We start from the raw sequence: 71,644 nt of genomic DNA, 5'->3' as shown, positions 1-71,644 counted from the left end.
TCAGCATATTGTAATGTAAGCGGTCTGAGATAAAACTAGACTTCCGCACCTCATTTTGGCTCCTTAGTCAGGGTCAGAATATCTAGCCATCATGGAAGACTTTGGTCAATTACAGGTCATTTCAGAGACAGAGATTGTTCCTATTGGCTTTTTCTGTGCATGCCCATGCACAGGAAGAGGTCTACATCAAATTTTAGCATCGTAAATGTAATATATTTGGGATTTAGACTGTTGGTTGGATGTAACAAGACACCTGAATTCACAATGGGCTGTTGTAATGGGCATTTTTCAAATGTTTCTGATGTTTTAGTAATCAATAATGGAAGTATGCTACAATTAGCCTACAGCTCTTCTTCAGATGTGAAATAACAATTGAAGTGTAAATCTGTGGGAGGTATGTAAGCCTATTATGTTGCTTAAAAATGACTTCAAGCAACCTAATTTTGCTTATATTCAAAAGTTGAATTCTCAAAAGAATGTTTTTATAGCTATGGGGCCTCCGTCAGGGTGTCTGCAGTGTAGACAGTCATCACAGCCAAAAAGAGGCGAGTTTGACATTCTTTTAGAGGAGTGGACTTGATTTGGCTGAAATATCACACCCTACATACCAGCACAGGGCAGGCTCGTGTAGTCTTTGTACATGCAGCACATGTGTTGTGTTGTCAGAGTTGAACTTCCTCGTCCTGCAGAAGAAGGAGGATAGAGGCGTGACGTCGCTGCCCGCAGAGAGGCCCGTACGGCACGGCAGCAGGAGAGAGGCAGGGACACGCCGTGCGGGGACGGACGCTGCTGCAGCCGCAGAACACACTGCTGCGAAACTCGGGGAGCAGCCAGCCAGGGCACAAAACAACCCGGCAACTTTGCAGAGACGACAGACAGCCATAATGCGGCACCGCCCGCCGACCTCGGAGCTGATGTGACTGTGCACAGCCAGAGCAGAGAGGAAGCGGCGGACACCACCAGCACCTCTCCCCGGTTGCCTCGTCGCGGTGTGCGCGGCAGGTCGGTCGGTCGGTCTGTTTGTCTGGAGGGGGACATGTCCTCGCTAACCGTAGAGGAGGACCAGAAATGGTTACCGACACACGTCCAGGTGACGGTGCTGAGAGGCAGGGGCTTACGGGGCAAGGGCAAGCACGGCACCAGCGACGTGTACACTATCATCCAGCTGGGGAAGGAAAAATACTCGACCTGCGTGCTGGAGAAGACCACCGAGCCGGAGTGGAGGGAGGAGTGCTCGTTCGAGCTGCACCCCGGCGTGCTGGAGAACGGCGGGCGGAGCAGCTATCCGGCCGGGAGCAACGAGCTGGTCCTCATCGTAATGCACCGGGCGCTCATTGGGATGGACGTGTTCCTCGGGCAGGCGGTGATCCAGCTGGATAAGGTCTTTCACGAGACTAGATACGTCAAAAACGAGTAAGTTCAGCTGTCTATACATGTCATAGTTGTGTGTGTGTGTGTGTGTGTGTGTGGTGTCAGCATGCAGATGAGGGTGACCAAAAGCTGCATGTATGCTTCATCTGCCATTACTTCATCTGTTTTCCCATGTTCATTGAACTCATCAGGGTGTTTCCAGTCTGATTTTGTCCTGTTTTAGTTGCTTCACAGTTTGTTTCTGATATAAACATAGCTGTCAAGTCTGTGGTGCTGCATCAGGGCCCTGCAGACACACCCTCCCTCCTCCCACAGACACCAAACTAACTCTAAGCACATCTGACCACTAGTCACCTCACTGAGGCGGAAGTCTTCCCCACCAAAACCAGACCTTCTAGAAACTTCTCTTTCACCTCCTCCAGGCTGTCCACATTAGGTGTTTGCTTTGTTGTGGGTTCTTAAAATATTGTTTCCCAATAGCTATGGCCTGGCGTAGACCAGTGGGGGATTAATGCCTGTCCCAAATCCAGGGATTATCTAACAGATTCATGATCCCAGAGCTCCAAGATATTTTTAGCATAACATGTTGTTTTACAAAAGCCGGCCCACTGGAGCTCATGATGTAAAGATGTGATGCAAAGTTTGATGTTGCATACATTATAGCAAGCTTAAACATTTGCCAAATCTTAAAGGAAGTTTCCACCCTCAGGTAACTGGTATTTGTGATTTTGGTGGAGTTAATAAGTAGTGAAGGACAGCAATGTTTTACTGCACCAACTCTTCTTTAACCTTAATGTTACATAGTTCTGCCTGGGTCTGGGAAGTCCTACACTCCCCATAATCCCTTTCAACACCTCTCAGAGAACAAGCATGAGATTGTTGCATTTCAGATGTAGGTTTGATAGTGTCAGCATAAAAATGAGCAAGAATAAAAAGTGAGATATGTAACCTTAACTCCAACATTTAGTTTTTTTGCACAAGTTAGAGCATACAAAACAGATTTTGATTTAGAGAGACTGACTGCAAACATTCACTGCTGATGTTTTGGATAGCTGAAACATTTCCTGCCATCAAACCATAATGAGACGTGATGGCACTTTGTTTACATTCTCCCAGACAGAGCGAAATTACTGCATAACGATTTGGAAAATACAGTTGGTCTTTTTCAAGGCAAGTTTAACACAAGCATCATCATATTTTTTAAACTTGACTTAAAAACTGGGGTCAAAACGTTGGTGATAAATGAAACCATTGGAGCTTAGTGTGTGGTCATCCTCCTTTCAAACATGTCATGGCCATAACCAGGCCCTAATGTTTGGTATGCATTCACCAGACGATTCATGCTGAAGAGCTGAATTGCACCACTAATCATTCAATTTGAATACCAGAGTATTTACGGTCCAGCAATCCAGTATGAATCAGAATTGGTACATGATCCAGGACATCCCCCACCATTCTGTCACCCTGTTCACTAAGCACAGATTGAATATTTTGGCTTGATGATGAACAAAAATGTCCCTCTCATCCTCTTTATTTTCTGTGTCCTTTATGGCAGTTGATTACCAACCTACTTGGCTTTCTTTTCACTCAGATAGACCTGTGAATATGAGAGGAGAGGAAAGGGGAGTACTCTCCTCCCGATGGAGTTGGTCACTTGAAGGTTAGCGTCAGCCTGTGATGTTGAAGTGTCAGCAGTTTGGTGTCTTGGTACATTCATTGTCTCCATGTGGTATTCAGTGAATCTGGGCTGGTCAGTAGCAACACTTCCAGCAGTCAACACTGCTCATGTATGCCAACAGCTTAAAAAACCCACTTTAAAACATGTTGGGTTTGACGGAGAACATCCACCAAAACGTGAGCCACATTTTAGGGGAAACTGTTGTCTTTGTGCTACTTCATGCTACAGTATAAGACGTTAAAGACAAAAGCTCCTGCAGACTCAAATGTCAGAATCAACTCTAATTTAATTTGTGAATAGGCTTTGAAACCTGGCTTGAGGAAGATTGTTGGACTGAAAACTGTCTGAAAGTGCACTAGGTCATGTTTTTGAGCTGTAAACAAATGGCGTATGCATGGCCCTTGTATTGTAAACATTATTCAGACAGCCCTTATAACATTGTGGGACTTTGGATAGAACGTTTTTTTTTAAAAAAGGATCAAAATCCATGCAATAGAACCAAAGAGATTGCTGTTTTTAGTCTACATATTTTTCTTACATGTCAAAACCTGGCGCCTACATTACCCACATTGCAATTCAACTGCGACAGTTTGTGGGAGATCCAGATGTGTTATGCTAGTAGCTGCTAAAGTAGCCTCAAGCCGCTAGCCTCAAGCAGAGATAATGAGCGAGCCACAGAGGTCTCCCTTCTTTCTAACCACACACAACCAAATTTTTTTTCATTTTCATACTTGTAGTCTTCAGTCCCAACCGATGCTGACTCAAGTGACATTACTTAAGACAATTTATCAGACTTTGTACAGCTTCCTCTGGAGTCACGCACTTTTTAAACATATGCAGTAGTACTCCCCAAAACCTGTAAATAGACGTCAATGTGTAAAATTGTTGTAGTAAAGAGTTGTTATTACACTGCTGTCTGTAAGCTGAACCTGTTAAGGCTTTGCCATCTTAGTCAGTGATGACTTTGGCTGCATGGATATTGTTCAAAATGTTTGGATAGCAGTGCTAATATGATGCCTCAGTTTAGATACCAATACCAAACCTACTCATAATGCATTTTAAACTCTTGCTTTTGAATGTTACTTTATATTTTGTAAGAGAATGTTCCATTTCTTCTTTCACAGGTTACATAGTGTCACTTTAATGTGTGAGTCACTTTAAGTGTTTTCTAAAAGACTTATCTAAAGTCAAACTTCTCAAACGCATCAGTGTTTAGATTGTTATTTTACAATGGACAGTGGAACATAGTTCAAGATATCATAAATATCATATTATTGATTTCAGCTGTATTGACCAGCCCTAGCTACAGATAGGGCTGCTTGATTATGGAAAAAAAGACTGTTTTGGTCAATATCACGATTATTTAACACAATTACTCATTGACTTTTGGAAAGATGTTGCATTTATTGTACTTAAAGAACAGCAACAAATCAACAGTGAAAAGACCTTGAACTATGAAATTTCCCTTAATAGTTTTACTGTTAAATTTTCTGAACACAAGACAAAATAAGAGTTTACTTGCGATGTAATCCAGAAAAACAATTATTTCTGCACATGACGTTTATGTGCAGAAATAATCGTTTTTCTCGATTACATCGTTTTTGTGATGATCAAAATTATAATCAACATTTGATTCATTGCAATTGAGTTAATTATTGAGGTTCAAATCCCAACCATAGTGGTGACACAGCAGTTATTTTGTAGCTTAGAAATCTAGACGCACCCTAGCGGCAGCAAATGTTATTTGCAGCCAAGGTCAGTCTAGCAACTCTCCGTTGGCTTGAGAGCTGGAAAAACCAAACTCTGGTCAGGCCAATCACATCGTGTATAGAGTCAGTGAGCGGGCTTATGGCTGCTGCTGCTGGGAACGGCTGTCTTTCGAATCGGCTTTGGCCGCGACTCTGGAAGATTTTCTTTGAGAAAAGAACAAAGCACGACACTAAAGTCATTCTTAAAAAAGGAAGATGTTTTCCGAGTTTTGTTGACTGGATACGGCAAAAGTTTAATCCATCAACTAGCTTCGCTACCTTCTTCGTTGCTCTGCCTGGTTGTAGTTCTATCCTATTGCGTGCAGAGGGAATTTGAAAGACAACCGTTTATCCCGCCCCTCGGATTGAGCCCTGTCAATGGTGAGTTCCCAGACCCAACATCTTGATGTGGGTCTGGCTTGTCAGGCTAGTTATTTTGCTTTTTCATAGCTAAACATTCTTTGAGATCAGAAAATTGTTCACAAGTAAACAAGGAGGATTGGCTTTATCTTTTGGCATCTTAAAAAACCCGATGGAAACTAACTAAAAGAGCATATGACTGCACTGTTTTGCAGTGTTATAAAACTGTATATTTTCACTTCAGGATGATTTGTAGTTTTTGGCTGTTGCCAGTAACACCATTAAAAGTAAAGCTATGCGATTTATGTTATCTTTGGGCTCTTGTGATAGATGATAGAGTAATAATAGATTCTTCAAGACTGTTATTTTGTTTAAGGTTAGCTTTATTTGCATGGGGATTAAACGTAGAAGGAGGGATGAATGATGGCAGTAAAATCTGATAATAAAAGTTCAATCATTTAGCCTCTTAGGTGAGATGTAGGAAAGAAAAACAGCCATCAACAGCTTTTAAAACTTAACAATAAACAAAGCAACAACAAAAGTCACTTGACTGTCAGATCACCAAATTCATTTTGATTTCAATTATGTGATTTTCAGTGATGGTAGTGTTACGTTTAGTATTGCAAAGGTTGAGGACTGTGCCAAGACTCCTTCACTTTACAGTTTCTAATATTTATAGTGCCCTTTAGAGGATGTTGGGGGCGTCACTGTGATGCAGTGCTCTGGGTAGTATATTTCAGCAAATGGAGATATGTCAGGTCGAAGTGGCTCTTTTCTTCTGAACCTCTGACTTGTTTTATTCTCTCCAGGATTCATCAGTTTCCACACAGTGTACCTCTGAATCAGCATGTTCCAGTCACAGTCAGTGAAAATGAAGGATGAGGTATAAAGTTAGATGTGCTTATGTTCTGCAGGTGAGAGGATGACGACAAAGTAATGATTGAACTAGTGAGCTAATGCCACAGTTGAGTCATGAATCTGGTGACTTTAGCCCAAGGCCACTCAATTTGGGGCCCGCGGGCAAAGTTTGGCCCTTGATGCCTTTGTTTTGGCCCACCATGGCATTTGACATGCTCATGCTTATGCTCCTCTCAATTGGAAAGTGCTGTAAAATCCTAACCGTAATGACTACAGAATGTACATTTAGTGCAGCTAAAAAGTACTTAATCTGAGTTTTACGGTAATGTAAAGCACAGTGGTGGTAAACTTCCCTATTAAATTACATACATAAGATTTACAAGATTTATAGTATTTTTCAACATCATTTAATTTTGGCCTGTGGCCTTTCATCTAGATACATTTTGGCCCTTCATCTGAAAGAATTTGGGCACCTCAGCTTTAGCCTTTCTAAAACCAAAAACAAAGAGAGCAAAACTGTAAGGAAGAAGTTAAACTGTTTGTTTTTGTGCTCAAACATAAGCTACAAATGTTAGCATGCACAGCTTATTAGCTTACTACGTACAGTAGTAACAAAGTACTAATTTGAAGGAGCACATTGTTAATACATTCATTTGTGGGGTTAAAAGTAACGTTAGAAAAGTAAATGGCATATCCGCTGTGTAGTATTTCCTCACTGTGTGAAAGCTGCTCCTGGATGCTATCAGAGTTTAGGCTAGCGTTAGCAGCTCTGTCCTTTCCTATGTAAGCTAAGCAGCAAAAAAGGTTATGTTAGAACAAAGATACCAATGAGAAGGTTTTCCTTATCTTTATCTTTGTACTTTTAATATTAGGACTTATTAGCTCTACATTGCAAAACAAGAACAAGGCTGTGTCTATAACAGTATTTTCATGTCTTCTACATGATCATCAGCTGGTGAGGATGCTGACTTTTTTCCTGGGACCTGTTAGCTTTAGCCTCAAGTCTTTTAGCACGATATTATGTTTGTAGCCATGAAGTGCAAATTTAACACCCCTTTTGCAAGATTCTCATTTTAAAATAAGTCCGTTTGGCATTAAAAAACAAATCTGGATAGAGTGTTTTCAACCAAATCACAGAGCTAATATTAGCTTAAGTAGCCAGCTAGCTACAGCTAATAAAATCTGCTAGCAACGTTGTCATTTCAGTGGGCAAAATAGGTGCTGGCTGTGAATTGACTATACTAACTGTTCATAACTTTAAAGTTGCATTAAATTTGGCGAAGGCCGCATAAGGAGTGGTTAAGGATTTGAAACTCAAAGTTGTATCACTTGTGACTTGCAAAACAAGGGCTCTGGGTAATTGTGAAGTGAATTTTTCCTTATTTTCTGACATTTTCTAAACTTTAATGATTAATCACCGATGAAAATAATCGTTAGTTGCAGCCCTACGTCAAACACCAAATCAGTATTCAGGATTCTCTTACTCTACCTCTTTATTACAAGACAGAAACACTCTAAATGACCAGTGTTATGAGCAAATATTAGGACACAGTTTAGCTACTCAAATTAGCAATGAGAGCAGCAAAACAACCACATGAATGCTTTACTGTAAACACGTCCCAACATGTCTAATCTTTATTCAGCAATTTCCCAGTAAATGAAGGCAGAGCAGCTGCCTTCTAATAGGTGGCAGGGGAGGATGCAGTGGCCGTGATGTATTTGCATGTTGAGCTATCGGTGTAGAGCAGATTCCCGGAAAGGTGGGTGTTGGGTGAAGTCCCCCTGCAGGGTCTGTCAGGAGGAAGCTACTCAAACACTGCAACAACACAATGCACTGTGGACAAAAACTAACAAACAAACCACGTTATCAAAAAATTTAAAAAAAATTCAATTTTTAATGCTTTTGCTGAATATTGAACTTGTCAGACACATTTTTCCTTAATAATCAAGTTTCTTCCCAAGAGAGTGATTTAAAGTTTCAGCTCTTTTTTTTTCCTGCAGATCAGGGATTCTTCACGGTGTTGGTTGTGTGGTTCTTGCAGCGCTGATATTATGATTTAGATGTTAGATTTGAGTATTTTACAGCCACTCTTTTTTTATGCCATTATTGTCTCAGTTTCACATCCCCTGTCATGTTGTTTATCTGAAGGAAACAAAGCTCTGATGTTGTTTCAGAGCAGTAAGTGTTACTGAGGAAGGCCTGAGAACTGTACCTCCGAAACTGTGTGTGTGTGTGTGTGTGTGTGTGTGTGCGCGCTTGTGGGTGTGATGTACATCCAGAGAAATCCCCTGTTAAGAGCAGACAGACTTTCAGTAGCTACCGCCGAGAGAGAGAATATGGTCTCATGGACATTAGAAGTTACATAACAGCATGACCGGGCAATCCTAGACAATATAAATGTACCTCAGATTGTTGAAAACAAGGAGATTTATCAGATTAACTTAAGTTAAACACATTATATAGGTAGCAGGATATATAGCAGCCTACATTTTACTCAAATTGCTACTAACCTATATTCCTGAGTCATGTAGGCTGTGTCGTTGCATCACAAATCTCCCATCAGCCCTGATCTGTCATCAGATGTCTGACATCCTCATGGAGGCACAGTAAGGCAAAGACAAGACGCATGAAAATGGCTATTGCGGTTTAAGTAAAGGGCATTTTATCAGTCTGAGCCAGAAGAGACATAGTTGTTTCTAAATCTGGGTCACTGTGACACAGCAGCCTAAATTGTCTTGTCTTTAGTTCCTGATGCTACTCAGTTCAGTCGGGTCAGAGCACTCTTTCTGTAGCTAGGTAATTAGCTGACATGCTAATGTAAACAAAGCAGCCAATGCTCAGCGATGCTAGCCACCACTAGCTTCTTCAGGATTTAGCAATTGTGTAAATCTTGTTGTGAGTTTTAGCCGACCAGACATACATTATATTTCACTGTAAACTCTGCATAAATAACAATTAATTTCTCCTTAATTGATTCAAAATGCATTAACTTAACATTATTTGTGTTATTAATGGAGAAGGAGCATACATTTATTTATTAGTTGTTGAAACCACCGTAACCCCTTTATCTCTTCATTTTTAATGTTTACTTAAAATTCTATAAAGAATCAGAATCTGAAAACCCAACTTTCTGTGTCATGGTATAAAATGTTGTTGTTTTGTTGCATCATCTTCATTTAATGTCAAAATAAATGAGTTTTTAACTATGGGATGTTATTGTTAAATAGACCAATTAACCCTGAAGCAATATGTCGTAGTAAAAAGATATTTTATTAATTGTGTTTATAAAATGTCATCTTGGTTGCTATCAAGTCCTCCAATATGATTACTAGTTTTTAAAGCCTTTTTAGGCGGCTCTCGCTTTAAAGATTATAATTTTTTAAGCACTGGTTGTACATAAATCTCCTAAAGGCATTACACAGTAGTTAAAGGAGTAAAGTCTGCCCACATAAAGAAACAGCCAGAGTCTCCCTTAGCTCGACAATTTTGCTACTTTGCAGACAGAAGCATCTGGACACAAAGTAAACTGGAATCTGCCTTTTTGTAATGCAGAAGTTGGCCCTGAACTTCACATAAGATGACCTCGTATGGTAACAGCACAGTCCAACAGAACAAAAGTTGTATTATTTGTTTCAGCTTTTGTAAGCAAACAGACAGCAGCAGCCGGATATCAGGATGTAGCTGCAGCTTCTGTTTGTCATCTACGTTTGCATTGACTCATTTTCCTGTTGCTTAATACTTACACAACACCCCCCTAATGATGTTTTTTTTCACAGGTGATCAGTCAGGTATTTTTTAAAGGAGGAAATGCAGGTATTTATTCATGTGTTTTCTTGTGAACACAATTTTATTTTTATACTTGGCATAAGAAGTTTGGTTTTCTGTGATCATGAGATTTTTTTCTCTGTTGAGTTAACAAAATAGTTATCCCGTGATCACATTATGTTAAGACCACAAATGTCTCTTACATCTGTTCATTATCTTTACAACATCATTATTTTACAATCTCAAGACAACCAGCTTGTGTCAAAGTCATCAAACCCGATGGCGACTAACTAAAAGAGCATAGTCATCAAAAGCAAGAATAAAGTTTGTCATCTTATACAGTGAAACGTATCAGCTGTAATCAACTACGTTTATCTACTGTACTTTTGTTTCTTAAAGCTACACACAAACCTGGTTAATTGGTGTTTATGAGACAAAACAATAACCATTTTCTTGGTTTTCTATCTCTGTGAGCCTGAGGAGGTGTGGTTTTAGGAGAAACAATGCTCGCTTGTGTGAAAGTATTGGGAGGGAAGTCGGTGGTGAGGCTAGGGCTCATCGCATCCAGATGTGGAATGTGGTCTGGGTCTCGCTGTCCGTCTGCTACTTCTGCTGATGAAGGCAGGAATCCAGGCCACATTACTGCATTACCCACAGTGCTCCTGGAGGGTTTGTTGAGTTATATCATTGATACAGATGTAATGGGGAAGTTTCACTACTCACCTACCTTGCATCCTCCATAAGTGGCTTGACACAGCGTCATTGAGTGTCTTCAGCTGACCGTGGGTTGTAGTTTTTGCAGTGCGCTCAGGACTGTTGACTCTAGTGGGACCTGAGTGTATTTGCTGACTCAGCATGACAGCTGTCTGTATGGCTGTTTATCTGAATGAATTGGCTATTTTTTCACACTGTAAGAGAACATTTATGTTTATCAAAGATCTAATGTTTGTGAGTCACGGTTTCTTTGGACAAAAATCTGACCTGCTGCTGTTTCTTAGGGCCCTATCTTGCACCCGGCACAGCGCAGCGCAAAGCCCGACGCAAGTGTCTTTGCTAGTTTAACCCTTGTGTTGTCTTCTGGTCGACCATGCACTTGTTGTCCTCTGGGGTCAAAATTGAAAGTTAACTTTTGACGTTTTTGTCCCTTTCTTTTGACGTTTTTGACGCTGTTTTTCACTAACACCAACTTATTACCAATAGTTTTACACTTGTTTTTGGAATTCATGGTCAGTACATCCCATTTATAGCAAATTATACCTAATTTTGAAGTAATCAATTATTTTGACTAATATTAGAGGAACCTATGTTGATGGATAATCACAGTATGTCAAAGTTTAGTCAGGAGAATGTTTTGAAAACCATTTAAATTCTTTCAAATGCTATAAAATTGAAAACCCAAAATGCAATGAAAGTATTGGTCAAGTACTTGCAATTGAATGTACTTTTTGGGTATTTTGGTTAAAAAGAAACCCATACTTATGATATGATATAAGTATTTTGGAAACGGGTCAAATTTGACCCGTTTCCAAAATTTTATATCAGAACAACATGAGGGTTAAGAAATTGACAACTGTGAGTTGCTGTCAATCATAAAAATATTACGGTGCAAATCCTCCATCATAATAGCAATGTGCCAAGGTCCAAACGCGCCTGGCTTTTAAAGGGAATGGGAGATGATCTTATTGCATGTTACGCCCAAAACACACCTATGAATGAATGAAGACACTAAGTACAACCCTTTTGAACCATGCACCCGGCGCACAGACCCTTTTTTCCACCATCAAACTAGCAAGAGTGGATTTGGACACGCACCTGCGCCATGCGCTTCACGCCGTGCGCTTAGTTAACTGTGATACAGTCTGGCTCACTGGAAATACATGGCTGGGATCAAGCCTGACATCAAGCACTTTCTCACTCCCCTTTCGCTAGCTCCGCTATCTATTTGCAAGGGCACTGTCGCTGCATCCGGAGCACACATCCAGAGGAGGAATCCTATTCATTTTGGTGATCCCCCTGACTCTGCCTCTAGTACCATCATCGGGTACCTGCAAAACCAGTGACATTCCCATCAACCTCCGCTGTACTTTGTGATGTTGTCATTTAGCTCAGAGCAGCGCTCTGCCTAACTACTACCTCACAGAGCTGCTGGCATGGCTGTGTTAGTTTTGTTTCTAAATGTGACGTATGTGTCGGAGTGGTGAAGCTCTCTTTTTCATTTGCTTATGTTGTCTTAAATTGTACTGTAGTGCATCAATCCCTCTCGGCCCTTGCAGAGGCCCTTGAGCCGCACAAAGAACCCCTCTGACTCCTCTGGGAGAAGAAAATAAGTATCTCAGCGTGATATACTGTATAACCTTAAATACCAGTATGTTTGGTGAGTAATGTGCACTGCTAAATCCCACAGTTGACACAGATCCTGCGCCCTTGGCACCAGTTTTTATTTATTTTAGAGTCCCTTCTGTGTGTGGCTCTGATACCACCAAGGCTCATAGAGCCCCGCAGAGACTGAGGACATGCTGGATAAAATAGGTTGATAGCCCACTTGTCTTGTAATTTCAGCCATGTCCTGCCTTGAAGCAGGTTTCTAGGGATCGACTTGTTCCACAGAAGACTTTGTAAGCCGAAGCCTAGAATAAGACGGCAGCGTAGAGAGAATTTTCCTCTCTACTCCTCTGTGGATGAGAGAGGTGGGGGTTAGATGAGGAGATGGTGTCATGCAGGGATGGGGTGGAGTGTTTTGATTTCCTGTTTTTGCAAGATGAGGAAGCAGATATGCAGTCATGCTCTGCAGCTCTGGAATGGGAATGTTTGTAGTCTGTGTAGACTCCCACAAATTCCACAAAACAGGCAGATAGTTTGGTTATGAGAATTGCATTGGCACTTGGATGTTCCTACACTTTTCAGTGGACATTTATTACCACAAATGCTTTCCAGTATCAGCACAGTGACACTGTCAAACTATACAGGCGTCTGTGTGGGATGGTGCTTTTGGGAAAATGGGTCCTCTTCGGTAACAGACTGTTCCCTGCCTGAGAACGTGGGCTTCAAAATGTAGGCTGCTGTTTTTGTCTGTGTGCAGTTTCTGTATTTAGGCCTCGTGTTACTTGCGTTTACATTTGTTGGTGTCAGGCTTACTCATGACCCACAAGCACAGGTGCATGTACCTAAATAGGCCTATAACTTTTTTGCATGGTCTTCGAAAAACAAAAGACGGTTTGAGTGTTACAAAAATAGCTTTTGAAAGTCAGTTTTTAAGACGTTTTTTAGGTGTAATACAACTAAATAACAAAATCGAATAACACAGATGTGCATAAATCACAAATGTCTGTTTTTGCTCCATGATCTTCTCAAAAAACAAAACGTAGTGGCTAGTTTAGTCAATTTAGGACAAATGGTCCCCTAGATTACAATCTCTGCATGGTCGATGGTATGATCACGATAGTAGTAAGTGTAGATCTGCAAAAGAAAACCCTTTACGTAACTCCCAGCAGGTCCTGTGTTTGGAATTTGAGCCCCGCCTCGGCTACAGGGAGTTGGCTGCCGAATCGGGAGGTGGACTGATACTATTGTTGGCGCATCGATGTGAAACTCGAGTCCACACCTAACAGGCATGTGAGGTAGAAACACTGGTTAAACTTATTTTTCTATTTTTTATTTTAGAAACTTGAGCACAAGCCAGCTCAACAGTCTTTATGTATGCCTCCAAACATAAAAAAAACAGAAAAGACAAGCTCAGGAATTGACTTTGTTCACATGTATCTTGATAACAGGATTTGATTTAGTGAAATATGGCAAAGTAAATGGCTGGATTAAAATAATTCAGCCCCTGTTAAAATGATTTTTATGCAAATACAAATATCCCATCTTATATATATGTACCTGCTTCACGAGGGTCACTCGTTCCTACGTCTTTTAAAGTCTGTGAGAGATATGTGGATTAGTCAAAACAACTTTTATTATTGTTGTCTATTTATGCGAGATGCAATGTTTGGTGTTCCTGTCGAGCTACAAGCTGAAAGCATCAGCATTCCTCTCTCCTCTGTGCTCCGGGCTCCACCTATCTGTTATTTGCGGTTCTCAGAGTGTTTTGTACTGGAAGGAGTTTGTGTGCTAATTGTTTTCACTGGCATTCATCTGGGGTGTTATTGTGTTTCCAGGGCTGAACTTGAGGTCGGTGGCAGGATGATGGTGATTACATAACAGCCTGTGCTGTGAATTATAGTACTTGTGTTTTGTTTGTTTCCTGCAGCCTACAATTACACCAATGTTTAGAGAAGGAAACTTCCCTGTTTCTTTTCCTATGAAATCAAACAGCTACATGTTAGAACTGAACAGGACCTGGACATTAGGGCACTGGGTTTAGACCACTGTAAAGGCTGTTGGCTTTTTATTAAATGGATGGCTTAGCATGTTACATTAGCATGCACTGTTTAGGTAAAAGTTTGATGCTAACTGTACATATGTTTACATGCTAATGTTGTGCTTGGTCAGTATTACGATTTGGTTTCACTGAAATCATATTTTACTGAAATTATCCTGTCACGGTATCCTTAAAAAATTATGTTTTTTTCAAAAATAATGATTCTGAGCAAGCTGTAAAGTTAACAAAACGAGTTTTACTTTGACACATAATCGTTTGGTCTCATGTACAGCTCATACTTTCAACATCAGTTTTTAAATTATAATACCTTTGCCATATCATACATAATATTATTGACCAGACAAAAGAATCAATTTCCCATGATTGTCCTAACGCTGTGATGATAAAACTGTGCAGGATAAATGGAAAACTCCTATGACATTAGTCCAAAAATATTGGCACAAATAATGGCATCCCTAATGAAGCCGTATTGATTCACAGCGTCATTCTCACCAGTCTAACTGACCGCTGAGTTCAGTGAACATACCATCTACATACGCTGCCATATTTAGCAGCGTTTGGGTGGATTTTCTGCCTCGCTGAGTTTTTGCGTAGTCATACTGAAGGTTTACAGAAAAAAAGAGTAATCTTGTGTTTGGGGGGAAATAAAAAGCTCTCTGGTTTCTAAGATAGCTGTGCAGGTGCTTTCTCTTGTTTTCTTTCATGTCTCGTCTTTGAGGTTTCATCCTCTGTTCTTCTGACTTTTCTTCAGTCGCACATTTCACACCTTTCATACCTTGACGTTTAGGTGTTCTTGTTGACTCAACATACCGGAGCCTTTTAGTTGTTCATGAAGCACAATGTAGGTTACTTGTGGTGGTTAACTCCTCTGACATCCTGTTTTATAGTTACACAATAAAACAGATTTCACTCTTTTTTTCAGAATTCCACCACCACTTAAAGTGATTACAACATTACCTACATTTAATCACATTTCATCCCCTGAATACACTGTGAAAAAGCCCGGTCTCGGGAGACAACGCAGTTTACGACCCCTGTGTTGTCTCCCGAGACCGGGCTTTTTCACAGTGTATTCAGGCGGCAGGCAGCTAGCGGATCAAGGAGAGATGCCTACCATTTGAGACAAAAATGAAATTGTGCTGAAACCATGCAGGAACTCATAGTGCACCTTTTTAAAGACACAGTTGTTACATGTTCTCATTTAATCTGTCTTTTCAACAACTATTTGTGTTCGGTAAAGATGTCTGCATTTGCATTGCACATTATAGCATGTAACATTGTAGCTGGTCTTTTGCATTTGCCTTATAAGTCTGGTCGTTTTGTCTGTAGGTATATTAGATTGGTTTTCACTAATACAATAATGTTTCTGTAAAGCCACTTCATATGGAGTCAACTAATCCTTGAATTTGGAGCCCAGATATACACATTAACCTACATGTGGAACTATGTAGAATTCTTCTCTATCAGAAAAATATTGTGAAATTTGGGCAGGTATCGGTCACTCAGCCTCATAGAGGCTGTTTATGAACAATAGAGAAAGACACTGTGGTCGAGGTGTGAGGTGAAAATAGCCCAGAAGCACAGGAAGTAAAAAAAAGTTTTCAGCCTTCCACCCTGCGCTGATAACTCACCCTTTGGCAGTACCAAGTGTCAGAAACACATGTTAACTGGGGGGATTTTTTTCTCAGTCATATTATGTTTTTAAACCATTCACAACAGACCAGATGAGACTTTCCCATGAGTCACAGTGTGGTGAAGTTGTTGGCGCTGTTCCACCCACCGGTACACAGCATTTCTAAGAACTGCTCCTCTGTGCCTATCCAGTAAAGGCGTTTACAGTTTGGGCAATCTGTTTTTCAGTCATGTTACAGTATGTATCTATATCTATGTAGGACACTCATTGGTAAATCAGAAATGAGCATTGTTTTGCTGCATTGTTCTTGCTCTCTCGGTCTGATGACAAAAACAAGAGGCCTCCCCCAAGGTATTGTGGGATGTCTGGCCACCCACAGCCTTGTGGTGTTAGTAGGACACAGACACACAGATTAGCCCTATTCATCTTAACAATGCAGTCATTCACATTATTTCATGAACACACTCAATGCTAACTAACTAACTAATAACTCATTGAAGTGTTTTGTCAGTACATCTTACAATTAGTTATTATATTGTGAAAAAGAAATTACATTTGTAATTTAATAAGTTGATCACACTGTGAATCCTATTTCACACTTTAAAAAAAAATATTGAACCATTATTACAGTGAAGAATTTAATGTGTTAGTCCATTTTGTCATTATGGAGTCGTGATGCCGTGGAACCATTTTTAAATGTTCTTTTGATCATATCTCAATGTTACTTATAGAAACCCAGGGCTCTCCCAGATAGTTTAACGATCCTGGAGGTTTATTAAATGGTCAACTTCTTTTCAATTATTCTATTCTAAACTTTTGTTATTGAGAAATGATATTTTGTCTGTTGTTTGGCATGGCAGGCAAAGTATCAAATCAAAACTACAATACCCAATGAGCCTCAGCTGCTGTTGCCATGGAGAAGAAGCCACTCAGAGAGGAGCGCATCAGAGCGGTGGTGAATAAAAAATGCTTTGTCTGTGCATTTGGGAACAAAACATGGCCGCATTCATCCAAAATTGACCCAGAATTAAAAACTGAATTGATTTAAGATTGTGTTTTTAGTTTTTCTCCTTTTCTCTCCCGCTGTTAGAGCCGTGATTCGCTCACTGAAACTCTTAAGTTTGTATTTACACAGGCTTGTACCTTCGACTTTTTATTAAAGAAGCAGATATTTTGATCTGACCGTTCATAACTTAGAGACATTACATTTATTATGATATTAAACCGAGAAAAGCAGCAAATCTATCATATTTGAGAAGCTAGAACCGACATCTCTGCATTTTTCTTGATAAATGACTTCAACAATGAATAGATATTCTGTCGACCATGGCTCATTGTGTCCCCAGCTAAGTGAGTGTTTTCTACTAATCTCATGTGAATGGGTTGTAGGGATCTATCTATCTATCTATCTATCTATCTATCTATCTATCTATCTATCTATCTATCTATATATATATATATATATATATATATCTCAGGCTAGATATCGTCTTAAATTTTGGATATCGTAGGATAGGGTTGTCTAATTTTCTGAACTTACCAGACTGTTTTTATGATATGCCTTTAACCACTTAGTCATTATATCTACATTAATGATGACAAAATGTCATTGTGTAAATATTTAGTGAAGGGCCAATAGTCAACTCTACAATATTGATACAATATTGATATTGATGTATTTGGTCAAAGATATTGTGATATTTTATTTTCTCCATATCGCCCCGCTCTAATGTGTTGTTCTCTGTTGCAGGTGGTACAAGCTCAACTCTAAGACAGGGAAGAAGGAGAAGGAGCGAGGAGACATCCAAGTCAGCGTCCAGTTCACCCGAAACAACCTGACAGCCAGCATGTACGAGCTGGTGATGAAGGACAAGGGCGTCTCCACCTTCGGCAAGCTGAAAGAGCGCATAAAGGGGAAGAGGAGATCCAGTGAGGAGGACTCGGCCTCGGCCGTCCTACCGAGTGGTTACGGCTCCCTTTACCGGATACGGCAGCGGCTCCCGAGTGATGGAGGCGGGGAAGAGGACTACGAGGACGATGAGGGGGGCGAGGCCCGGCGGAGCAAGATGAGGACCTACTTTCTGAGAGGGAAGCTGAGGAAGTCATCGGACACTCGTTCCTGCACGTCGCTGGGCTCGGAGAGCAGCGAGTCATCGTCCCGGGGCGGGAGCCTCAGCCCCACGGCCGGCATTAGCGTGGTGGTCTCTGACCTCTCCAACTCACCCAGCAACAGCAGCAACCTGACGGCCGATAACAGCCCAGGTGAGAAGTCTTTATTCTTGATTCTTTATTTGGATCCCCACTAGTCTATATCCGCGACGTTTCATTTCCGGGATTGTTCAGGTGCCGCCAGAAATTCCACCAGATGTCCCTCATTTAGGCCGGATGTCCGTTACCTTCCGCTTCGTTGTGTTGGCATTTTAAACTCCGGTGGATTTGTGAGGACTATGGTTAACTGCTCCTCAGATCTCTGCAGGGTAAATCCAGACAGCTAGCTAGACTATCTGTCCAATCTGAGTTTCCTGTTGCACGACTAAAACTACTTTTGAACGTGCACATGTTCCACCAAAACAAGCTCCTTCCTCCTTCCTCCGTCCGGCGCTAAGCACCGCCCAAGATGATTGTGATTGGTTTAAAGAAATGCCAATAAACCAGAGCTGGTTTTTGTCCCATCCCAGAATGCTGTATGAACTAGCCAGACCCTCCTCCGCAGCGCTGTGGAGGAAGGTCTGGCAAAGCGAGACTGGAGTGCAATTTTCGCAAAAACAAAGGGGAAACTTTCAGACTTCAGGGAACAGTTTGACATTTAGGTCTTTACGCTTATTTGCTTTGTTGCTGAGAGTTAGATGGGAAGGTCGATAATATTTTCCCATCCGTCCACTAAATGTGAAGCTACAGCAGGCAGCCAGTTAGCTTAGCATAAAGATTGGAAACTGGGGGGGCGGGTGTGTTAAAACACCGTCAACACCGTGAGGTTGTCATACGGAGATATTAATAAGACAAGATAAGCTAACATAATTTAGAAAAATAAAACAAGAAATAATTCAAATAATAAATTACAGCAGCCAGACAGACATATTTATAGAGAGAAAATGCTTTGATTTTCCATATCATTCACCTCTAACACCCCAGTGATATTATAACCAGCTAACGTACTGAAATGTGTGCTCCTGCTGTTATGAAACAAGTTGATAATGTGCCTGCAAAGAATTAATCAACTTCAAGTGAAAGTCCCACATGTGGAGCTGCTAGATTTTGTGTAGACTTTCTGGAGGCATGTGCTCCCCTGAGTGCCATCTGCATGGTTAAATCATCTGATCGGAGAGATGTTGCACTGTGAACACAGAGCAACATCTCTCATTATTCTAGAAACCATCATTCTTACACCTACTGTATGTGTGCTAGTGATACTAATCCGTCATGCTGTGAAAAATATTGTCCGTCTAAGCCATTACAAAGTTTTATCACCCAATTAAGCTGCCTACAAATTTAAGTTAGTAAGGTAATTGACTTCTTCATCCATATTTGTCGCACGCTCCCTTCTTGTGTCTCCACCTCTTTTTATATTTGCCTCGTTTTTGCAGAGCACACCGAAAACACGTCGCCCAAGGCGTCCTCTCTCACATGTGAGTTTGGGGATGATGACGGCGAGATCAGCATCGCAGTGCCTCAGCCCACTGTGTGCGTCAACGGAAGCCATGCTTACAGCATCCAGCCCCTGGACCCCGGCTCAGGAAAACCTGCAGATTCTCTAGGCCTGGGCCTACTGCAGAAATCTTTGCCTCTCTCCACGTCTCTGCAGAACCTCAGACCTTCCACCGACCTCCCCAAGGGCTCCGTCGGAGATGGGCGGCGCTGGTCTTTCGACAAGCCCGGCGAGGAGGAGAAGGCGGCCATAGCGGCGGCCCTGGAGCAAAGCGGCCCCATGCTGGGGGATGAGGACGAGCAGTCGGGACAGGCCGCTCAGCCTAAATCCGCTTCCTCCTCCTCTTCCATGGCGGAGTCGGAAAGCCAGGGGAAAAAGCAGAGGAGGAACTTGCTCTCCCATGGGAGGAGTGAGTCTGCGGGGAAAGGGCAGAGTCAGTCCAAGGATGAGTCTGAACAGGCCCCAGCTGCCACTGAGGAGAAACACAAGGGATGGTTTGGATCAAAGGACTCGCACAGCAAACCCAGGTGAGATACACACTGTGATCACAGTTCACACACACACACACACACACACACACACACACACACACACACACACACACACACACACACAGGTTAATGTGTTACAACATCCAACAGATGATAGATTATCATTTCAATATGAATATGGATTGAATCAAGAGGGTCAAGAACTGCTCAGGGGAGTTTGTATCTCCTCCATAAAAATAATTATTCTTTGGTTTATGTTCCAACACTGTCATGCTCACAATTAAAAACAGAAGTCTGTATTTGATAAGCCACATAAAATTACAGATAACGTTCTGATATAATGCTAACCGGTACAACTTTGCCAACATACGTAGAGCCTCAAAAAATCCCATGAAGTTGCCTCCAGCTGTGTACACAGCCCTCTCTAGCTCCGGGTCTCAGTCTCTGGTTACAGCAGGTATCTGCAATGCAGATAGAGGAGAGGAGCTGCTCTGGTGAAATTAGCTCCATCAAGCTAAGCTCTGCACGGTTCAGTGATGATGTCGATTTCCTTGAAAATATGATGATGTGATATTTGTTCTCTTACAGGTTTGTGTGTGTGTGTGTGTGCGTGTTATTGCATTTGTAATGTGTGTATGGGCAGGGAAAGGGGAGGAAAGAAAACCCCATCTAATTTTATTTCCACTTCTAACACAAGCATGTTGTTTAGTGGGTAATTTATCTGGAGGGTGTCACCTGCTGTACTGTACTCTCTCTTGTGCTGCTCAACTTGTGTGTTGAGTGCATTGCTCCTGCAGTTTGTATTGAAGTCTTATATAAAATGAATCCTTATTTCAGGTCTGTAAGAACCCTTAAACAGCTACTTTTCATTTTTTACTTGTATCGATTTACTCGACCAAGAGAAAAACAACAACAACAACAACAGTATCGTAATGTTTCTGTACACGGAGTGTAAACAAAACATTGGACTGCAAAGCGCCTGCTGATTGAGGCAAGGTCAGCTATTCTGGACCATAGTACACTCAATACCTTTCTGCCAGTGCTGTAACTATGCATTTTCACAATCTACACACCCACATGCTTTCACATCCTTGGGGAAAAGTGCCAAGTTGGCCCCAGTAGTACTAAGTAATCATTACACCCAGCTGCATCAACTTTTCTTGCAAAATATTACATCACGGGCCAACGAAAACACACAAGAGGCACAGAGATGGATGTTTTGGATGTGGGTTGGTGTCAGGTTTTGTTTTTAGTTTAAGATGCAATATTTTTTGTTGCATTTTTGCATAGCAGTTACTCTTAAACCCCTATTTGTAGAATTGTTCCAATTATTCTGACCGTAAGATTTAGTTTAGCCAAAAATCTAATTCTATTCAAAGGGGCTTTAAAGCTGCACTAATCAATATTTGATATTAGCAATGGGTACAAGGGATTAAATGACTACTTAATGTAGTAATGTGAAAGGGGTCGGTAATAGTAATGAACCCACAGTGTGTTATTGACTCTGCTGTTCCCCTTAGACTCTGTGGAGTGCTTTAGCGTCTTTAAGCTCATTGTTTTGGTTGTCTGTTTTGGTTCAGAGATGTGTCTAGCAGCAGCAGACTGACACAGTTAAAGACTAGCTGGTCAATATAGTGGAGCATTTAGCAGCTAAAGAGCCAGATATTTTTCCTCTGGAGTTTGTGGAGACCAAAACGGAGCCAATATCGGACGTACTCATCAGGTCGAAGAAACTGTAAATGAACGCTAATGTTGCTCTGTGTCTGCTGGACGTGTAAACTCTGAACTGGCAACTCTTTTCTATCGTGTTTGCTATAGACCAAATCACCATGACATAATAGGAGATAAAAGGTCAAAGCCAGTCTGTAAAAATATGATTAAGATGTGACTTGAGACAGAAAGGCTACTGCAGGCCTGTAGTTGAGCTGCGTGAACAATCCACACTAATCAAGAGGACTGTGTGCCCTTCCTTTCACAGCCTGGTGGTGTCACCTAAACTAGAGCCCAGCACTGACCCCCACCCACCACCCCTCCCACCCAGTCACCACCCCCCGGGTCCCCCTGTAGATCCTGCCTCTGTGGTTTCTCCACTGCATCACACTAACCCTTTCTGCCACTCACAGACCACACCACCTGCCATGTCCCCCTGCAACCCTTTCTTCTCTCTCCTCCAGCACAACCCTTTCTATGACGACATGCTAACCGCTCAGCCCCTAAAACCTTCGCTGCCTCCTCTGCCCTTTCTCTCCAGTTCCCGGCCCCCCATAGTTCAACTCTTTCCTCAAGCAAGTAACCCTAACCCCAACCTGGCTCGGGACAACCCAACCACAGAGGACTCTGTCATTGGTACAGATGCAAAGAGCAAAGCGATGGCCAAAGATGAGAAACGACCTCTACCTCCAGTTCCCATTGAAGAGGAGAAACCTTTAAGCATGAAGTTGTTAAACCCTATTGTGTCTGCCGGGGAGCTGGACCCGGATTCAGAGTGGGACGAATCTTTTGAAGCGTTTGCAGCTGGCAGGCTGCAGTCTCCTGAGGATCTGACCACAGACTGCAAAACACAGCAAAACACACCCAGTGACCATCCACTGGAACACTGCAATGAACTACCCTTAACAGATCAAAACACAAATGTAAATGACGCACTACATCATCAACCTTGCACAGAATTTGTATTCGAAGCACATAAAGCCATCCGCCAGGTGACCAACACTAACACCTATCATCTTGACACATTTGCACAATTCCTTGAGACAATCCCAGAGCACACAAGCTTTGAGAGTGACAACATAGCTTTAAATGCTTTCACTAACTCACCAAAACTGGATGCATGCACCAAAACTAATCACGCTAACAGTGCTACTAACACAAATGATTTAACCGATACTAATATGCATCAAGCCCCCTGTCACTCCTTATCAGTAAAGCCCAACAGCAGCTCCCCAGATCCTGGTTCTTCAGGTCTCGGCAGCTCAGCAGAAGAGGATTTCCTCTCTTGTCTCTCTTCTTATTCGGACAAATTCTCTGCATCCTCCTCCGAAGAAGCCGAAGCACAGAACTTTGAAAGCAACATCCTCGGCTTTGAGAAATCCTTCGATTCATCCGTTGAAAAAAACGTAAAGCCCTCAGAATCGAAAGATGACATTACTGACAGGTCCAATGGCCTGTCTTTAGTCGACGTAGTCGACAGGGATGGTAATGAAAAGGCAGATTTACACGGTTCAGAGGGGTCTTTGGCCCCGGAGACTCCAGTGCTCACACATCAGCAGCCTGTGATCGCTGCAAGAGAGACAGATGAGGATGCACTTACTCAGGCACCAAATCTTTCCAATGTCATATACTCTGACTTACCAAAACTCTCAGAACTACAGCCAAAACCAGATGTCTCTTTACAGCCTGACAATGAAAATGGAGAGAAAGGCATAGGGGAATTCAGTGGATCTGTAGAGGATTTTTCAAAAGTGTTAAATGATTCCTCACGATCTGTAAGTAACACTTTGGATGTGATGACTCATACGACTCCAGATGATAAACTCTGCTCCACACACCCATCTCTATACATCATAACCTCCTCCCCTGACGTGAGTCAGAGTTTGTCGGACTCTCCCGTAGAGAGCACTAGTTTAGGTCCTATACCATTCAGGCTTTTGGGTGATTTCCTCAACACCAGTCGCATCGCGAACAGTCCCAGCCAAGACTTTGACGACACAGTGTTGCACACTCGAGTGCCAGATCTGAGCACCAGCAGCTTTTTCCAAAGCCTTTATGTCAGCACCGACTCGCAGAATTACCAAACTTGTGTGTCTCAACCGTCCAGCAAATTCTCCAGCGGCTCGGAGCCAAACGAGACGTTGCACTCTGTGAACTCAACGCTCTGTGGCGAGCTGAGCGAGATTCAGACGACTGCGGATGCTTCTTTGGGGCAGGAAGATTCCACCAACGCTTGCAAGCCATGTAATGAAGAAATCAACCAGACCGACCAATCTGAAGAATCCTTCTGTGGAGCCGAGGACAAGATGACGACTCTTGAGCCAAGTGTCATGATAGGGGAAAACTTCGGTTTACTTCCTGCGGCACCGACGGACTCTTACATGAGCTGCAATCCAAGGAAGCTCATCGAACCAGGTGTGGTAAGCCAGCATGTCGTCTTAGGTGATGTGTTCTCAAAATGCCCTCAGGCACAAAACGCTACACTACACCGCTCCCAGTCCGAGGACATACTGACACCTGCCTTTGACGAACTCCTCCTGCCCTCCTTTGGGAGTGATCCCGGTGCGATACAGGAGTCCTCCTCAGCTCAGCTTGGCCCTGACTTCCCCTCCCTGGCCTCCTTTGCTCCCTCTCTCACTCCTCAAAGTAGTAGCTCCCCTGTAGCGCTCTGTTCCCTCCCTCCTCTTGCTAACGCTACGGCGAGGTCACCACCCAGCACAGCACCAGCTGCGGCGCCAAAGCCAATGCTTCAGGAGACACCGCAGCAGCAGCAGCAGCAGCAGGCAGCCAATCAGCAGAACAGGTGAGGTTGCACATGCTCAGTGAAAAGGTGGAGAGGAAGCACTTTTTCCCACTTCCAGAAATCTCTATTGTCGTCTCTTCAGTTTCCCTTTCTGCTGCTCTGCTTCCGCCTGCTTTTCTTCTGTGCCGCCAACTCTCAAGGGGATTCTCCTTTTGTGGTGTGACCTTCTCTTTCTCATCACTTTGAGATGCACACACACACACACACACACACACACACACACACACACACACACACCGGTGTTAACAGGACTCCTCTGCAGGTGTCCTGTGTGTCCTGGCTCCGTGGTAACGGGAGAGGAAACATAGCCTCAGGCCAATTAGCAGTTATTATTTTGCCCTGATTCCTACCACACACCCCCCTTCCCCCCCACACACACACACACACACACACACACACACACACACACACACACACACACACACCAACCCCCTCTCCCCGCAGGGCCAGCTAGTGTTCTCACACTCACTTGCCAACATCTCAACCAGAAACCAGGCTTTCTATGAGGCATTGAAGGTGTTGTTGTGTCACTGATAGCATTTCCTTTTCACCTCGGGGTAATAACACAATTCTTCATGTTTGATTGCACCAACACATGCAATTAAGTCTTTCAATTTTCACCAGTATTGCCTTTAATGAGGACTCTTGCACATGTCTAACCTCCTTTGATGCTTGATGACTAAAATGAAGAGTTTCTGGGGATTTCAAATGTCTGATGGTGTAGCATCCATGTCTGGTGTCATCCTGGAGATCCAGAGGGCAATCTGTTGTGCTCCAATAATGGCTGTACCTATATTACCTGGCCTAACTTATGTTAATTCTTCCCTCTGAAATTGTTTAATTTGAAGGATATTTTGGCTTGATAAAGTGAAAGAATCCAGTATTTCACAAGAAGAAAAGCACACATTTGAGAAAAGTCAGAGTTAACATAATGTTTGTGTAACAGAAATACATTTTGCTGTATTTCATATCCATTTCAATTATCTTGAGACCCCTCATGTTTATCTTGGGGTCCCCTGAACGTTCCCGAACTCAAGGTTGGGAATCTCTGCTCTAAAAGAACAACATCTAAGCCTGAGTTATGTACACAAAATGCTTGTAGTTTGGTGGTGAGCTGGAGTGCTGTGGTGATACGTTTAACAACCTTTAAATGCTAATAAGCAGTGACTGTAACCTACACTAAAAGTATTATATTATACATGTACAATATATGTATATTGTTCAAGCCTTGAGTATCACCCACAGCCACAAGCTGCTATTTAGGCTAAAACTGTGAAAGTTACCCCTTAAAAGATTACACTCTGAAAATCACACACTGCAAAAACCATTCCACAATGTCCCCTTTAGTACTTTTCAAATTGAATCAGAAGAAGAAAAAAATAAATGTAAATTGAAGTCCTCTTAGTTGAATGAATTTCTGATGATAATTTCTGACACATGGCTGAAAGATAATTGGCTTTTTTTCAGCCATGAATATCAAAGAGCTGTGGACCTCCAGTATGGCAGCCAGTCACCTGAAAGTCTTCTGTGTAAAACTAAAAAGCCACAGAGGGGTTGTGGTATGAAGTGGGATAGCTGACCGTGTGTGTGTGTGTGTGTGTGTGTGTGTGTGTGTGTGTGCGCACTGCTTGTTGTGACCCCCTCCAGCCCCCACCCAGTGAAGCCCCTGACCACTGCCATACTGGCTGAAGAGAAGCGGACGGAGGGCCGGTCAGTGCTGGCCACCGGCCTGGAGAAACTCAAGTCCACCATCCACCCAGGGAGGAGCAGCCAGCTCAGCGAGCAGGACACAGACAGGAAGAAGGTACAGTATGTTCTAATAACAGTGATAATAATACTGCAATACTGCCCTACAGAGGCAAACAACAGTAACTATGTGTTTGTGTTTTGAGCTTCAATGATCAGGACTTCTGTAAAAATGAAATTTAAAACTTCTGGTAATCAAACAAACTAGCTCCTTTCTCTACCTACAGAACTCCTGCTTGTTGACTTTAACATGCCTGACAATAATAATGCTGATAATAATAATAATAATAATAATAATAATAATAATAATAATAATAACTTCATTAAACAGCAATAAGTGTAACAAATGTTGCTAAAATTGCAAATTGAGGAAGTCATCGGAGTGAAAACAAAAAGTTACTGGTATAAAGAAGAATAAGCCGTAGTTTTATAAACGTATTTCTTTTTTTTTTTTTTATTCTATCTTCATAATGTGTACTTTTAATTTAAAGGCAGGTTACAAGTTTGATTTCACCATTTTCTCCTTCAGTGAGGATGTAGTTAGACACTAAATTTGTAGTGTCTAACTTTTGTTTAATGAAGTTATTATTATTATTATTATTATTATTATTATTATTATCATCATTATTATTGGGGGGAAAAAAAATAGATCTGTCCTGTTCATGAATGTTTGAATGTTTTTGCATTTACGGTTTGAAACCCTATTTCTTGGGATGAGTACACTGAGAGATTATTACATATGTTATTACATTTCTGATTTGTTTGTTAAATTAGCATGAGCAGCAATCGCCACTATGGCTGAACACCTTTAATCAACAGGAAACCCTACAGGGCTTGTCCGTATTCAATTCTTTCATTTCAATACATGGGCGCCGATTTGATTGGTATTGCGATATTCATTTATTGCGATTCGATAGTATTGAGTATTGCAATTTTCTTTTCCTTCTTTAAAAAAAAGAAAGTTGAATAACACACTTCTAGAGACAATATATCATGAGACATTTCTACAAACGAATTGGTTTCTAAGAAGAATGCACGACATGTCAGTCAGTCAGTCTGACATTTATTTACTTTGTAAAGAAGAACATAACATGGATTTTCTGCATTTTCTGCTTTCGCTCTGTTTTGCTAGAAACTGATGATGATGTAGTCGCCGTTAGCGTTACTGTACAAACAGAAAATAATTAGGTGAATCATTGGTAAAAACAAAATCAACAAAACGATATCGATTCCAGGGAAAAGAATCGATTTTAAAAATAGTCCACTGAAAACGCATCAGTCTGTTCTTATCTTTGTCACCCGTTCATTCTTCTTCCGGTCTGTCTTCAGTCTGTGACCGAGGGCGCGGGCTCGTACTACCACCTGACCCACAGTGAGCTGGTGGCCCTGCTGGTGCAGCGGGAGGCCGAGCTGCAGAGGCAGAAGGCGGAGTTTGAGCGTCAGAAATCTCTGCTGGCCAAGCGGGAGGTGGAGCTGAAGAAGTTGAAGCCGCAGGTCAAAGATCTGGAGGACTACATTGACACGCTGCTGGTGCGCATCATGGAGCAGAAGCCCACTCTCCTGCAAGTGCGCTCCAAGTTAAAGTGACGAAGGGGGAGGGGGAGGGTTAGCAGTTGTGTTCACTCTGTCCTCCACAACAGCTCTTTAGTCTTTTCACTGCTATGCTGTCCTTTTTGATACAAATATCTAGGCACTGAGAGATGTCGAGGCCATGTTTTCCAGCCGGCATGCTTTAACTGTGCTGAAACACACACACGTCCTGGCAGAAGGCTTTGGTTGGGGTGGTTCTCAATGTAGCGGGTCCTCAGGTTGTTTTCAGGTTCACACAGCCAGTTGGTTTCGAGCTCACAGAGGAGAGCCCAGATGCTTCCATTTTGGGATCCTGATTGTAGAAACATTGATTCCTCCTTTTCACCTCACTCCTATCACCTTATCACAAAAGAGAGAAATGGTAGAGTTGCAGTCCATGACACTGTATATACAACTAACTCCTCACAAAGTTTTTTTTTTTTTTCTCCAAAAAATGTTCTCAAAAAGTGTTGCAGTTCTGTAGAGAAAGGAGAGCGAACAACGTGAAGGGCCACTCTGGTGGTTTTGCATGTTTCAGACCATTAATCACAAATTGCATACACTTTAAGTCAATGCTGGGCATTTGTGTAGCGTATACCATCAGGTTTAGATTGATTTTATACCTTCCAGGCAGCCATTGGTTTCACTTCATTTCAGTGCAGCTGCAGCATTGAATTCAATTTGCAGAGAGCTGAAACCTGCTCAAGACCTTTTTCAAAATAGTGCAACATGCAAGATTCAGTTACCAGAAAACCTTGCTGTCACAAACGATCTTGTAGGTCTGCAGGTCTGTAAGACAAAGAAAAGCTGCAAATCCTGATAATATGGGAAGATGGAAATGCAGTATCAAATGTTTGGCATTTTGGCTTGAAAACTGGTTGAAACAATTAAAGGTCCTATGACATGCTGCTTTTTGGATGCTTTTATATAGGCCTTAGTGGTCCCCTAATACTGTATCTGAAGTCTCTTTTATATAGGCCTTAGTGGTCCCCTAATACTGTATCTGAAGTCTCTTTTATATAGGCCTTAGTGGTCCCCTAATACTGTATCTGAAGTCTCTTTTATATAGACCTTAGTGGTCCCCTAATACTGTATCTGAAGTCTCTTTCCCGAAATTCAGCCTTGGTGCAGAATTACAGCCACTAGAGCCAGTCCCACAATGAGCTTTACTTAGGATGTGCCATTTCTGTGTCTGTAGCGAGGAGGGGGGGGCAAGGTGGAGGGTGGGGGTGTGGCCTTGACCAACTGCCATGCTTCGCTCGTTTGCAAGCCATGATGTCTCTCTCTCTCTCATGGGTGGGCCAAATTCTCTGGGCGGGCAAAGCAGAGAAAGGGGAGGTAACATTTCCCCTTATGATGTCATAAAGGGAAGATTCCAGATTGGCCCATCTGAGCTTTCATTTCATTTCATTTATTATACAGGAAAATTTAAAAGCAACAATTAAGTTACAATAAACGGGCCTGACTCAGTTTAAAAACTGGTTTACAGCAGGTTCCTGTTCTGCAGCAACATAGAACAATGAACACAATTTCGGCACATTTATACAGGACATTATTATTGACTAGACAGATGACATTTTCTCAAAGGCAGAGCAGGATACCCAGGGCTCGGTTTATACCTATCACTATTTCTAGCCACTGGGGGACAATAGGCAGGCTGAGGGAACTCATATTAATATTAAAAAACCTCATAAAGTGAAATTTTCATGCTATGGGACCTTTAATAGATTTTTAAAACAGTTAGTTTCCTGCAAGTTGACTAATGGATAAATTGACTCATTATTCCAGCTCTACTATGTTGTCAGAAAAACTATATACAGTTGTAACTCTGGTTGTATCTGGCAGCAGCAACAGACTGTCAAAACAGGCCTGGCTCACAACTACTGAATGACACAATGGTACCACATCACTGAACTGCAACACAATGTTCACTGCAGGGGATCTCGAGCGAGGTTCAAGTTTCTGCAAGTGGTTTTCCATGCTTAAAGGAATAGTTCAACGTTTTGGGAAGTACGCTTGTTTGCTTAACTTTCCAAGAGTTGGATGAGAAGATCGATACCAATCTCACGTCTGAGAGAGATAATGATTTTCTCATCTAATAATTGTATTTTTAAACATTGAGCTTTTCCTGATAGAACTGAAACCAATGGGTGCTTAGAAGGAAGGAAAAAATATCGATAATCTTTAGGTATGCTTTGTAAAATAGTCTGCGTTATTTTGAAGTATACACAAAATTTGGTTAATGAGGTGAATTCATGCAAAACCACCAATATGTTATACAGTAATGACGTTCTGCTGTCCAGATGGTTTATATGTTGTTCTGGATTGACACTCTACAAAATGTTCCCTAATAAATATCCAGTGCTCTGACTAGATTTAGAAACTACAAACCAGATGAGCGGTGTGAGAGTTCAGCCTTGTCGCGGGCACGTCACTGGGAACGGATTGGAGCTTCTGAATGTTCCAAAGTGTTCTTAGCAAGTGAATGCTTTTATTTTCTACGCACGAGAAGTGCTGTTTATCTTTTGCTTGCTCCCTTCCTATTGTTTCCCCTCGTTCTCTTCTTGTTTCGTTTCTGTTCTGTGGGCATGTCTTGAAATTACCCACAATGCTCAGCCACATAAGCTAACTTATTCTTGTATGGGTCACGGTGTTATCAGGTGTAGACAGTATCACTCAGTATCCAGTCGGTATCAAGATCAGCCATCACAGCTTGTCTGATCTCAGGCTTCTGCCTTCTCACACACACACACACGTGTGTGTGTGTCTGTGTCTGTGTGTGTGTGTGTGTGTGTGTGTGTGTGTGTGTGTGTGTGTGTGTGTTTGTGTGTGTTATCAACACAACTCCACTGCTGAGAAATGCCTGCGAACATGCTTCTTCTTGACTGCCCTCCCTCAGTGTCTGTGTGTCTGTCACATCCGCTTCTGCTCAAGCACGCATATCCTTACTGCTTCCAGGTGTTACAAAGGGATATATACCGCAATTTTAGAGCATATATGCCGTATTGAAATGCCAAATACTGCCTTATTTTTGTTTCGTTTTTGACGCTCGTCAAGAATCAATCACTTAATTTTGCTTGTCGGGGCTCGGGGCAGGTTTTGAAGAAGAAAAGCCATCTGTTAGATGAGAGAGTTCACTTCTTTGACTTCTTTTGATGCTTTCTTATGATATTGTTTAGATCACTGCACACAAATACATTGTATGCATACCAATAGAAAATGAGCAGTAATAGTGATTTCCTGTGAAATGCCAAAACAATAGCCTTGAAACTTAATCTATGGAGCAGATTGTTACACCATGAAGTATTCTGATATGATGCCACATTTAACAGCGTTCGTGGATGTTCTTGCACTACTTAATTGTCAGAACATAACTCTACTGTGCCCGTCAGTATAGTTAGATCTTCTTTACACCGTACTGCACTTTCTAATCGCTCTGTGACTTAAGCACTCGGCCTACTTTGACACCACAACGATGGTTTGCCAGTGAGCTTGAATCATACAAAAACATCCAAAACCGTCTTTGTCATCTCAGTTCTCCTGTGTGTGTGCGATCGCAATATCAAGTGCATAAATGACTGTAGAGACATATTAAATGTGACTCGGCACTTCGGAAGCGCAAGAATAAATGTTCTCTTCCATGTCTTCCATTTTTATTTAAGTTGAAACTGATTGTATTTTGTCCTTTTGAGTGTGTAGCCGGTGGAATGTGCTTAAGGTAGTATGTGAGATTGGAAAGTTTACAATTCGTGATGCAATTCTGTTTCACAAATTTTGTATATTTAATAAAGAATATTTTGTGTTTCTTGCTCACCGTATGTTTGGTTGTAAATCTTTCTTTGGGGTGCGTTTGTGTGTGTGTGTGTGTTTTTCCCACAGGGCTGATTGTGGTCGTTCTTTGTTCACAGTGGACTTTAATGTTTGCATTCAGGGATGGTTTCTGGTAGCAAGGTTTTACATTTTGTATCCGGTTCCAAGTTGGTCTTATACCTGGATTTGTTCAGCTCTTTTTTTTACTTCTTTTTATTAGCAAAGAGAAATGTACAAAACATTTAGGCCGTCCTGTAACTAAAGGAGCTGCTGGTTTGAGTCCTTTTAGTTTAAGGTCTTAAATGTTATTTATAAAACAAATTAAAAAGAGATTTGGAAAAGATTTGATGAAATTATATTAAAACCAAACCCTTTAATGGATCGTAAGCTTCAGCCCTCTCTCAGTTTTATAGCTGGTTTTCTTCAGATAATATCACTTATGAAAAACTTTTTTCTACACTTTTCTCAACGTTTTTGTCGATTTTTTTTTTTTTTTTTTCATTTTTTGGTCACTTTTTTTAAACAAGTTTTTGTCACCTTTGGCAATGTTTTTGATGTATTTTTCTTGTCACTTTTTCCGATTTTTACACTTTTCAGCGTTTAAATTTTTTTTTTTTTTAATTATGTATAAATAAATACTGTGATTAGACCTGAGGTTTTAGTTCTGCAGTGAGGAGAGCCAATCAGAATCGAGTCCAGTTGGGATGTTCTGACTGGAGAAAACTGTGTTAAGTAATGAAACCACTTTAAATTGAAGTACTCACAATGAATCAAATTGTCCCTATTAAACACTAACAATATCACAAGCTGGTTTGTAGCCATGATTTAAGAAACATGAGTCCATGTCCCTCTAAAACAACACCCTACATTTATGAAATGTTATTAGCCCTCACCAAACGGCAGTGAATCATATTCTGCTGGAGGAATGCAGCACTGGAACTTTCATATGTTGATATTTTTGTTAAATGTCTGAAAACGTGCCTGTATGTGAATTATTAAACATGCGAATTGTGTACATGGTGCACCTGTGATATTACATATGAAATTGATGTTTTCACATGTAAAATATCTGAAAATATGTGAATTTTGCACATGTGAAAAAGGGTCTTAAATGTGAAATATGTTTCACATGACAAGATAAATTCACATTCACACATTTTTTTAGTAAGGCTAACACTATGTTAAGTCTAAAAATACTGAAATCAGCATATTCTTGGTGCTGGAAGGTTATTTTGACCAACCCCTGCATTGACTTTAATTAAAAAGCACCACTAGGGGGCTATGTAACTGTTATACTCTTTAAACTCAATCACCTTCCTTCAGTGCTTTCACCAACGACATATAACTCAAACATGTTTCATTTTTATTATCGGTTGTACTCGAAACAGCATAAACCCCGTTAACTTCACTCTAAGAACAAAGCACGTTCTCCTGGGAGGTGTAGTCAACTTAACGTCAGTTCAAACCACATTCTGTCCGAGCAAAGCGCCCCGGAAAAACTACATTACCCTTAATGCAAGTTGGCCGCTGGACAGCTACCGCGCGCCTCTGCAGCTTGTACTTTCGTAAAGTGTTTGTAAACACTTGTATCATCGTAGAGAAGAAGAATACTGTTGCAGATTTGTGTGCGTTTACAGCAGCATGTCTGAATATGTGACATTCCAGCATGGCAAGTCTCGTTTCGACCAGGTAGGCTACTTTTACTTTTTCAATCGATTAAAGTTTGACTTAAAGTTTGCCACAGGAACTCTTACTCTACCGTTACTTCCATAGTGTGCTTCAAGTACCAGGCAGCAGTAACATATGTATACTGTTAAAGCTTATATTTGGCATATCGAATTGTTTACAATTGTTTACATATTTAAGTGTAAAGCCCTAGTTCGCCTCTGTTGTATCTTGTCAACAGCTAACGTCACACTCTCACCGTGTCAGCAAAATTGGTTGGGTGAGGTGACAGGCTATAGCTAGTTAGCTAAGACAGAGCTAATTGATGGCTAACAATTTTGCTAGCTAAAGAACATCACAGCTAACAATCTGTGACCCTTTTGTGCTAATGGCTGTCAAAATGTAGTAACGTTATTCAACAAACATGCAGTATGTTTTGATTCAGAATCATCTGTATTGGCCAATAATCGCCAGGCATATGACTCAGAGTTACATTGGGTCTAGGCAGTGGTGGAATTTAACTAAGTAGTTGCATTATATCGACTCAAGTACTGTACTTAAAGGGATAGTTCGGATTTTTTGAAGTGGGGTACTTCTCCATAGTCGGTATAAGCTTCAGTTGAGGGTGGTCGGCACGCCCCCAGTTTGGAGAAGCAGGCAGGAGCAGCTAAATGTATTTTAGCCACCTAAAAAAAGGCCCACCTAAATAAAGCAATATCAGTTTTAGTGTACATTATATTTGGACTATTTTCACAGCTTAACCATGTCCTGAGACAACTCTGTTTAAGTTTATATGGAGGGAACTGAAGCCGTTATATCACTGTCTACAAAGCTACCAGACTCCATTGACAAAAACAGTCATTTTACTTAGCAGAACACATGTGTTGCTGGTTTATCGCTGCCTCGATTGGTTAGTTTGTTTGTGTAAGGGTGTGACTTTGTTTTAAAAGGGTTAGAAACTAACAAATTCAAATTGCCAATGGAGTCTGGTGGCTTTGACCAGAGCATAAAATGGCTTCAGTTCCCCTTGCATTATCTTAAACAGGGCTTTCTGACAGCTAGGTAAAGGTAGCTGTGAAAAGATTCTAAATATGGTGTACACTTAAGCTGATATAGATTTTTTAGGTGTCTGAAATTCGTTTAGCTGCTGCGCCCGTCCACAGCAGGACATTGCTTAGCTTCCGTGTCGGTACTCCTGCCAGCTTCTCCAAACTGGGGGCGCACCGACTGACATCTACTGGAGCTAACACACTGAGTATTGATTAGTACCTCATACAACCCCACTTCAAACAATTCTAACTAACCCTTTAAGTACAAATTCTAGGTACTTGTACTTTACTTGAGTATTTTCCATTTCAAGCAATTTATACATCTACTCCACTCTATCTCAGAGGGAAATATTGTACTTTTTAGACTACATTTACCCTAATATTATGATTTTTGAAAAATAATTTTTTTTTCTTAAAAATATTGACTTATTCCTTCAGTTCAAAACTTCAAATCCTCAACCCATAAATTCATTTAATAACAAAACCTTGGATTAGCTGGAAAATGCACCATCACAACTTTATGAAAGTTCAATTTTAAATCGCTCGAGAAATAATAAGTAAATTACATGAAATAAATGCTGGAGTTACATACCTTTTGTGTGGATTCAAGTAAAAATAGTTTTTTTCATTTTCTAAAAAATAAAAACTTAAAGCATAGTAAACATACTTGAATGTGGAATTCAAGTATGTTGAAATTCAACACATGTTCAAAACATAAAAAACACATTCAGGAAGGATATGATCAATAATGAAAGCACTAGTATCAGACAAAAAATAATGCGCATGAGAGTTATCAATATCCCTTTTTAAATGTAGTATGAATATAGGATTTCGGATGACTAAACATCAAGATGAGGTCCAAATCCACTCACATGATCTGACGGGTCACAGAATACAGTGTAAAGAGTGATTTGTGGTCCTGCAGAGGCTCCACGCAGAGCCTACCTACTGTGAAGTTAAGGCTGTTTTATGCTTCTGCGTCAACTCCACGCCGTAGCTACGCCGTTGTGACCCTTTCGGAGTTCTGCGTTGGGGTTGCTTTGCATCGCGGTGCATTTCACCGCCATAACGCTAGGGGCAGCCAGTTATGTTAGCAAGCAAAAGTTAGCACAACTGCCCACAAAGTACTGCTTGCTGGCAAAGTGCTAATTTCAAACCATTACTGACATATAGACACTTGACAAATGGATAACCCCGTCATTGTAATGAAAATATGTCTGAGTTTATTTGCAGAGCTTATGTCGGTGAACTTGCATGTTACTACTCCACACACTAGGCTGCTTGAAACACCGACTATCAACACACAGGACGAGTTGACCAATCACAGTCCTTGCGGTTTGCGTCGCCTCGACGCAAAGTTCCAAGTTTTTGGAGGTGCACGTTGAGCTACGGCGAAGGGCTCGGAGGGGGGTTCGCATAAATCAGCCTTAAATCACGCTTAAAAGCCCTGACACACCAACCCGACAGCCGATCGTCAGGAGGAAAGGCAGTTGGACTGATCAGTCTCCCAGAGTTGGTCAAAAAAAGTGCCTCGGAACACACCGAAGCGACGCCGACTTGAGCGTACGTTCTGCGCATGCGCGAGACGTAATACATCTCCATAACAGCAGGCGGCGCTAATCTGTATTGTCACCCAAAAAATGAAAACCGGCAGCTGATTGGACGAACGTGTCACATGGGTCTGGCTGCTCCCAGATTTTTCAACCGAGCATAATGGCGTTGAGAGATAGTTCACCGAAACGTGTTTCTGAAAACATTTTAAGCGAGAAATAGGCCATACAGTTGCTGAATCTGTCTTCATTTCAGATCGCAAAGGTCAGTTTGAAAGATTTTCGTCAGATTTTGAGAGCTGTTCGTCATGCTAACATGATTCGCTAGTCAAGGGCTAGACCTCCACCAATCAGATTGGTTATTGAGTCCGAATGCCCGCCCTCTGACCCAGCAAGTCAGGTCGGCCAAAATGAAGGCCGACGGACGATGGCACGGAACAGACCGAACAGACTCGAGTCACTGACCTCGCCAGACTGTCCAACGGCCGATAATCGGGTTGGTGTGTCAGGGCCTTAACACTGAAGAAGCTGCTGTTAGCCTTGGAGTACAGGTAGAAGGAGTCCCTCTCTTCCTCTGCTCCCCAGTGCCGGTTCGAGTAGGAGTGGCACTGGTGAATAATTGAATTTAACAGATTTAAAAAATGATTCCCCCACGCTGTGTTTTTACCAACCATCCATATGTTCAGGAAGTCACAAGGCGCAGCAGTGAGTCAGATAGCAGATTTTCATTCAAATTAGCTGTTAGTGTAATTAATCTCAAGTTAGGGAGGGATGGGTGCCTCTCAACGCTGTGGTGGGTTGCTGCTGCATCTCGGAAATGATTCCTTATGCTCAGCTATGAATAAATGATCGAAAGGTATTTCTGGCACAGTCATTATAGAAATTAATTGCAAATGGTGTGAGTGGATATGGGTCCCAAAAAGATGCAGATAGGAAACAGTTTGTCGGAGGTATTAATGAGGAGGCTCCACCTGGTGTGTTGAAACAGCTGGCACGCTGTAATATCACTGTTTACTGGGTGGCAGCTGGAATCTCTCTGCCTCTCTCTGCTGAAAGAAAAAAATCCAGAATATAGATTTGGCTGCCTAAATTTGAACAAAAAATGTATTTATTTCACCTGTATAGTAGATGGAAAGTATGATTTTTCTGAACTTTCTCCAACGTTCTACACCCGACTCAGTTATTCCAGTGATCACTCGTTGAAAACACAAACTTTTAAAGACCACAAGTTGCATCTAATATCTTATGTTGACGTCTTACTGGTAATGCTGTTTGAATGAAAATGAATTGTTTAGTCCTGTGAACAAAAAGTATGTTTTTATTAGAGATGTTCCGATACCGATAACAGTATCAGTATCTCCTCCGATACCGCCTAAAATGCTGCTCTCGGTATCGGTAAGTACTGGAGTTTATGCACCGATCCGATACCACGTAATAAAGCCCTAAAGAAAATCTACGTTAAAGTAGTTCATTTATGTTCTTTTTCTGTTATAACTGACTGTCAAACTGCATAATAACAGAAAGTTCTGGGGTGTTCATTGTTTGAGTTTGTTCATGTTTCACAAAGAGTTTAACCTGAGCCAGACCGACAACAAAGATAGAAATCATATCACATCCATACAGGGACAGTAGTATACAGTTGTTAAAACATAATAAAATATATGACACACTGGTATCGGATCAGTACTCGGTATCGGCCGATACGCAAGTTCAGGTACGAGAATCAGTATCGGGAAGCAAAAAATGGTATCGGGCCATCTCTAGTTTTTATTTGGCTTTTTGAAATGAATGTGGCATCAAAGATAATGTTTCTATGATGTATTTTCTCTTCTCTTAGAACACATTTTCTGGTCGGTTCAGGCACTTCCTGGATGTGATTGACCCCAGCACACTCTTTGTGACAGAGGTACATAAACTATTTATTATGATTGATTACATGGATCTGGTGTGATAAAAGCTGAACTGAACCATCTTTTAAGGTCATCTCTTCTGGACTGAGGAGGATTTAAACTTTATCAGAGTACTGTTTTTTCAGCTCTTTGGGTCTTAATATGAAGGTATATAAAGTATCTGTATCAATGAGGACATCGGGGCAAGTCAGGGCTCTGTAACACAGTGGTCTCAAAACTCCAGCATGAATACAGAGAGAGGAGAGACAAAGTGCTGAGAGTGGGTGACTAGACGATGATGGAGAACCAGATCAGAGTCGAATTGATGAAGCACTGACCGAACTGTAGTGCAGATTATTATTAGAAATGACTCTGATTGAGAGTCAAGTGTTGGAAACTAATTCATATCACCTTAAAGGTGCTCTAAGCGATGTCACACGTTTTTTAGGCTACAACATTTTTTTGTCACATACAGCAAACATCTCACTATCCGCTAGCTGCCTGTCCCCTCAACACAAAAAAAAAAAAGCGGTCTCTGTAATATTAATGTAATAATGTTACATTAAACAGCACAGAGCCAGCATTTACTGAAGAGAGACAAAAGGAAGGAAACCTTTCTGGGGGTGGCAGTAGCTCAGTCCGTAGGGAGTTGGGTTGGACCAAAGTTCGGAGTGTGGACTGGTAGCTGGAGAAATGCCAGTTCACCTCATGGGACTCAGGGCGCCTGTCCCTGACATCTCTCCAATTGTGCATGTATAGGACCTTAGCATGTGTGTGTATTTCAAGCCTGTGTGTAGTGTGTCTAACAAAAATAGAGTGTGAATTGTAATTTCAATTAAAAAAAAGTATACATTATTAAAATTATTTAAAAGGCATAGAATATGACTCTGTAATTACCGCTCTTAAGCTGTACTTGTTTTGAAAATCATTAACACGACTAATTAATGAACGTGCTTGGGGCCTCTCTGTTACTCGGAACGACTCTGTGACCTTTTTAGCTCCAGACGGTTCTCTGGCCTGCTCATCGTGACATTTCTCCAGGTCTTTGTTGTGTTTTGGTAATTTTGTTCATGGAGTCATCAGTGCTTTGGTGCTCTGGATAGTGAAGCTGTTAGCGAGCTCTTTGGTGACAGTAATAGCGCCAGTAGCTCCTGGGATGTGATGAGGTGTGGACATGTGGGGCAGCTGTGAGGGGTGGAGTGTGTGTGTGTGTGTGTGTGTGCTCACACGCACATCTGACACCCTGCTGGGCCAGGCGTAGCCTCAACTTGCCCACAGTCTCTCACACACACACAACCTCATGTGCGCACAGGCAAAAGTGCACACCTAACACTATCGCACACAAACGCAGAGAAAGGAACGTACACACACATATAGGCAAGCTCATTAGAACAAATTGGGCCACATGACCTTGTATTTTGCTCAGCATTAGACAATGATCATACCACAGATAGCTGCTCATTACCCTTTAGGAAACTCATTTGTCTACTGAAAATCAGCATGAAAGTTTTAGTGAAACACAATTATCTTAGACATTGAGCTGTGTGGCTTTAATAGTGGAATACAAAAAAACATCTCTAAGCTGACTAAGACTCTCCAGGGAAGATTGACCTGACTCAACTTTACATTATACTGACTTTTTATCTATTTGGTCAAAAACAGAAACGTCTGCAGGAGTCTGTGGAGCTGCTCGATCGTGTCAAACAAGGAACTCTGCCTCCGGGAGTGACAGATGCTCAGGTAAAGACTCAAAAACTGGAGTTGACCTGGTAAAACTAGGGCTGCAACCAACAATTTTTTTCATTGTGGATTAATCGATTAGTTTAGTTTGGTCTTTAAAATGTCAGAAAATGGTGAAAAATGTTCATCAGCGTTTTCCAAAGCCCCAGATATAACCTCAACTGAAAGATATTCTGTTTACTGTCACAGCGAGAGAAGAAACTAGAACATATTCACATTTAACTAGCTGCAGAGAATTTTTACTTTTATTTCGTAAAAAATTACTCAAACTGAATAATCGATTATCAAAATAGTTGCCGATTAATTGAATAGTTGACAACTAATTGATTAATCAATTCATCTTTGCAGCTCTAATCGAGATGTATCTAAAATCATCAAATATCTACTAAAGACATATTTAAATGCTTTTGTTTTGTTTTACATTTTATGAATTTAACTCTATATATCCAGAGCAGTTTACATGTACGTGGTCCAATAAATAAATAAATAAAGGCTTAAGGCTTTACATTACAGACATCAACTGGCCTGTAGAAATACTTGAGACTGTTCAGTGCTTACAAATGAAAGGGTTTTTCATTAAAGGTATTTGTTTTTTGTCTCTACAGCTTTGGCAAGCTCAAAAAATTAAGCAGGTAAGACGTTTCTCTCTTTCATACACTTTTTAAATAACACATAACACACACTACGGTCACTATCTTGTATCATCTCTGGTTGGTATGGTGTCAGTGGATTGGCAAACAAAACTTACACCAGTCTTTACGCTTCAGCTCAACACTTTCCTGTGTACACAACAAACATACAGCGGAATGGCCCAAAACAGGAAAATGCAACATTAAAAGAGAAGCCTTTCATTTACTGTTATTACGCTGAACTGACAAAGACGGTGAAGCAGGCGAGTGGCATTAACTCCAGTGCTGATTAACAGGAAGTGCCAGCATCGGAAGACGGTCACTGAACTGCAGGTGCAGCTGGTCAAACCAAACAGATTTACAGTAATATGGAAACGGTCACAGCAACAGCTGTTCATTAGAGTTTTAGAAAGCTGGTGTTTATGACTTTGTCTAAATAAAACTTAACTATTTTAATTAATGATTTGTTTTTAAGTGTACTGTCAATGAGTATGAAGTGGAGTTCCTTACTCTTTTTATTTTTAGCTTATTCAATATACTTACGTAGTGAATTGCCCCTCACCCATTTCTTCAAAATATATGTTTTTACATTTCGATTTCTTTTTTTTCTTTTTTTTTAAAGCCATCAAATGTCTGTGTTTTGTTAACATTGAACTCAGCACTAAATGCATCTTGTGTGATCTTATTAAAAGCTCCAAATACACATGTGAATACACCCAAATCTCTCCCAGGATGCACTAGGATGTGAACATGATTGTTCTAACCACGTTCAGGATTAGTCACGCATGTGTTGGACCATATATTAAAGTCTGCAATGTCCCAGACTACGATGAAGTGCTGCTGGGTCCGGTTTGTTGTGTGTAGACAGTATGAGTATGCAGAACACGTTACAATTGAATTTTAAGTCCATACAAAAAGGCACCACCAGCTGTACCCGTTTACCCTCAGATAAAATCACATGTGAGCAGGACAAGTGTCCACTGTCTTTGAGTCACATTTTGGATACCAGATGTGAACTATATTCTGTCCTAACGAGATCATCACACAATCTAGATATACTGTATCTGGATACAAGAGGTTTGAATAAGAGCTAATGTCAGCTGCCAAGTATTAAACATGTTAGTTGGCGTTTAGTTATATTGGCTGTATGGCTATGCTGTGTAGGCCAAGTAATATGAGGTAATTCTACAGGATCAGGTATACCCTAGTCTGGATCAGCGGTACATTTCCAGGGTAAAGCCTGCCATCCGGCGCTCGATGTCAGGCTTTGTCCCTCACCTTCCGCTCTGTGTGTGTTTTGGTTCTCAAACTCCCTTCCCTACAGGAAACAACAACAAACTTTGAGCTAGCAAGCTACACGCTAAAAATGGCAAATTTTGAAAAAACATTTGGATCGTGCAACAAGGCAGGTCTGCTTGGTTCTTTCGGGGAATGATTGTAAAGATTTACAAAGAATATGTTTACATCATTTACTCTCTAACTGGGAAGTTTTGGGACTGATTGGGGGGGGGGATTGCTGTGGATGAAATACACACTGTGATACACTGGGTAGAGCAAATGAGGTTTAACCATGTTTCAGCTAATTTAAATAGCTCACGTTACTGTATTGTGTGAACAGTTAACATCATTTAATATTGTACGCTGTGTTTTCTTTTGCCAGGTGCAAATGTTCCACCAAAACAAGTTCCTTCCTGAGACTATTTTGCAGAGTCACAGTCTCTGCGTCCGGAGCTTAGCGCTCTTTGTGCCAAGATGATTTTGATTGGTTTAAAGAAATGCAAACAACCCAGAGCGTTTTTTTTCTCCTATCCCAGAATGTATGTGTGGTGTAGCCAGACCTTCCTCCACAGGGCTGTGGAGATATAATAGATATAACCTGAAACTTTTCAGACATGATAGTGCCCTCATACACGTTACTTCACATCAAGTTTGGCTCCATGAGCGTCAGAAAGAAGCTGGATGCCTTCCGTTTCCTTCCACTCAGCAGATCTCATCACCATTGACGCAGTAGGGGAAAGAGATTTCCATCTGTCTTATCTTATTTCAGAACGCTGCCGTTTGTCTTTGGTGGGTACATATGAGAAAAGCTTACCCACACACAAAAACATGGAGAAAAAAAAGCCTTAAAAAGCAAGGTTATATATCAGTACTAAAGGCTTCAACCCCTCAGACCTTGATCTGTGCTAATACAGTTGATTTAAGGTGTCAGGGTAATTATGTAAGACACAGCGGCATTCATACAATCATTTGAGTTAATTAGAATGAAGTGTAATGGCACAAATATGTACATGTTAATTTTTTATATACACTTTAAAGACTCCCTATTGGTGTAATAACTGATTAAATGATTCTAGAGATCAAAACTGGGACAGTCCCATCCACACACATGCTATGGTTTATGACCAATACTTTCAAAGAACAATATCCAAATGCACACATTAAAGGAGTTGAAAACGGTTAACAAATAAGTGAGTTAAGTAATAATCCTTTGTTGCTCAAAGCCACTTCCTGTCTGTTATCACCTTAAATACAGCGAAACTACTATATCATCTGACACCTTGTTTTTAGTAGTCTCACTATATTTAAAGATGATCTAAGCGATGTTGGGTGATGTCACTTCTTATTGACGTTCAAAATATTGTCAAACAAAACGGAGGCTAGCGCGCCCCTCCCTCCTCCTCGGTTATTGGCTGGAACTCTGTTTGTTATGTTTGGTGGTGCAGGTTGGCCAGTTTGTTTTTGTTGGCGTTGGAGCCTGGGCTGTCTACAGAGACCGCTTAGAGCACCTTTAAGGTGATATTAATTAGTTTCCAACACTTGAAACTTTTCTTCATTCTTTAACCCCACAGCAACACTCTTTTTCCAATTCATTTGAACAGAATGAACCCAAATCCTTCTCGTCTGATTCTAATCATTATGCTTCTATTCCAGGCCATCATCCACCCTGACACGGGGGAGAAGATCCTCATGCCCTTTCGGATGTCAGGTACAGTAGCTTGGTGTGGAAGCCTTGGGGGAAGTGGGATCTAGGGGCTTGTTATGTGGTCCAACATGGAGGCGCTGTCACCCCTGGGAACTGTCATGGCTCAACGGGGTTCTTCAGGTTGTCTCAGGCCTGAAAAAGGTCACACTCAGCTGGGTGCTGATTAAAAGCTCTCTCCCACGGTGACAGAGAAGTTCCCGAGGTTCTCTGAAGAAGTTCTTTTTTGGTCCGGTCTTAAAGCACCTGTTTTGCAAGGCGACTTTGAAGTGTTGGAGAGAGGGTGTTGGAGAAACGAATAAAGGAGGAGAAAGGGAGAAAGAGACACCAGCGATTAATATGTTAGGACCAACATTGTGTATGTCAGACAAATCTATGCTCTGTCTAACCTGTACAGACTAAAACACTAGTTAAAGGTCCCATTCTATGCTCATTTTCAGTTTCATACTTGTATTTTGGGTTTCTACTTGAACATGTTTTCATGCTTTAATGTTAAAACAAACAATATTTTTCTCATACTGTCTGTCTGACTATACCTGTATTAACCCTCTGTCTGAAACACACTGTTTTAGCATCTATCTCTCTAAGGCCCTCACTCGAAAAAAAGCCCAGTCTTCTCTGATTGGTCAGCGCTTCCGAGTCCTCTGCATCTGTACTCAGTGCCACTGTCATTGCAGCCAGGGAATGACTGTAACAGCACTTGTAGCGCCGCTTTCTACATATGTATAGTATGGTTGTGACATCACAATTTGTCCTGACTGCCTGTTTAAAGACACAGTTTCTGATTAAGCATTTATATACTTGGACAGTATTTAGATAGCACCTTGAAAAAAAGAACATTGGAATCTCACTCCAATACAGGACATTTAAAAGAAACTGATGTAATAAAGATAATACTGACTCTGTCTTTTAACAGGTTTTATCCCATTTGGCACACCAGTGGTAAGACCTTTTTGCATTCTTTTCAGTAATGCAAAGTCAGTCATATATCGTACGCTGACATAAATCAGTTGTTTTAAACCAAGACTGGCCCTCTAAAATAACATTTAGGCTCTGGTGTTTTCCCTTTTTGGTAATCTATCTGTACTTTTGTAGTCGTTTTGTAAAAGGGTTTTATCTTTGTGCAGGTTGTTGGCCTCCTTCTCCCAAATCAGACATTGCTGTCAACTATCTTCTGGCAGGTAATACCTACTTCTTACCTGCAAAACTCAGACTGACGTAATATTATCAAGACATCTCTTCAATGTTATGTAATTAATGAATGTATTTATTCATAAAGACAACACAAATTAATTAAACGTTCCCGTATTCACCAAGCCAGCCAATTTTCTGCCGCATTCCTGGCAAGATGTTGTAAACACTTGACAGTAAGACGCCAAAGAGACAACAATAGCAGCAAAATAAGCATTCTGAAAAAGGTGCCACAAGGAATCAATGACATAAGAATGATAATACCCACTTTTCATCAACTTTGCAATTTTTATGTTGCAAAAATATTTTAAAGGTGTCAAGTAGTGGGGTTTGTGGAGAAGAAGAAACTAATAGAAATACTTTTTAAAACCGTCATCTCATTTCTACAATAAAATACAAATATTGAACTCAAGGATCACCTACTAACTTTTTCCACAACTTTTGACCGCTCTATTCACTCAAGACGGCCTTGGGCTTAGGGAAACACTAATAATGAAGTTTGAGCTTAAAATATTTGATCCACATCTGGACTCACTGGGATATTTAGGAGGTAGCTGATGGTGGGCTTGTTGTGGGGGGGGATGGGGAAATCTTTAAAGATAATCTTTTTGGCCATTTTCAGCCTTTATTTTGATAGGACAGTAGAAGAAATGAAAGGGGAGAGAGAAGGGGAATGACATGCAGCAAAGGGCCGCTCCGTCGGAGTCGAACCCCGGGCCCGCTGCGTCGAGGAGTAAAGCTCTAAATATGGGCGCCCGCTCTACCAACTGAGCTATCTGGGCATCCGGGGATGGGGAAATCTTACCTCTAAATTCCACCAGGCGCGTTTATGCTGCGTTCCAGTGGCGCCGCCGCCAGCAATAGCTGCCACTCAAGACAATGCTTGTTATTCCACCAGCAGTGCGTCCCAGAAGCGTGCGAGAAGCGTGCGAGAAGCGTCTCTCCATTGGCCCCGCTGAAATTAAGCACCAGGACTATTTTTGATGCAAGCCGCGCGCGGGGCGTTCAACATGGAGTGGAAGGGCTCGAGTTGGGCAGTCAAAACGCTCCGCTTCGGATGCTCAACTGTAATAGCATTTCTATGTTTTACATCTACATTTGTGTATGAACAAAAACAAATCTAATCACACAATAGTTTTTCCAGGCTCAAGAACCTCCATAGTCCCATTTGTTCAGACTAATTAATCAGACTGGAACATTACGTTGGAAATGCTAAATGTAATCGCAGAGTAATACATCAGGTGTATCAGCACATTAACTAACACAATCCTCTTCTTTTGATTTCCTCACCTCTTACAGTCGTTAAACCAGAGTCACAATGCCTGTGTGAACTACTGCAACCGCAACGCCTCCAAGGTACTGTCTCAGGGACCCAGTCCCATTTAGACAGATAACTGCATATGAACAGAGCTGCATGGAATGCTTTCATATTGTAATCTCACTTATTTTCCACTTCAGCCTGCTCCATTTTCCAAATTCGTCCAGGGATACCTCGGAGCGGTGACCAGCGCAGTCTCTATTGCTGTGAGTTCCCATAATGCCTCTGCTCTGCCTGAACAGGCCCAGTGACTCCAGTGACTTGTGAGTGTCATCGCACAGCAATAACTGAGTCACTTGATGTTCCATTACATCTCTTAAACCAGGGGCAGACCAGTATATCAGCATAATATTGGACTTTTTTCGACTGCAAAAAGAACAGGAGGTTTCTTTCTACATAAAAGTCTGTTAAATCATTCCGTCAAATTGTGTTTTCTTTGCAGACTAGTTTGTCTAGTTGTGATATATGTCAAAGGTTCCCCTAGTCTCCCCACTAACCCAATACAAATGTCATTAATCTGGGCTTAAGTGCATAGTTTAAAGGTTTAACTGTTGTTTGAGATGGTTTGCCACCCTGACAGGATTAGGTGAAACACCAAACAATTTCAATTGTTTTGACAGGAAAATTCAAAGAATATTAGTATAAACCTCCGCGTACCAGCCATCGCAATACCTTTTATCGGTTGGACCTTTCTTTCTTTTTTTTTTTTTCTTTTTTTTTTTACCTTTATGTCATCAAAGACTCAAATGTCAAATGAGTATAACACGCGTTCACACACCTGCCTGACACAGCCCTTAGTGTGGACACAGGGCTCAAACTGAGCCAATTACTGGTCCCGCTGGGCGCTCATCCGGCTGCTGCCCTCAGGGTTGACAACGGCAACAAGCACAGAAAAAAAATTGCAGGGTGTCTGGAGGGTGGAACGACAGGCAGGGAGGGGGGCTGGAGCTCTCCAATTAAACGTCTGCTTTGGTGACGACCCCCCTCAGGGCTGGGGAGAGCCGGAGGCTGGAGTGGCGTGGTGGTGTGTTATCTGAGAGCACTTTTGACTACAGTCTTCTAGTGTGTTAAAAATACAGTACTGTGCCTAGTTGTTTATGCACAGAGCTTAAAGAACTTAGACGCTTGCTTGTTTTTTGTTTCAGTGCTTTTCTGTGCTGAAAGACCCAAAAACTGTATGTGTGTGTATCATTGGCCTTTGAACAGAAAGTCAGTGGCTGATTGTGTGTGTCATGTGCGTCTGGTTTTCCTTCAGGTCGGGTTGAATGTGTTAATCCAGAAAGCCAGCCACCTTAGCCCAACTACCAGGCTTTTGGTGCAGAGGTTCATCCCCTTCCCAGCAGTGGGTAAGTTCAAAGAGCTCAGCCAAACACTTCATGGAACAGACAGGGGTCCAGCCCAGTCCTCTACCAAAATGGCCTTTTAAACTAAATTAGTGTAAGTTTGAGTTCACAATAGAGATGTGTTTGAGTGTTAACTTAACTTACTGACTGGAGTAGGATGACTAAAGTTTCTCCAGGCTTAAAATAAACCTCCAAGGTGGAAGGTTTGAGTAGAAAATGACGTTTGCGATCACGATGAACATTTTAAGCTCGTGGTTAGCATAATATCACACAAACATCTAATATATGTAACAAAATAATCTTAAATTAGCCTCTAACAGCGAAATAACGATGACAGAGTTGTGATTGAAAGCCCTCGTTTCCAAGGTCTGGAATAAACTTAAACATCTAATTAGGTATGGAACATTTATTATGTGTTGTTTGCTTGTTAACATGTTCACAATTTCCCTTTCTGTGTCTCCGTTTTCTTGTAATCTAAAATGATATGCGGCTGACAAACATTTGAGAATTCTTTTTTTTTTTCTCAATCCCAAATATCATGGCACCAAAGTGTTGTTGTACATGTAACTAAAAATAAAATTGTAGTCCTGTACAAATATTGCTGGATTTTTCATGGCTGATTTCCTTGGTGTTTGTTCTATTTTTATGATGTACACAATTAATGAAAATGACAGACCTAATATAAATATTCAGATGTGAACCCATTCTTTTCTTGAATGTTGATAAATGTTGTGTCCACCTTTTTTTTTTTTTTTGTCCACTGTTCTGTGGTCATCATAAACGGCTGTATGAGAGCCAACCACAGCTAGCCGTTTGTTTTCCTCTCTGAGAGGTTAGAGACATGTTGTGAGCTCGCTTTGTCAGGCGTGTGTGAAGCCACAAAGCTGATTTTAATGCCACTCTCCCCGCAAACACACCCAGGGGTATAGACCCGTGTCCCAGAATGCTGCTGGCTCATAATTAAATTGTTAGGGCCCCCCCCCTCCCCCTCTCTTTCTTACCATGGCGGTTCTTTTAATTAAATCAACAGGTTTCTATTGCGCAGCCTTTGCCTGGTAATTGGCTGCTTGTTAGAACTCTGCTGCCACAAACAAATTGGATAATTACCCCTAAAGTGGCGTCTATGTCAAGGCCTCATTTACCTGATTTATGTTTGTTCAGTGTTGTTGCTGTTGTTGTTTTGGTAGGCCCATATATATAAGGTAATTAAAATGGCTAATTGAAGCGAGCGAAACGAAAGTGCTGTTTGAATTTTCACCCGCTTCATTTTGTTTGCTTACTTAAGGCTAGATTTATTTGTAATAACCTAATCAAGCAGCGGCCTGTCATTCAATTAGATCATGAAGACCTTAACTGGAGGGAAAGCCATGCCGTCAGAAATGCATTGTTGTCTTTTGGAAATATTTATCATTATTTAATTATTATTAATTGTTAAGTAATTACGTGAAAAGTTCTTTAAAGCATTTCCATGAGTGTGCCACGGGTTATTAGATGACAATTAGAATAAACATAAATGTAATTATTTTAAATAATTACAAATGACATATTTCAGCATTGAGCTGTACAGACTTCCATTCCATTTATAATTACTTTGATGCCTTTATTACTTGATCTGTTTGCTGTAGTTTTTGTTATTCCTCACCAAAATCCCAATCTGTCCCTCTATTAATTGGTCTGGATAAAAAAAAAAATCCCTTGTAGGTAAAAAGAGCTATTTGCTCAGTCAATTGAATTCCCTACACAAAGCGCCCTGCGAGCCCTGCAGCCCTTACTAAAGATAACTCCCAACGCTGTTGTCTTAAATTAAAAAGGCTCGAGGCGCCACCACTAAACTCTCTAAAATGAGTTTTTCTTATTCCTATTAGAGTCAAGGAGAAAGGTCCATCTATATTAACATACATTTGTGTTCATTTTGGCTCTCGTGAATAAATCACAGGGTAACAACCCTGCTGTTTGTCGACTCATCAGTCACCTTGGTCATGATGCTCGTTACTACACACACACACACACAGATTATGACAAAGATGACATGGCACTGAGGCACCACATTGGGGCTTTTCAGTGAGTAAAGCAAGAGCAGGAGTTCAGTGTGTAAAATTTAGATCTTTTCATCACAATATAAATTCTTTTAAATCATTTTGTATTAATATTTATTTTGTTATATTACTATGTATTTTTATGATCTTTGTGATTTGTATTGATGGGTTTTAATGTATGAATGTATCATACCTGTGAAGATCTTGTGACTGTCTGTGAAAGTGCTATATGAATAAACTTGAATTACTACTTACTTATATCTTAGCTTCCTTAAAAGATATACATTTTCTAAAGAAGGCAAGAGAGGGCAAAGGTGATTTCATGCCGAACAAGACTCTACAGCTCTGTGAGACTGCACAGCGGTGCTTTGAGCTAATGCTAACGTCATCCTGCTGACATGCTCACAATGACAACAATAACATGCTGAGGTTTAAAAAGCTATAGTGCATAGTTTCTGAGGAATTCTAAGTTATTAAAATAAAACTTTCCGGCATCCACATGATACAAGCCTTCCGTGATCACGCACCGTCACCCCCCAACACACAGTTGCTAGTAGCCAAGGAGGACATGGAGGATTAAAAAACATGATGGACTCTTCAGAAGAGGTCATTATCTTTACTCAAGTTTCTGTGCGGGAAAGTCGCCGGACAACACCAGTTTCTGAACAAAGCCATACTGAAAAATAGAGAGTTTTGTGGAGCTTATAGTCTTAATTAGCTTTCTATCAACTTATTTGGCAATGGCTTGAATGTAATGGACGTTCAATAATATCAAAAGGTTAGGCACTAAAGCTTTAACAGGTGCAGTTTCCCACCTTAGCTGCAATGCTAATGTTGCTAGTAGTGAATGGCTACGTTTCAGAGACTGAAACAGCATTTTGTCGAGACGTCTATTCTCAGCAAAAAGTCTACAAGACACATTTTCCACCAGAATACCAACAACTCGCTTTGCACTGCCTGATTGGAACGAACCTCCAACCAAATCATAATTTTGAGCTGAAGAGTAGATGAAAGTTTAGGGGATTACCAAAGTTATTACAATTCATCCTGAGGAGAACATCAATGTACGCCGCAAATTTTTGTCCTTCAAAATCTTGACTTCTTTAAGCTGTCAAACCCGTTTTCTGGTTATGGAATAATTATTCCGTCAACTCAAAATATAGCCAGATCATTTTTTAATGCAATGTTGACAGCTTGAAATTCTAAAATGATTCACCGCTCATCCTTTCGTCTTTCCATAAAATTCCAGCTCAATCAACAACTTAATAATACATACCCAAGCTGTAATCCCTCATCCTTACAGTACCTGCCACAGTTGAGCCTCTTCCTGCTCCAACACAGGCTGCCTGATCCTAAACCCCCGACCAGAGAGTGAAAAGACAATTTTGCTCATTTGTGAACTAATAAAATATGTCGAATTCCTCCAGGTGAGACACTTCACTTTCATTTTTAAAAACATTCTCACCTCCCTACAGCGAGTGCAAATGTCTGCAACGTGGTGCTCATGAGACACTCTGAGTTGTCGGAGGGCATCAGCGTGCTGGACGACAACGGGACCGTGGTGGGAACGTCAAAAGTGGCTGCCAGGCATGTATGTTGCTTTTTATCTGATGGGAATTCTTCAGGTGCAGCTTTGTTCGTTTACTATTAGTGATTGATGTAATGTTTGTGAATGCAATATGGGGCTCACTGTAAATGTATGAACATAATTCAAATAGTTGATCTTTCTTTCTTGCTTCCTTTAAATGTGTCTTCTTATTTTTGTGATAGGCACTTTTAGAAACAGCTCTGACCAGGGTGGTCCTCCCCATGCCCATTCTGATGCTCCCTCCCATCGTCATGGCTGCACTGGAAAAGTAAGAGACTGCATTATTTTTATCGTTCGTGAATTGGTCAGTTTTCTCAAACTTAATGAGCTTGTTTGGCTTTGACTAAAAGATATAGATATACAGTAGAGGGACTGTGGTTAACAAAGCTTTAGTGATAAAGGAGGCAACCACATTATCATTTTTTATTTTACATTTTTATTTAAAATGCACTCAACCTTGTTCTTTACTCTAATATGCAGCCTGGGTTTCAATACTGGTGTCCACTGTATATTAAAGATAATTTAAGGTAATAATCATAAGGTTCTTGTTTTACTGAAACTTAAAAAAAAAAAAAAGTGGTCATTGCTGTGGAGTTTTACAGCCTCTATTGTCACAGAGACTACACAAAACAGAGACACTCCGACTTTACTGTAACTAATAAACAACAGAACAACATACTAAAGGCAGAGCCGCATCTTTTCATTATGATTTTTCATCTTAGAAAAGCAATTCAGTCAGATAGTTGTCTTCCTTAAGTCAGCTACACACTGACCAGATGGCCGACCGTTGGCAGAAAAGGCAGTTGGACTGATCAGTCTCCCCGAGTTGGTCAAAAAAATGCCTCGGAACACACCGAAGCGACGAGACGTAATACGTCTCCATAACAGCAGACGGCACTAATCTGTATTGTCACCCAAAAAATGAAAACCGGCAGCTGATTGGACAAACGCGTCACATGGATCTGGCTGCTGCTTCCGGATTTTAGATTTTTCGAACGGCCGTTACTGGCGACTCATTCAGAATACGATCTCATATTGTACTAAGATAGTTCACCAAAACGTGTTTCTGAAAACTTTTTAAGGGAGAAATAGGCCATATAGTTGCTGAATCTGTCTTCATTTCAGATCGACAAAGGTCAGTTTAAAAGATTTTCGTCAGATTTTGAGAGGCTTAGTCACGCTCATCCCGCTCGTCATTTCCGGGTGAGTCCCGACTGAGCATGTCATGTCGGCCAAAATGAAGGCCGACAGCTCCTCCAACGGACGACGGCACGGAACACACCGAACACACTCGAGTCACTGACCTCGCCAGACTGTCCGACGGGCCGATTATCGCCCGGTGTGTAACTGCTTTTAAAGGTATAATATGCAGGATTTTACTAAAAAGCAATGTACAGACCCTGCCCTCTGCGTGTAGTTTGTCTTTTCTTTTTTGTTGTGTGTGTGGGACGTTTATGGGCGTCAGCAAAGAGCCTTTGGGCCACATGTGGGTGTGTAACCCCCAGCCAATAACAGCTTGCAGGTTGTGCAGCCCGTTCTAATTCCCAATACTGCCGCTTTGTCACACCCCTCTGCGTCCAACCGACGCACACATTTAACCAAAACACATTTCTGCAGATCGTTAAATTTCTATAGGTGGCTCCTTTTTCTTTGTCTATTCGTCTGTGGTGACTTCTGCTTGTTTCAAATACTAATGTTGCTGCTGTTGCACACATTACATGCATATCTTAAAAGTATTTTTCAAAAGAAAAAACAACCAAGACTCTGTACATCTTGAATCCTTGTTTGTATCAATCTGTGTTAGAGAGCAACATTTTCTTAACTAAAAATGTTAATAAATAGTGTAATGAAAGTATTCTGCCATAATACAAGTTAGATTAATAAAAAATTGAAATGAGCCCTAATTAAATGAATTATATTATAATAGTTCCGAGTCTCAATTTCCTTCATGGTCAGAACTACTATTGCAGTCGATGAACCTTTCCCACCACTGAGATTCAGTGTTGTTTGATATGACTGTAATGATGTCTTAATGATGCAACGTGTTTATACGCACGTCCCGTGATCGATGGCCTGACTGTGCCTGCGGTGTGCCGAGGAATGCAGCCGTCTTTGTAAATCCTTGACAGCACTTGTCCCGAGCAGGCGGGCTCAGACAGGGGGGCCGCCTGCCCAGGTGTGTTTGGGATTCCTGGCAGCTGCATGACTCACCGTGAAGAGAGAGAGAGAGAGAGAGAGAGCAGAGGGCTGTGAGGTGGACTGTGGTTGCTGGTGAGTAGCGCTCAGCTATCCTCTATGTCAGCTTGCCTTCACTGGCTCTCAATGGAGCGGGAACAAGGAGACAGAGATGGGTCCCTGCGGGGCCCCTCCATGATGGATTACACTGCTGAGAGCAGATTTAGGGCAGTGACAGCAGGTTCTGGCCTTCATGTGCCTCGGTGGCTGTGAGAGGACACAGACCCAAAAGTGTATTCAGAACTTAGATTTGTTTTTGTGAGTCTTAAGCTACATGTACCTGCACTGAGAATCTCCACTTCAGCCCCAGTACTCAGGTAACCTGATGTAGAGCCGAGCTCATACTGATGTCAAAAACTACAGATAGAGTATCTCTTTTACACTCTGGGTTTCAATTAGTTGGAAACGGGTAAAAAATAAAAGGTAAAATGTATAGGTAAAGGTAAAAAATAAAATATATATATATATATATTAGGATAACAATAAATAATGTGATACAGTATATTTTCTCGAAAATTGATTTGAAACTGTTTAATGATAAAACAAAAACACAAAACACGACATGCAAGTTAAACACCTGATCAATAAAAACAATATTACCAAAAAGTAGGCTTCACTGATTTGTGAGGTGTGTTGGGTGCATTTCCTACCTCATAAAGCATTAGTATTTTAAATCCTGCATTGTTTACATCCATGTTTTCTTCTTCCTTGCTTTTGCTGGCGCATTAATAAGTCCCACGTTGTTTTACCTCCGTAGAGCAGTGGAACAGCATGAAGCCATCGTCAGGAAATGTGTGTGTCGCTTTACCATGTGTGTCCTCGACGCTGTGCTAAAACAGGAGCCAGTCGTGAAAACACTGCTCCATAGCTCTACTAGTGGCCAGGTATTCTACAGGGTAACTATAATGTTGCATATGTACATTAGAACTCTGGAACTCTCTTAACAGCTACAGAATTTAAGCAATAGCTTCTTCTGCTGCTGACAAAGAAACGCTTTCTGGCTTTTATTTAATTCCGTTGCATTTTCATGCTAATCGTCACCCCCACCTCCTTCATGAGGTGTTTGTTTTGTGTAGTAATTAGAAACCTGCTTTACAGTTTAATTGTTCTGGTTCACATACCTCTGTGTACACAGTACAGCAGCCTCTGCAAAGCTACAAAATAACTGAGCGAAAGGTGGAAAAAAAAAAAGGTTTAAAAAGCGCCATATTTATTTGATTACTGCTTTAATATTTCCATCACATTAATATTTGGCCTTCATGCAAACCGACTCACATTTAGCAACTATATTGTGTATTGTCATTTATCAGTAAAAGAAGTGGAACCTACTTACGACTGCTGTTGCTCTTGAAATTTAGAAATGTAGTTCTGTTATAGCTATTCAGTGGCTGTTGTATCTGTGTATCTATTTTTAATTTTTTTATTAACCTTTATTTGACCAGGAAATAATCCCATTGAGATTCAGAATCTCTTTTTCAAGGGAGTCCTGGCCAAGACGGCAGTATAATAGTTCCATATGGAAATGGGAATGCAAAAACTTTAAAGGCACTTTCACCGAAGACAGTTCGCGTTCGGACAGTGTCATACATGATTTGCCCATATGATCGGAGAATACATTTGTGTATCACAACACAAGTCAGCAGGGATGTTCTATTAATTGGTCTTTTGGTGGCGACGGGGAGGCTCAGTCACGGCGTCAGAGGTTCATGTAAAGAGGTAATCCCGGGAGAGAACCAGAATATGGCCACTAGCTGGGATTATTCGGTGCATGTGGACACAACCAGTATTGCGTCAAATTGTGTCATTAATTTAGGATAATATCAAGCTTTTCACCTGATTTGAAGGTTTTTAAACCTTCCCTCATCACTCTCATACCTCACAACTTTTCTCCCATTTTACTTTGTAACCCAGTTCTAAGGTGTGTGTGTGTGTGTGTGTGTGTGTGTGTGTGTGTGTGTGTGTGTTAATTAAACCATGGCAGCCATATGTGTTAATGAGCTCCGTAATTAGGCAGTAGCTCTCCTCGTTATGGGGAGAGGCGTTGCTGGTGGAGGAGAGATGGAGCGGCTCGTTCTCAAGCTCCTGCTGAGTTCACTGTCCCGCACACTGGAGAGGGGATTATCCTACGGAGGGCAGCGAGGAGGGAAGAGAAATAAGGGCTGAGACGAGAAAATATATTTCTGGAGATAGAGCTTGAAAACGTCCTTAACGTTTTTTGTTCAGATGAAGAAAATGCAGCTTTTGTAATTGATGGCAGTACATTTTTTACAATACATTTGTAAGGGATTGATTAAGTTAACAACACAAAAGCCAAATGAAACATATGAAAGCAAAGATTGAACTGTAAACAATTGCGATAGTTAACAAAAAAAAAAAAGCCTTTACATCTTATTTAACTGTTGGTTGTTGAGTCAAACGTTGCATGAACAGAGAAAAGCTGTTTTTGAAGGAGCGTTTGGTAATACAGTGTAATGGTGGATTTCATTGGAGGTTTGTAGTTTTGTGTTGATTCTTTGAGCTAAATGTTCCTGAAGCGATGCCATTGAATAGCCAAGTTGTGTTTAAAAACTTTGCTCTGTCCACCTTCTGATCCACAGGAAATGTACAATTCACACAAATGGAGGGAATGATATTCTTAGATTTGTCACTTCCTGTCAAGATGTTTTCTGCCAGTGAGGGACCATACCTCATTTCTGAAATTGGTTTTGGCAATAGGACTAATTTCCAGGGTTTGTTTCTCCTATCAGTATTGCATTTTAACATTTCAAACATTTGCTTTAACTCCTGCTTGTTGCAAATGTTTGTAGTATTGGTATCTGCATAACAAATTCCAGTATTGGGGCGACCTCTAGCTCACCCAGTAAGAGCGTGCGCCCCATGTAGGCGGAGTCCTTGGCAGCGACCGGGGTTCAAATCTGACTTGCGGCCCTTTTCTGTCTGTCATCCCCTCTCTCTTCCCTCTTTCCTGTCCGTCAACACTTTCTATTAAAAAAAAAAAAAGCCCCCAAAAAGTAAACATAAAAACAAATCCAGTATAAATTGGATTTGACTGCTGTGGCTGTACCATGTGAAGTATTGGTTATTGTGTAAGTTTGTGGAGGATAGATTGCCAGTGCCACCACCACAACCAGTGTCTGTACATGAACTGTAAGGTGAATGAAGTGACGGTGTTCTTGTGTCCCTCCAGGCTCCCTCTCCTGCAGAGACGGCGGAGGCTTGTCCTGCCCGTCCACAGTCTAGTGTGCCTCGCTGCCTTCGGCCTGGCTCTGCCTCTCGCCATCAGTCTCTTCCCACAGATGGCCCAGGTACGTAGGGTTGGGTACCGTTTGGATTTTTACCATTCCGATGCCGAACCGGTAACGATTCCGATTCTTGAAAAACTGAGATGTAATATGTTTACTAGCGATCACGTGCAGTGAATGCTTAATATGCTTTTACGTCCGTTCTGGTGAGCCCAGAGGGAAAATATGGCATTTAAAAGTAGCCTACAGAAAGCGTGATATTTTTACGTCCGTTTCAGAGTTACAAAGGGAAAATATTTCAGTCGACACATGAAGTGAAACTGAAATGAAGAACCGAAATTTGCGTTCTAATCTGGTCCGAGTACTACCGGTTGCGTAGGAACCCAACCCTACAGGTAAGTAATCTAAAAAAAAATCTTCTTCTCTACTGAGGAATATGTCTTTCCTCTCAGGTACAATAGAACATCATGTAATAATGGGCCTTCTAACGACGTCTTTGTTTTTTGTTTTATTTTGTCAGTCCAACCCAGTGCACTACTGTAGCAAAGCTTTCTGTTGTTGAAGTTGAGGTTTCTATCGGTGACACTTCTGTCCAGCCATACTGTCTGTGTCACTTTACTCTGTGTTATTTATTGAATCCCTCTTACTTAGAGTCGTTAAAAATAAAGAGCTGTTGCTAGCTGGTGCCAGACAATTTCAAATGTTAAATCTTTCATAAACTGTGTAAAGTTTTACCTCGTTTTGTGTTAAATCATTTGAAAACATAAAATATATGATCAAATGTTGTGCTGGTAATAATCAGAGATTACATCCTGATTGGAATAAATTAGAGCTGCAATGACAAATCGACTAATCAACTAGTCGATCGACAGAAAAATAAATATGAATCATTAAAGTCATTTTTCATGCAAAAAAATGCAGAAAGTGCTGTTTTTTTATGCCTCAAATATGGAGATGTCCTGCTTTCCTCTGTTTTATATCATATTCAACTAAATATCTTTGGGTTTTGGACAAAACAAGACCATTTAAAGGCATCACCTTGAAAAACTGGGATGGACAATTTTCACTATTTTCTGACGTTCTATTGACCAAATGAATAGATTAATCTTGAAAATAATCTGCAGATTAATGGATAATGAATATAATTGTAAATATCTGCTTTGCTCATGTCTGCCATGACTAGGGCTGCACAATATATCGTTTTTTTATCGTCATCGCAATATCAACTGGCGCAATAGCCACATCGCAAAAGGCTGCGATGCGACATACCGCATTCACAATAGACACTTGAGAGATTTTTTTGTGTTAGTTGAAAGAAAATATCCACAGAAAACTGCACATTAATGTGTAACATTCTTTCTTAAGTGGTGCCTTTTATGTTCAATTCAAAGTTAAATTTGTTCATTAAAAGAATGTTGGAAATGATTTCCTTTTGTTTGTTTTAAATTCAACAAGCAATTTGTTGTATTTTAGCAGAATATTGAGAGCAGCAGAAATGTAGAACTGAGTTTATTTATCGTAAGTAATATCGTTATCGCATATTTTCCCTCATATCGCGCAGCCCTAGCCATGACTCTGTTTGAATGAGTGATGTTGATGACCGGAGTCTCCTGACCTCTCCACCGTTCCCCATTGAGCCGAACAGAGGCTCTCTCCTAATGAGGCGTAGCCCCCTGAGACGCAACCTGCTCTATTATCTGCCCTGTCTGTTGCCTTCATTCATTGATGCTAGCAGGCTGAGCTCTAACTTCAGCCTTATTGCCTCAGTTTGTGTCATTCTACTCATAAAATGGCTTCGGTTTTGTTTTTCACTCCATCCCTCTCTTTGTCTCCTCTCTGCCAAATGACTTTCTGACACAAGCCAACCAGCTCTGGCTTTAAAATGTTTTGGATTTAATTACCAATGGAAATAGTTCCGACAGCCATATGGCAAAAAACTTCAGACATATGTGGCGCCAACAGTCCTGTGAAAAGCTGCCTCCCGTTCCACTGAGGGGCCTGTTTTTCCTTCACAAGTCCTTTTTGCACTTTTGCAAAGATAGCAGGTGAAAAAAAAGAAAAGAACTCCCTAAAAAAATCCCCATGAATGCCCTGCTCCCCTGGACCCCCTGCCTACTCAATTTGTCCCACTTCCCCGTTTCACACCTACCCAAGATGTCTGATTAAAATTCTGCCTCCAACTCCAAACAGCCATCTGTCTCTGGTTCAAATATTAGGAGATGCACACCTCAAATTAGACTTTTATCTGCCAAATTGGCTCTTTTTGCACATTAGCAGTAAATACCGAACAGTTAAAGCCTTTAAGAATTATTTAGTTACAAATGAAACAGTTTCAAATCTTTCAGCAGCGGCTCATGTATATGGTTATGGATGCGTCTACAGTGTACACATGCAGTATATATGTGAACATTTGATATCTGACAGCCTGTGACTAGTCTTTCTAATTGCACTGTTGACCTTTTTGTTCTGCTTTGATTCCCACAGATCAGTGTAAATCAGCTCGAGCCGGAGATCGCCATGGCAACAGATTGTATGATTGTGACGTACAATAAAGGCCTGTGAGTGATCTTCTACTGCCCGACACGGGAAGATAGGACCCTGCGCAGGTTCAAACCCCCCCTCCCCTTCCCTCCCAAAAAAAGCTGCCAGTGAAAGAATGATGGTAAACTTGGCTGCATTATCCAATGAGCAGTAAGCATACGCTTACAGAGAAAGACATGTTGTTTACGCCAAGACAAGGGTTATTAAATAAGCGATAACACATGGTGACATACTGTGATGTAGGAAAATATCATATCGACACCTCCGAAAGTATTATCACTGTGATAACATGGACACTTAACAAATAGCTGAGTTACCTGCTCCATCTTGCATGCAGAGAGAGGCCTGGTTAGCTATGAGCTTGTCTGATTTCTTTCTTTCGTTTTCACAACGAACAGGCAATTAACTGGAGATTAATTTGAACACACATGAGAAATAAAACGGGTGGATTGAGTTAGGGTCAGGACATGTCTGAATGATTGAAGTTGTGGTCTGGATTGTATTTGTAACTTGTGGATGAAATCAGGATAAATGAGTGAAATGTATTGAAAGTAGTGAATGTTTTTTGCCCTTGTTTATAATTGAAGGGGTTCCCAACCTTCTCTTTCAACCCCTTTATTCATTTAAAGGTCGCATATGGTGACACTTATACCTATGTCTGTACAATTTATGCATAAAAACCCATCTGTCACTTTAAATCCCAATCTTTGCTGTGGCTCCCTCTAACTGGAAGCAGTTTGTCAGTCACTCTCATAGTAAAATACCTAACACGTTAAAGGAATCATCTTTTAGATTTGCATCCACCCATGTGGAAGTGCATTTACTCATTTTAAACTACATTTTTGCAATAAGACAAAGTGAATACTTTATATACACACACATAAAAATCGTAGTAAGGATAATTTAAAGTCTTGAAAAGGTCATTTAACGAGATTTATACATTGTTTCTTTTGAAAGCGCTATTGTTCAAATGCTGCTTTGTTTATGTATTTGCACTTGATTTATATAAATGTCCTGTCTTCAAGTGTTGTCTTTTGTCGTGATCTGTGTGATTAGTGTGTTTGTGAGGGAACGCAGCGCGGTGAGCTGCGATGCTGCGTAATAAGAAGCCACATGCATGGTCAACGGAGGATGCTGGCTGTAAGTTGTGGCTCAAGTATAGAAAATGGTCATTTGCAATTTGCATAGCTCTTTGAGTAGCCCAAATGTTTACTGTACATTTGTCTTTTCATTGTTTTAACCCTGTGCTTGTTGTGTGTCTCTGTTGTAAACTCTTGCAGCAATTTCTCTCAGTGTCCAAAACATATGTCTCCTTAGGGAGACTAATAAAGATACTTTTGACTTTTGACTTTGATAACCCCAGTGAGACAAAAAAAAACACACAAAAAAACAAGTCATTAAACATCCTTTTGTGATCAAATTTTTTTTATATTCAACAAACAACATAAACACAATCAGCAGCATGTTACAGGTAACAGAACATACATGTAACATGTAAAAAGAAATTAAAATGAATTAATTAAAATGAAAAAAGGACTGTATATAAAGGTATATACATACAAAACAATATCACCCCACCCTCCTCAGGACCCCGTGGCCTTTTAATGTCTCTGCCATTAAAAGCCACATATCCACATTCACCTGTCTAGCACCATTGATGCAGGCTGTTGAAAGTTACATATAAGCTATGTCAAGAAAGGTCAGAAGCCACTGCTTAATGGTCAAAGTGTGTGGGGGCTTCCAGCGCCGCCAGATACAGGTATTAGAATCAGATTTGGTTCTAATTTCACTCTGTAATGCTTTTAGATTCATGACAATTTGACCTGATTCCTCAGACTATATTCAACAATTGATAACAATATAATCCATAGTGAATTCAGCTTTGACACCAACAAATACCAGTTTTGTAAAGATGTTTTTTTTTTTCCGTCATAACTTTGGAACAAAATGTGTCAGAACTGTATGCAAATATCTCAAATTAGGTCGTTTAAGTCATTTCAGTCACAATCCATAGCGAGCACAATCCAACTGTTTTGTCAGCCTTTCTTTCTTTCCCAGTAATGAGGTTTTAATTTGTAATTCAGTGTGCTGCTCGACTGAAACCGATGCAATGTGACAACTGTGACTACGCTGCATAATTTATCACTCAACATGCAATTTTATAACCAACAATAAAGCACGTGTAATGTGTAGTGTTAGCTGAGAAAATAGAAAGCTCCTTTTATCCCACAGAAAAACAGGTAATCGAACCTTAATCATCAAACCAGTCGCTGTCTTTCCGTTGTGTTCTCCAACACCTTTGCTGCAGCAGCTGCTGCAGGGATGTGGCGCCTCCTCCCCCCCCCCCACCTCGCAGCACTCTGCTCCCCCGGAGAGACTCTTGTTTTTCACCGTGGATTCCTGCTGTCACCCTGAACTCTCCTATCTGCTGACTCGGGCGACAGGAGACGCAGTGTTTAGGGAGACAGGCGTGATTTCCCCCCTTTAATTGTTTTCCTAACCGACAAATGAGAGGTGCAGCTCTCGATAATGGTCAGTGACCTTTTGTACCTAACCCGAGATGCGATTGGCCTTTAAGAACGCCTGCTTGACAAGAAGACAGTTTTGTTGTGCTTTTGAGTGTTTTTCCTGTTTAAAATGCACCTTTTATTAATGATGTTTATTTGGACAAAGATGAATATTGTTTACCATGTATTTGCAGCTGCAGTGAGTATAGGATATCCTGGAAACTCAAAACAAGGCATGTGGCCCCTTTTGCAACTGCAGATGTTTGTAAAAAAAAAAAAAAAAGAAGAAGAAAAGGTGAAACTGCTGCAGTGTATTTCACCTCGCCACCCCTCCCCCCCTCCCCCCTGTTCCTCACTACCTGTGTGTTTCTTAGCTTACAAAACAAGACATCAGGGTCAGACGTCAGGGCTCCTCTCTGAAGCCTCGGGGTCATTAGGATGAGATTCCTTCCGTTTCTTTTGACAGGTGATTACTGAGGCGCTTTTGATGAAAGGGCTGCCACACAATAGTGACTACTTTCCCTCCTTTCCCAGAGGTTGCACCCTCTGGATGGGAATTATTTCTGTGTCCCCCTTGTGCTGGAATTCAGAGGAAATGCCGGCCGATAGGTAACACACCTGACACCTGTGCAACTGTCCTGCAGCATTCCTGACACCTCAGTCTCCATTAGTGGTTCCTAGCCCAAAAGAGGGGCGTCACTAAACAGAATTATACCATTCAATGTTGTCATAACTTTCCTTCAATTTGTCGGAAGGGATATTGTTAAGCTCTAGTTTAAAGCATAAAACAACCTAAACACGGGAAATCCTCCTTTTGTTGAAATGTTCACCTCTTGATGTGCCATGGTGGCCTGAGCGTCTGCAGGTTTTCATTTTTAATCAAACGCTGCAGCAGCATGTTTCACACTGATTTGCTCCTTGAGCCGCAGTGGAGGAACTAATGAGTGACATCTGCAGCTGTAATGTCTGGTTGCAATGAAAACCCGCAGCCTCTCCAGACAAAGTGAGACCCGAATTACACAGACACATTACATTTTTCATGAGAGAACTTGTTTTTGTTTTTTGTTTTTAATTTTTTTATTTCTAAAACATCTTTTTGTAATTACATGTGCTGCTCTCTGAAAAGTATGTTCTTATATTTTATACTACACACGGCGCTTCGTGACATCTGCGGACAATCGACGAATGGAGAGGTCATCCATCAACCCCACGCTGACAAATGTGGCACGGCAGAAGAAGCACAAAGCTGTGTGAACTCGCTTTTATTGTGTGGCACAACTCGCCCCTAACACCAGAGGTCCCTGCAGCTTCTCGTCTGTCCCAGAGTCATGCACAGCTGGTCGTGAATCGCCTTTTTGTGCAGAATCTTCATCAGGAAGCATAACAGAGCGCTGGAATGGGTGTCAAGTCACCGGTGAAAATGAAATCGTGATCGTGAATCAAAATGTTGGGATCTTCTTTGACACATTTCCTTTTTCATTTCCTGTTTTGTTCGTGTGGCCAGTCACCAGCCTGTTCTCCAATTCAAAGTGTGCGACATGTTCTCGTCATTGAGGAGACATTTAAATTAACATGGTACGCAGGTGGCAGAGTGGGTTGGGGGTGAGCCATGAGGTGTTAATGACATAAGCAGGTGGTAAAAACAGCTTTAATGAAACAAATGGCGTCTTTCAAAAACAACCTTTATAAGTGGCCTATGTACAATTAAAAAAAAACAGACTGTGATAGAGGTTGGCGTTGTTTCTCTTCATCTTTGGTCGTCACACACCAAAGATCTCTCCTCATCCAGTGACATTTTTTTTTTTCTTCCAGTGTCACTGAGTGTAGCACCTTGATGAAGAGAACATATTTAGTCCTCTAATGTGTCTAATTATACTTAATAATATTACATAATAAATAGTGTTGGTCCTCTGATGCGTCTGAAGGGGACGCAGGGTTTGCATTGTCGGAGGTTGGAGCGCGGTTTTAGTCCTCTGAGGTCACGTCGATGTCCTCGGAGCTGGACTGCTTGGTGGCGATGCGCCATCTGTTGATGTGGTGGCTTCCCTTCTTCTTCTGCTGGCTCTCTGGGCCCTCCTCCTCCAGCTTCTGTCGCTTGTACTTGGTCCGCCTGTTCTGGAACCACACCTTCACCTAGAGAGAGAAAGTAGCGGGGTTGATGACGATGATGCACTGACCGTAGTGTCATTTCAGAGAGGCACTGATTTAATATAGACAATATGCAATAGACCTTTCTCAAGGTGGACGTTTGGACTTGTCAGACACGGGTGTAACTTTAGCTCTAGGGAGCTGGCCTGGTGGTGTGCATGCTGGCACAACTAAATGTAGTGGGGCTACTAAAGATTATTTTCATTATCTGTTAATCTGCTGAGTATTTTTACAATTACTTGGTCTATAAAATGTCAGAAAAATGCACAATTTCCTCCAAGGTGACAAATGCCTTTGGTTTTCTCTCCGACCCAACCATCCAAAGCCTAGTGTATATCAACGACGTTTCATTTACGGTATAGTGTATAGAGTATATGTCCCTCATTTTCGGCCGGATGGCACTCACTGGGCGCTTTCTTTGTGCTGGAATTCTAAATTGTCATCACACACTCGACAGCCATTTTAATTCCAAATCTCGCCTCTCTATGTGCACGTGTTCCACCAAAACAAGTTCCTTCCCGAGGCTATTTTGCAGAGCCACCATACCTGCGTCCAGCGCCCAAGACGATTGTGATTGGTTTAAAGAAATGCCAATAAACTGGCAAAGTCTTGCAATGCGAGACTATCCAAAACCCCAACATATTCCTTTTACAATGTTATAAAACAGAGACAAGCAGCAAATCTTCACATTTGAGAAGCTGGAACAAGGAAATGTTTTGGCATTTTTGCTTAAAAAATTGACTACTACTGTACTAGGTTAAAATGTCTGCCTGTTGGTATTGCAGCAATTAGATCCAAGATAAAATGAAAAATCTGTTTTTGTTTTATTTTTTTAGAATAAAAATCATTTGCTCATAAAATAATATTTACCCCCTGGAAATCAGTGTAGACTTTAATTAACTTATTAAATACCCAGGTTTTTTTATAAACGCCTCAGTCCACCAATCACATCATGTCACCCCAACCACCCCAACATCCCTTTTCAAAAATGCTTTTAAAAGGATTCAAAACGTTCATAACTGAGAATGGCATTAATGCATGGGACAGGTGGACAGGCTAAATAGCTTCCTGACTGACTGGTGTTGCTAGTATGACCTGGGAATACGAGCTTGGCTGACTAACCTATACGTAACATATATTTGGCCAGGATGCCTTTTTTTAAATAGCAACACAAGCACACATATTAGCTTCTTACTTCTTGACTTTATCAGGATAATTCTACATAGTAAAAGCTGTTGTCACGGAAACTCTCAAAGAGCCACAACATACTGTTTTAGTTCTCCGAGCTGGGTGGGAGTGTTTTTGTTCATTTGCTTAAAGTGGAAGCGGCACAGAATACTTAAAAACTCAAATGATTACTAGAAACTGGTGTATTAGTGATCACTCTGAGGAAGCAGACCAAATCAACTTTGAGGGAGTTCATTCAAATTAAGGTCACTGTCATTATAATTTGCATAATACAGTTGGTGCTTAATTGCAAGCTTTTATTGACTGACACAAAACTTGCAAGCAGCATTTATCCGTATCGCTGACTCAGGAAACCTCTCTTCATATTGCCTATTAGGCCTAATTGACACCCAGATAATGGGGACTGATTAAACATAACCATCAATAATATTTACACTCCTTTATCCTATAGCATGAATGAATTAAACACCTTTTAATAGACACTGACTAGGCTGCAGTCTCATTTGGCTGAGAAGGGAATTATTTAAATTGGATTGCACTAACTTATGTATAAAAAAATATAATATAGCCAATGCAAGATGATTTCACATTAATAATTTCCTCTTTCATTAACATTGTAGTCGACTCTCATATTTTCAATAGCCTACATTACGGATTCCTTGTTTGTAAATAATTAACCTATATTTCAATACACTGTAGTCTGTGTAACACCTAAATAATTTAAAACAGGCTTTAAACAGTAGCCTACTAATAACAGTTTTAAACATACAGTAAAAAAAAAAAAAAATTAAATAATTGACTTTGCAATCTATAATTTTGCTGCTTTAAATTGAAGTTATAATTGTGGATATTATAATGTTTGACATTACAGTATCAGGAGTTCAACTCATTTAAAATAGATTTTCAGTGATGTTTCTATCTGGATGGTAACCGTTTTGGTAACAATTTAACTGTTTGGGAATAATTCAGCTTTATTTGTATATGCTGAATGATCCCCCAAATATTTAACACATCCATCTATTATTTTGATTTAGAAAATAGGCTACAGAAATATTTGACTGTAATATATATAGCTATATAATTACTATTTTTGTTTTATTTATCGCGATATTTGATAGCAGGGACAACACCAAAGTTCGGCTCTGGGATTTAACGGAAAATAATGTTGCCATAGAAATGATTGCTCTCAGTACACTGTATGTAGGCTATCACAGTAAAGTTAAACGCAGAAATCCTCAACAATTAGACAGGTTTAATGCTTTAAGAGTTAACTGCTCATTTTTAAACAATTACAGGTTTTAAAGCAAGCATAGGTGAGATGTAGCCGTGTTTGATAGAGGAATCCATAACTTAACGACAAAACAAGCAAACGCCCATATGCTAGCTAGCATAACATTAGCTAAGCTTACCTGTGTTTCAGATAAACTCAAGCTGTTTGCTAGCTGCTTCCTCTCGGCCCCGACGACGTAGTGGTTCTTCTCGAAGGCTCTTTCCAGACGGAGGAGCTGGGAGGGAGAGAAGGCTGTCCGGATGCGTTTGGGTTTTCTGGCGAAAGGACCGTGGAGGAGCAGGCTGTCCTGGGACACGTCGTTACCTGACACCGCATTAAAGGAATACAACAAGGGCCGTCAGTTGGCTGCCAAAGGTAACTTTAATAAAACACGTCATTTTATCTGCACAGTGCAGGCCGGCTGTCACTGTCAGTAGTGTGTTGAATATAGGCTTATAATAGGCGACCTATCAGAAACAGCGTTAACAGTGTGTTAATGGGCCTACTCTACTGCAAAGTGTGACCAAATGATGCTGCAGCTGCCATTATCATGGTAATGGTAAGCAAAGGTCAAGCAAAACTTTGAATCTATTTTTACATATTTAATCATTATTAATATTGTTATTATCATTGGGCTATTATTTGTATTAATAGTAGGCTAGTAGGCTGGTAGGAGTTGCTGTATTCGCCTAATAATAATAATAATGCCAAAGGCCTACCATTTACCAGAAATTAAATATTTGCAATAGTAGCATATTGGAAATAGTTTTTTGTCAAATTGCCAATTTAATTACCGGCGGTTTGAACAAAAAGATCATTGTGTTTCCATTCAAAGTTCCTTTTTCTACTGCTCTTCTTTTCGTATTAGGCCTAATGCAAAGTTGAATGACTTCTACGGCATATAATTGACCCCATGTGTATGGATATGGAGACGGAGAACCTTTGCAAATAGTTTGTAACAAAATTTTTTTTTTTTTTTTTTTATTATGAGTGGGCTATTATGGTTGTAAATGTACCGATAAGGCTCTTAAACTAATTCAAAAGAAATCAAATTAACCAAACATAAATGACCTCCGTGCACAACTCTGTTCTAGAGCAGATCAGTTAGGCTACAATACAACAAACTGCCTATAATATAGTCGGAAAAACAATTATATTCTACTAAATAAGATACAGTGTTTGATATTGTGTGATTTATGTATTATTATTTTACCTTGAATTGTAGTTAATCAAGGGACAACTATCACCATGATAGAGCATGTTGTCATGCGTAATAAATCAAACTACTGTGAGAAGATGAGATGTTTATTTTAAACATTCTGATTTCGGAATAGCAAACTACTGTCGTTCTCTGTTGATGGTAACTTTTTTTCATTATATGCTCATTATTTTAACTTGTTTTGTCCTCTTGTAAGCCCAAGCAGAGGTCATTATGAGATATTAATAAATAATAAATGAGATGGTAATGTATTGTATAATAGGCTAGTTGACTGTAACAAAGTATGCGCTTTTTTATGGATTTGCATTAGTCTTTAATGTAAGATTAAATTAAAATTAAAATGATGTCCATAATTTTAGGGATGCAATAAAAATCAATAGTAAAATAAAAGATTTTCTCATATATGATTTGTCATAGAGATGCATTCATTGGTAATAATCCGTACACAAACTGAGGTTAAATAAATCACTGCAGGCTGTATTCAAATGTGCTGCTAATACTGGCAGGATTTCGCCTTTCTATTCCCATTATATTTAAATTATTATACTGGATTTTTATCAATTTTGTCTTTACAGATGGCTGTTGTGCTAGATTTTTAGAATGAAACGAGCCTAAGTGTGGAAAAAAGAAATCTACATCCGATCTTATCTCCTCCTGCGGCTGTCTGAGTGGAGCTGCAGGGCGAATGAGAGTGGCAATATGAGAGCAGTCCGACATCCTGCTGCAAACTCGGTGGCCTTATTCGTCTATGGCTATCTGTGGCTGCAAGTTATTATTCAACTGAGATCTAGTTTCAATGTCGTCTCGTTATAATATGGAAACCTCTCAAAAGCAGAAGATCGAGGCACGCTTTCATCGCCTCTGAAATAGTGTTGGTTTATTTTGAATTATGCAAACACACACACACACCCTATGATTTTTGTCAGGCAGTAAACCCATACACCTAAATCTAGTTTATTCAGCATTGTATGTGCAGAATAGCCTATGGTTTACTTTATTGTATTAGGCAGATTATTTAGGCAAAAATAATTGCACACATCAAAGTAGGTTGTGTAAGAGTATGATGTCTAAGTGAAATAAAAATCAATTTCATATTCCCAATTTTGCAGCCCCACCACTTCACTATACCTTGAAATCTGTGTCCGAAGAACCTGTTCCGTAGGACCCAGGGGTAGAAGTTCAGCGGGTCTCGGTGTTGCGTCCCGAAGAAGTGCGGATGCTGTAGGTGGGAGCCTCCGAGCTGGTGAGGGGCCACGGTGAGGGAGGGGTGGTTTACCGTGTCTGGGAACACCAGGTCCGGGCTCTGGTAGATGGACCTGCCCGGCGGTGCCGGGTAACTGTTCATTAAGACCTCTGTCGCCGGGTTGGAGTAACTCAAAGCCGTCGGACGGATGGGGTCCTCGGCCATTAAAGGGTTCTCTTTGGCGACCAGAGACTCGATCGTGAAGCAGCGCTTGCCTGCAGACGAAAACATCATCTCTTGATAGAAATAGAAACCAGTAGCAGAAGAAAGTGATCAGTGTGTTTTCCTTCCTCTTGCTGGGAAAGAGAAGCTCCCCTCTCAGAGATGCATCGTGAACAAAGCTGTCGGGGTGTTCAGCGGAGATGCTGCTACAAAAGTCAACAGTGCTGCAAATGGCCCTGATCCACGAAGTCCGCGCGCACTCCCAGGGTTTCTGTGCACAAGTGTGCACCAAGAAAAAGCGCCTCCAAGCTTCAGTGTGGCTTGACGCTGCGCAGGGAGACAGCTGATTGGACCAGAGCACCTGCCAATAGGTCTCCTGAAGTACCTGCTGCTTCATAGATCACACAAGACCGGGCAGCTTAGTTACAGAGACACGCTGAGAAACCATGTTTGCCCCAATTAACAGGTCATTGTGTGTCCTATTCAGCCTTAATATCTCGTTTTTCTTCAGGGAAACAATCAGCCGATGGGAGGAGAAACTTCCACTTGTTTCAGTGCAGGTTCAATCATCCAGGAATTCTTTAGAAGTCAAGATAGGCTATATAAAACATGGACGTCTGTATGTCCATTTTTTTTACTATGGTAAAGAAAATGTCTTGTAAAAACAAGTGGGAATCCCACTCATTACACAGTAGAGTGCCTAATGTTTTAATAACCTTTAGACATGAATTAACCTTCATTTTAAATCGGCGCTAAACGTGGCCTTCAGCTGTCTGAAATACAGCCTATAAAGGCCAGTTCTTTTACATGTCCGCTCGGTTGTTCTCGACTATCACAGCCTTTATTTCACAGTTAGGCTATAATTTACATGCACTTTTCATAAATGATGGTCTAAAATAACATGTTATTCAAGCGCAACGATTAATACATTCGTGTTCTCCTCCTGAATCAGATCATTCAGGTAAACGTGCAAACGTGACATTTCTGTCAGTTTTTTTGTTTGTTTTTTTATCAATAAACGCAAACATTTCCCTCCAGCATAAAACACATAATTGGTTGTATTTATAGATCATTTTAAAGATCAAATTGTAATCGTGTTTCTTAGTGTGTTCATTAGCATACATGTTGAACTTAACGCTCTCTGTTTCAAAAGAAAGAAACAAATGAGAAAAACGTCGTTTGTAGCCTACCTAATAAATCAGTGCTCTAAATGAACACCAAAATAAATAGCCTAATAATTATAATAATAATAATAATAATAATAATAATAATAATGTCATTGACTAATAGCCATGTCTTTATTTTTCCTTGTATTCACTTAATTGATAGTCTACATTATTTCAAATGATGAGAGGTTATACTTTTGCAATAAGGTGTATAAGGTGAAGGGCGCCCAAGAAAACTTTCCTTTAGGCTTTTCAAATGCCTTACTTTATTATTATTATTATTATTATTATTATTATTATTATTATTATTAATAATAATAATAATAATGGTGGGAGATCATTGGCTTGTTTTCAGTTGTTTTAGGGTTTAAACATCTTATGATTATGTGAATGATCTTATCATTCCCCTGTTAATGGGAGAATGAGTCGACCCACGGCCACTTTTAAGAAACCGACGCTCACTTCGTCCTCTATGAGAACTATTTAGCAGCATGTATTCCGCAGTAATTGTGTTTGGAGCTCGCCGGCTTCCTTATCCCTCGGCGATTAGCTTCCACGGTGCACTAACCAAGTTAATAATTATCCTCTTAATACGCTCGTTTGGGTAGAGGTTACATTAGAAAATCATTACCGATGGAAATGATGAGGTAAAACAAGTTGTTGATTAGGCGTTTATACCTAAAGGCTCCTAAAGACTGCAGTAGGTTCTGGGAAATGGCTCGGGGTCCAAAAAGCTCCATCCTTTCCTCCCTGAATACAGATACCAATCTTTATGTATTTACTGGGTGTGCCCTGAACTTCTTGATGCAGTTTCACTGGACATATTTTGCTTCACTTGCATAAGTCATGAGAGCCGCTGTCGAATATTTAAGAGGCCATTTCAATCCTATTTAAAAAACTACTGCGGAGTTATTTCGCTTCAGGATACCAAATCGATTCATTTAATTAAACGTGTAGATGTTCTGTCTAAAAGAATTGTGTTTTGGTCATAAGGTCACATTATAAATCGTTCGTTGTGACTTATTGAGAATATAAGAGCACAGTGTTAGAGATATCACCGGGAATAATGAAAAACAACTCAAAAAGAATACGTTAATAAAGATAGGCTATAACGTATTTGTGGGAAAAGTAAAGAACGTCACATTACTCTTTATTGCAGGATTTTACATTTGAACCGTCTTTTTACCCAGAGTGCAGCAGCAGAAAGAAGTTGCGGGCTGAGCGAGCCGGCTGAGTTTAATGATGAAACCCTGTGCGCCTTTACGCACTGACCCTGAGCGCTGCTGGTTAATAGATGTCCAAATCGCTCTGCATTAACAAAAACAAAGCAGAGCAGCCTACCTTTGTTCCACTGTTGGGTTTTCCCCGAGGCTCCGGAGGAGAGTTACTAAAAGTCCGAGCACAGTGATCTTCAACCAGCAGGGCTTTAGTCTTTAGTAGTAATCTAGTTTTATAGGTTTAGAGTGACATTCCTCTATAGTAGTTTAATATTCCAGAGATAATTTAGTACATGTGTGACAAAGGGTGGCGAGTTGAAACTTTCATGTAATATCCTGTGCAGGCCTATCGCACTGGATGTCATAATGTCTTCAGATTATTTATGGGATTACTACAGTAGGGGCTTGGTTGTGTTGGATGTTACACATTGGCCAGTTAAGTAAAGTAAAAGAGAGAATAGTTAACACAAAAGGTTTAAGAGTTCACGTTCCTCTTTATTTTCGGTGATCAACAGTGTGCCACTATTTCTATGTGAAATGTTAATTCACCCAAACTGCTACCATGTTTTCTCATAAGTACAGTGTTATCATTGTGGGAGAAAGCCACCACACCTCGTTCATGCAGTAATCAATGGAAGAAAACATTGTTTTTACGCAACAAGTATATCATTTAAGCTTAATGTAAAACATTTGACTGCAGAACATTTGCATATAGGCACACTTTTCTAAGTACAGTTGATTACTGGCATGTGAAATTGTTCAATTTGAGTTTAAAAACACTGATTTCCCCACACACACATAGCTCTAATTTTTTAAATGAAAAAAAAAAATTCACTTTGTTTCACCAGGATGATCCTGCCTTCCAGGGAGTCCTGGGTCAAAAATGAAAAATATGAGATTTCTGCTGACTTTTGTCTCCAACAATTATTGTAAAAAAGAAGAAACGTCATTATTAAAG

General features: G+C 40.8%; 4 protein-coding genes across 6 annotated transcripts in view; 2 read left to right on the top strand and 2 right to left on the bottom strand.

Moving 5' to 3' along the window:
* LOC144535558 (G-protein coupled receptor 151) overlaps positions 1-1,038 on the bottom strand; it is a 35,097-nt gene extending 34,059 nt beyond the window's left edge. The window contains 1 exon segment of the mRNA XM_078278097.1: positions 609-1,038. Within this exon segment, the coding sequence (XP_078134223.1) occupies positions 609-1,038 (430 nt within the window).
* Positions 622-31,578, top strand: rab11fip5a (RAB11 family interacting protein 5a (class I)). Of its 2 annotated transcripts, XM_078277887.1 has the most exons (7): positions 1,371-1,413; positions 9,793-9,829; positions 17,546-18,057; positions 19,380-19,968; positions 21,911-24,445; positions 26,093-26,249; positions 27,521-31,578. In XM_078277887.1, exons 3-7 carry the CDS (start codon positions 17,643-17,645, stop codon positions 27,776-27,778), a joined length of 3,954 nt encoding a protein of 1,317 aa, XP_078134013.1. In that variant the 5' UTR covers positions 1,371-1,413; positions 9,793-9,829; positions 17,546-17,642; the 3' UTR covers positions 27,779-31,578. The 2 variants fall into 2 exon arrangements, with proteins under 2 accessions (XP_078134012.1, XP_078134013.1); XM_078277886.1 differs by lacking the exon at positions 9,793-9,829 and having other exon boundaries at positions 622-1,413.
* A 1,365-nt stretch (positions 31,579-32,943) lies between these two features.
* Positions 32,944-59,590, top strand: sfxn5a (sideroflexin 5a). Of its 2 annotated transcripts, none has more exons than XM_078276791.1 (14): positions 32,944-33,259; positions 37,672-37,740; positions 39,386-39,463; positions 40,069-40,095; positions 43,024-43,078; positions 43,989-44,014; positions 44,200-44,253; positions 45,563-45,619; positions 45,722-45,787; positions 46,837-46,927; positions 50,436-50,551; positions 50,731-50,816; positions 53,541-53,667; positions 55,971-56,144. In XM_078276791.1, the coding sequence occupies exons 1-14, from the start codon at positions 33,212-33,214 to the stop codon at positions 56,094-56,096; spliced, it is 1,026 nt and encodes a 341-aa protein (XP_078132917.1). In that variant the 5' UTR covers positions 32,944-33,211; the 3' UTR covers positions 56,097-56,144. The 2 variants fall into 2 exon arrangements, with proteins under 2 accessions (XP_078132917.1, XP_078132918.1); XM_078276792.1 differs by lacking the exon at positions 53,541-53,667 and adding an exon at positions 58,510-59,590 and having other exon boundaries at positions 32,960-33,259; positions 55,971-56,088.
* A 3,332-nt stretch (positions 59,591-62,922) lies between these two features.
* Positions 62,923-68,609, bottom strand: emx1 (empty spiracles homeobox 1). The gene is made up of 3 exons (XM_078276790.1): positions 68,027-68,609; positions 65,819-66,003; positions 62,923-63,206 (listed from the first exon to the last, which is right to left on the bottom strand). The coding sequence occupies exons 1-3, from the start codon at positions 68,373-68,375 to the stop codon at positions 63,039-63,041; spliced, it is 702 nt and encodes a 233-aa protein (XP_078132916.1). The 5' UTR covers positions 68,376-68,609; the 3' UTR covers positions 62,923-63,038.
* Between the last annotated feature and the right edge of the window lie 3,035 nt (positions 68,610-71,644).

This window comes from Sander vitreus, chromosome 20, assembly GCF_031162955.1.
Source record: "Sander vitreus isolate 19-12246 chromosome 20, sanVit1, whole genome shotgun sequence".
NCBI classification, from domain to species: Eukaryota; Metazoa; Chordata; class Actinopteri; order Perciformes; family Percidae; genus Sander; species Sander vitreus.
This window is presented reverse-complemented; position numbering and strand designations above follow the sequence as displayed.

Excerpts from the sequence above, each read along its gene's own strand:
- rab11fip5a (XM_078277886.1), top strand. The coding sequence starts at position 1,037 with ATGTCCTCGCTAACCGTAGAGGAGGACCAGAAATGGTTACCGACACAC. Across the intron at positions 18,058-19,379 it reads GACGGCCGATAACAGCCCAG|AGCACACCGAAAACACGTCG; the intron begins GTGAGAAGTCTT and ends TCGTTTTTGCAG. Across the intron at positions 26,250-27,520 it reads AGGACACAGACAGGAAGAAG|TCTGTGACCGAGGGCGCGGG; the intron begins GTACAGTATGTT and ends GTCTGTCTTCAG.
- sfxn5a (XM_078276791.1), top strand. The coding sequence starts at position 33,212 with ATGTCTGAATATGTGACATTCCAGCATGGCAAGTCTCGTTTCGACCAG. Across the intron at positions 45,788-46,836 it reads CCAGCGCAGTCTCTATTGCT|GTCGGGTTGAATGTGTTAAT; the intron begins GTGAGTTCCCAT and ends GTTTTCCTTCAG. Across the intron at positions 46,928-50,435 it reads CATCCCCTTCCCAGCAGTGG|CGAGTGCAAATGTCTGCAAC; the intron begins GTAAGTTCAAAG and ends ACCTCCCTACAG.
- emx1 (XM_078276790.1), bottom strand. The coding sequence starts at position 68,375 with ATGATGTTTTCGTCTGCAGGCAAGCGCTGCTTCACGATCGAGTCTCTG. Across the intron at positions 66,004-68,026 it reads CTTCGGACACAGATTTCAAG|GTAACGACGTGTCCCAGGAC; the intron begins GTATAGTGAAGT and ends ATGCGGTGTCAG. Across the intron at positions 63,207-65,818 it reads TGAGTTTATCTGAAACACAG|GTGAAGGTGTGGTTCCAGAA; the intron begins GTAAGCTTAGCT and ends TTCTCTCTCTAG.